Source organism: Rhineura floridana, unplaced genomic scaffold (genome assembly GCF_030035675.1).
Source record: "Rhineura floridana isolate rRhiFlo1 unplaced genomic scaffold, rRhiFlo1.hap2 scaffold_18, whole genome shotgun sequence".
Classification (NCBI taxonomy): Eukaryota; Metazoa; Chordata; class Lepidosauria; order Squamata; family Rhineuridae; genus Rhineura; species Rhineura floridana.
Genome location: NW_026902515.1, coordinates 72268 through 142906, shown reverse-complemented (window position 1 = coordinate 142906; position 70639 = coordinate 72268).

The following is a 70639-nucleotide window of genomic DNA, read 5'->3' as shown; positions in this document are numbered from 1 at the left end:
CTCTCCTGAGCTGCACTCAGGTTTCTGCAGCTTGTTCAGAATCTAGAACAGGGAAACAGGTTCTGCAAGTTTTTTCTGCCCTTTCGGATCTCAGGCATCCTATGATGCGAGTTTGAGACCCTTTGGATACTTTTCATTTTTTGGAAAAAATCCTGACCCGCGGGTCACAGTTTTTGCCTTCTTTTTCTCTCCTGAGCTGCACTGAGCATTCTGCAGCTTGTTCAGAATCTAGAGCAGGGAAACAGGTTCCGCGAACTTTTTCTGCCCTTTCGGATCTCAGGCATCATATGATGCGAGTTTGAGACACATTGGATACTTTTCATTTTTTTGAAAAAATCCTGACCCGCAGGTAACAGTTTTTGCCTTTTTGCCCTCCTGAGCTGCACTCAGGTTTCTGCAGCTTGTTCAAAATCTAGAGCAGGGAAACAGATTCCGCAAACTTTTTCTGCCCTTTCGGATCTCGAGCATCATATGACGTGAGTTTGAGATGCTTTGGATACTTTTGATTTTTGTGAAAAAATCCTGACCCGCGGGTCACAGTTTTTGCCTTTTTTCTCTCCTGAGCTGCACTCAGGTTTCTGCAGCTTGTTCAGAATCTAGAGCAGGGAAACAGGTTCTGCAAGCTTTTTCTGCCCTTTCGGATCTCAGGCATCCTATGATGCGAGTTTGAGACCCTTTGCATACTTTTCATTTTTTGGAAAAAATCCTGACCCGCGGGTCACAGTTTTTGCCTTTTTTCTCTCCTGAGCTGCACTCAGGTTTCTGCAGCTTGTTCAGAATCTAGAGCAGGGAAACAGGTTCCGCAAACTTTTTCTGCCCTTTCGGATCTCAGGCATCATATGACGCGAGTTTGAGATGCTTTGGATACTTTTCATTTTTTGGAAAAAATCCTGACCCGCGGGTCACAGTTTTTGCCTTTTTTCTCTATTGAGCTGCACTCAGGTTGCTGTAGCTTGTTCAGAATTTAGAGCAGGGAAACAGGTTCTGTAAACTTTTTCTGCCCTTTCGGATCTCAGGCATCATATGACGTGAGTTTGAGACGCTTTGGATACTTTTCATTTTTGTGAAAAAATCCTGACCCGCGGGTCACAGTTTTTGCCTTTTTTCTCTCCTGAGCTGCACTCAGGTTTCTGCAGCTTGTTCAGAATCTAGAGCAGGGAAACAGGTTTCGCAAGCTTTTTCTGCCCTTTCGGATCTCAGGCATCCTATGATGCGACTTTGAGACCCTGTGGATACTTTTCATTTTTTGGAAAAAATCCTGACCCGCAGGTCACAGTTTTTGCCTTTTTTCTCTCCTGAGCTGCACTCAGGTTTCTGCAGCTTGTTCAGAATCTAGAGCAGGGAAACAGGTTCCGCAAACTTTTTCTGCCCTTTCGGATCTCAGGCATCATATGATGCGACTTTGAGACGCTTTGTATACTTTTCATTTTTGGAAAAAATCCTGACCCGCGGGTCACAGTTTTTGCCTTCTTTTTCTCTCCTGAGCTGCACTCAGGTTTTTGCAGCATGTTCAGAATCTAGAGCAGGGAAACAGGTTCCGCAAACTTTTTCTGCCCTTTCGGATCTCGGGCATCATATGACGCGAGTTTGAGACGGTTTGGATACTTTTCATTTTTTTGAAAAAATCCTGACCCGCGGGTCACAGTTTTTGCCTTTTTTCTCTATTGAGCTGCACTCAGGTTGCTGTAGCTTGTTCAGAATCTAGAGCAGAGAAACAGGTTCTGTAAACTTTTTCTGCCCTTTCGGATCTCAGGCATCATATGACGCGAGTTTGAGACGCTTTGGATACTTTTCATTTTTTTGAAAAAATCCTGACCCGCGGGTCACAGTTTTTGCCTTCTTTTTCTCTCCTGAGCTGCACTCAGGTTTCTGCAGCTTGTTCAGAATCTAGAACAGGGAAACAGGTTCTGCAAGTTTTTTCTGCCCTTTCGGATCTCAGGCATCCTATGATGCGAGTTTGAGACCCTTTGGATACTTTTCATTTTTTGGAAAAAATCCTGACCCGTTGGTCACAGTTTTTGCCTTCTTTTTCTCTCCTGAACTGCACTGAGCATTCTGCAGCTTGTTCAGAATCTAGAGCAGGGAAACAGGTTCCGCAAACTTTTTCTGCCCTTTCGGATCTCGGGCATCATATGACGCGAGTTTGAGACGCTTTGGATACTTTTCATTTTTTTGAAAAAATCCTGACCCGCGGGTCACAGTTTTTGCCTTTTTTCTCTCCTGAGCTGCACTGAGCATTCTGCAGCTTGTTCAGAATCTACAGCAGGGAAACAGGTTCCGCAAACTTTCTCTGCCCTTTCGGATCTCAGGCATGATATGATGCGAGTTTGAGACGCTTTGGATACTTTTCATTTTTTTGAAAAAATCCTGACCCGCGGGTCAGAGTTTTTGCCTTCTTTTTCTCTCCTCAGCTGCACTCAGGTTTTTGCAGCTTGTTCAGAATCTAGAGCAGGGAAACAGGTTCCGCAAACTTTTTCTGCCCTTTCGGATCTCAGGCATCATATGATGCGACTTCGAGACGCTTTGTATACTTTTCATTTTTGGAAAAAATCCTGACCCGTTGGTCACAGTTTTTGCCTTCTTTTTCTCTCCTGAACTGCACTGAGCATTCTGCAGCTTGTTCAGAATCTAGAGCAGGGAAACAGGTTCCGCGAACTTTTTCTGCCCTTTCGGATCTCAGGCATAATATGATACGAGTTTGAGACGCTTTGGATGCTTTTCATTTTTTTGAAAAAATCCTGACCCGCGGGTCACAGTTTTTGCCTTCTTTTTCTCTCCTGAGCTGCACTCAGGTTTTTGCAGCTTGTTCAGAATCTAGAGCAGGGAAACAGGTTCCGCAAACTTCTTCTGCCCTTTCGGATCTCGGGCATCATATGACGCGAGTTTGAGACGCTTTGGATACTTTTCATTTTTTTGAAAAAATCCTGACCTGCGGGTCACAGTTTTTGCCTTTTTTCTCTGTTGAGCTGCACTCAGGTTGCTGTAGCTTGATCAGAATCTAGAGCAGAGAACCAGGTTCTGTAAACTTTTTCTGCCCTTTCGGATCTCAGGCATCATATGATGTGAGTTTGAGACACTTTGGATACTTTTCATTTTTTTGAAAAAATCCTGACCCGCGGGTCACAGTTTTTGCCTTTTTTCTCTATTGAGCTGCACTCAGGTTGCTGTAGCTTGTTCAGAATCTAGAGCAGAGAAACTGGTTCTGTAAACTTTTTCTGCCCTTTCGGATCTCAGGCATCATATGACGCGAGTTTGAGACGCTTTGGATACTTTTCATTTTTTTGAAAAAATCCTGACCCGCGGGTCACAGTTTTTGCCTTCTTTTTCTCTCCTGAGCTGCACTCAGGTTTCTGCAGCTTGTTCAGAATCTAGAACAGGGAAACAGGTTCTGCAAGTTTTTTCTGCCCTTTCGGATCTCAGGCATCCTATGATGCGAGTTTGAGACCCTTTGGATACTTTTCATTTTTTGGAAAAAATCCTGACCCGCGGGTCACAGTTTTTGCCTTCTTTTTCTCTCCTGAGCTGCACTGAGCATTCTGCAGCTTGTTCAGAATCTAGAGCAGGGAAACAGGTTCCGCGAACTTTTTCTGCCCTTTCGGATCTCAGGCATCATATGATGCGAGTTTGAGACACATTGGATACTTTTCATTTTTTTGAAAAAATCCTGACCCGCAGGTAACAGTTTTTGCCTTCTTTTCCTCTCCTGAGCTGCACTCAGGTTTCTGCAGCTTGTTCAAAATCTAGAGCAGGGAAACAGGTTCTGCAAACTTTTTCTGCCCTTTCGGATCTCGGGCATCATATGACGTGAGTTTGAGATGCTTTGGATACTTTTCATTTTTTTGAAAAAATCCTGACCCGCGGGTCACAGTTTTTGCCTTCTTTTTCTCTCCTGAGCTGCACTCAGGTTTTTGCAGCTTGTTCAGAATCTAGAGCAGGGAAACAGGTTCCGCAAACTTTTTCTGCCCTTTCGGATCTCGGGCATCATATGACGCGAGTTTGAGACACTTTGGATGCTTTTCATTTTTTTGAAAAAATCCTGACCCGCGGGTCACAGTTTTTGCCTTCTTTTTCTCTCCTGAGCTGCACTCAGGTTTTTGCAGCTTGTTCAGAATCTAGAGCAGGGAAACAGGTTCCGCAAACTTTTTCTGCCCTTTCGGATCTCGGGAATCATATGACGCGAGTTTGAGACGCTTTGGATACTTTTCATTTTTTTGAAAAAATCCTGACCCGCGGGTCACAGTTTTTGCCTTTTTTCTCTATTGAGCTGCACTCAGGTTGCTGTAGCTTGATCAGAATCTAGAGCAGAGAACCAGGTTCTGTAAACTTTTTCTGCCCTTTCGGATCTCAGGCATCATATGACGTGAGTTTGAGACACTTTGGATACTTTTCATTTTTTTGAAAAAATCCTGACCCGCGGGTCACAGTTTTTGCCTTCTTTTTCTCTCCTGAGCTGCACTCAGGTTTCTGCAGCTTGTTCAGAATCTAGAACAGGGAAACAGGTTCTGCAAGTTTTTTCTGCCCTTTCGGATCTCAGGCATCCTATGATGCGAGTTTGAGACCCTTTGGATACTTTTCATTTTTTGGAAAAAATCCTGACCCGCGGGTCACAGTTTTTGCCTTCTTTTTCTCTCCTGAGCTGCACTGAGCATTCTGCAGCTTGTTCAGAATCTAGAGCAGGGAAACAGGTTCCGCGAACTTTTTCTGCCCTTTCGGATCTCAGGCATCATATGATGCGAGTTTGAGACACATTGGATACTTTTCATTTTTTTGAAAAAATCCTGACCCGCAGGTAACAGTTTTTGCCTTTTTGCCCTCCTGAGCTGCACTCAGGTTTCTGCAGCTTGTTCAAAATCTAGAGCAGGGAAACAGATTCCGCAAACTTTTTCTGCCCTTTCGGAGCTCGAGCATCATATGACGTGAGTTTGAGATGCTTTGGATACTTTTGATTTTTGTGAAAAAATCCTGACCCGCGGGTCACAGTTTTTGCCTTTTTTCTCTCCTGAGCTGCACTCAGGTTTCTGCAGCTTGTTCAGAATCTAGAGCAGGGAAACAGGTTCTGCAAGCTTTTTCTGCCCTTTCGGATCTCAGGCATCCTATGATGCGAGTTTGAGACCCTTTGCATACTTTTCATTTTTTGGAAAAAATCCTGACCCGCGGGTCACAGTTTTTGCCTTTTTTCTCTCCTGAGCTGCACTCAGGTTTCTGCAGCTTGTTCAGAATCTAGAGCAGGGAAACAGGTTCCGCAAACTTTTTCTGCCCTTTCGGATCTCAGGCATCATATGACGCGAGTTTGAGATGCTTTGGATACTTTTCATTTTTTGGAAAAAATCCTGACCCGCGGGTCACAGTTTTTGCCTTTTTTCTCTATTGAGCTGCACTCAGGTTGCTGTAGCTTGTTCAGAATTTAGAGCAGGGAAACAGGTTCTGTAAACTTTTTCTGCCCTTTCGGATCTCAGGCATCATATGACGTGAGTTTGAGACGCTTTGGATACTTTTCATTTTTGTGAAAAAATCCTGACCCGCGGGTCACAGTTTTTGCCTTTTTTCTCTCCTGAGCTGCACTCAGGTTTCTGCAGCTTGTTCAGAATCTAGAGCAGGGAAACAGGTTCCGCAAGCTTTTTCTGCCCTTTCGGATCTCAGGCATCCTATGATGCGACTTTGAGACCCTGTGGATACTTTTCATTTTTTGGAAAAAATCCTGACCCGCAGGTCACAGTTTTTGCCTTTTTTCTCTCCTGAGCTGCACTCAGGTTTCTGCAGCTTGTTCAGAATCTAGAGCAGGGAAACAGGTTCCGCAAACTTTTTCTGCCCTTTCGGATCTCGGGCATCATATGACGCGAGTTTGAGACGCTTTGGATACTTTTCATTTTTTTGAAAAAATCCTGACCCGCGGGTCACACTTTTTGCCTGCTTTTTCTCTCCTGAGGTGCACTCAGGTTTCTGCAGCTTGTTCAGAATCTAGAGCAGGGAAACAGGTTCCGCAAACTTTTTCTGCCCTTTCGGATCTCAGGCATCATATGACGCGAGTTTGAGATGCTTTGGATACTTTCCATTTTTTTGAAGAAATCCTGACCCGCGGGTCACACTTTTTGCCTTCTTTTTCTCACCTGAACTGCACTCAGGTTTCTGCAGCTTGTTCAGAATCTAGAGCAGGGAAACAGGTTCCGCAAACTTTTTCTGCCCTTTCGGATCTCGGGCATCATATGACGCGAGTTTGAGACGCTTTGGATACTTTTCATTTTTTTGAAAAAATCCTGACCCGCGGGTCACACTTTTTGCCTGCTTTTTCTCTCCTGAGGTGCACTCAGGTTTCTGCAGCTTGTTCAGAATCTAGAGCAGGGAAACAGGTTCCGCAAACTTTTTCTGCCCTTTCGGATCTCAGGCATCATATGACGTGAGTTTGAGACGCTTTGGATACTTTTCATTTTTGTGAAAAAATCCTGACCCGCGGGTCACAGTTTTTGCCTTTTTTCTCTCCTGAGCTGCACTCAGGTTTCTGCAGCTTGTTCAGAATCTAGAGCAGGGAAACAGGTTTCGCAAGCTTTTTCTGCCCTTTCGGATCTCAGGCATCCTATGATGCGACTTTGAGACCCTGTGGATACTTTTCATTTTTTGGAAAAAATCCTGACCCGCAGGTCACAGTTTTTGCCTTTTTTCTCTCCTGAGCTGCACTCAGGTTTCTGCAGCTTGTTCAGAATCTAGAGCAGGGAAACAGGTTCCGCAAACTTTTTCTGCCCTTTCGGATCTCAGGCATCATATGATGCGACTTTGAGACGCTTTGTATACTTTTCATTTTTGGAAAAAATCCTGACCCGCGGGTCACAGTTTTTGCCTTCTTTTTCTCTCCTGAGCTGCACTCAGGTTTTTGCAGCATGTTCAGAATCTAGAGCAGGGAAACAGGTTCCGCAAACTTTTTCTGCCCTTTCGGATCTCGGGCATCATATGACGCGAGTTTGAGACGGTTTGGATACTTTTCATTTTTTTGAAAAAATCCTGACCCGCGGGTCACAGTTTTTGCCTTTTTTCTCTATTGAGCTGCACTCAGGTTGCTGTAGCTTGTTCAGAATCTAGAGCAGAGAAACAGGTTCTGTAAACTTTTTCTGCCCTTTCGGATCTCAGGCATCATATGACGCGAGTTTGAGACGCTTTGGATACTTTTCATTTTTTTGAAAAAATCCTGACCCGCGGGTCACAGTTTTTGCCTTCTTTTTCTCTCCTGAGCTGCACTCAGGTTTCTGCAGCTTGTTCAGAATCTAGAACAGGGAAACAGGTTCTGCAAGTTTTTTCTGCCCTTTCGGATCTCAGGCATCCTATGATGCGAGTTTGAGACCCTTTGGATACTTTTCATTTTTTGGAAAAAATCCTGATACGCGGGTCACAGTTTTTGCCTTCTTTTTCTCTCCTGAGCTGCACTGAGCATTCTGCAGCTTGTTCAGAATCTAGAGCAGGGAAACAGGTTCCGCAAACTTTTTCTGCCCTTTCGGATCTCAGGCATCATATGATGCGAGTTTGAGACGCTTTGGATTCTTTTCATTTTTGGAAAAAATCCTGACCCGTTGGTCACAGTTTTTGCCTTCTTTTTCTCTCCTGAACTGCACTGAGCATTCTGCAGCTTGTTCAGAATCTAGAGCAGGGAAACAGGTTCCGCAAACTTTTTCTGCCCTTTCGGATCTCGGGCATCATATGACGCGAGTTTGAGACGCTTTGGATACTTTTCATTTTTTTGAAAAAATCCTGACCCGCGGGTCACAGTTTTTGCCTTTTTTCTCTCCTGAGCTGCACTGAGCATTCTGCAGCTTGTTCAGAATCTACAGCAGGGAAACAGGTTCCGCAAACTTTCTCTGCCCTTTCGGATCTCAGGCATGATATGATGCGAGTTTGAGACGCTTTGGATACTTTTCATTTTTTTGAAAAAATCCTGACCCGCGGGTCAGAGTTTTTGCCTTCTTTTTCTCTCCTCAGCTGCACTCAGGTTTTTGCAGCTTGTTCAGAATCTAGAGCAGGGAAACAGGTTCCGCAAACTTTTTCTGCCCTTTCGGATCTCAGGCATCATATGATGCGACTTCGAGACGCTTTGTATACTTTTCATTTTTGGAAAAAATCCTGACCCGTTGGTCACAGTTTTTGCCTTCTTTTTCTCTCCTGAACTGCACTGAGCATTCTGCAGCTTGTTCAGAATCTAGAGCAGGGAAACAGGTTCCGCGAACTTTTTCTGCCCTTTCGGATCTCAGGCATAATATGATACGAGTTTGAGACGCTTTGGATGCTTTTCATTTTTTTGAAAAAATCCTGACCCGCGGGTCACAGTTTTTGCCTTCTTTTTCTCTCCTGAGCTGCACTCAGGTTTTTGCAGCTTGTTCAGAATCTAGAGCAGGGAAACAGGTTCCGCAAACTTCTTCTGCCCTTTCGGATCTCGGGCATCATATGACGCGAGTTTGAGACGCTTTGGATACTTTTCATTTTTTTGAAAAAATCCTGACCTGCGGGTCACAGTTTTTGCCTTTTTTCTCTGTTGAGCTGCACTCAGGTTGCTGTAGCTTGATCAGAATCTAGAGCAGAGAACCAGGTTCTGTAAACTTTTTCTGCCCTTTCGGATCTCAGGCATCATATGACGTGAGTTTGAGACGCTTTGGATACTTTTCATTTTTTTGAAAAAATCCTGACCCGCGGGTCACAGTTTTTGCCTTCTTTTTCTCTCCTGAGCTGCACTCAGGTTTCTGCAGCTTGTTCAGAATCTAGAACAGGGAAACAGGTTCTGCAAGTTTTTTCTACCCTTTCGGATCTCAGGCATCCTATGATGCGAGTTTGAGACCCTTTGAATACTTTTCATTTTTTGGAAAAAATCCTGACCCGCGGGTCACAGTTTTTGCCTTCTTTTTCTCTCCTGAGCTGCACTGAGCATTCTGCAGCTTGTTCAGAATCTAGAGCAGGGAAACAGGTTCCGCGAACTTTTTCTGCCCTTTCGGATCTCGGGCATCATATGATGCGAGTTTGAGACACATTGGATACTTTTCATTTTTTTGAAAAAATCCTGACCCGCAGGTAACAGTTTTTGCCTTCTTTTCCTCTCCTGAGCTGCACTCAGGTTTCTGCAGCTTGTTCAAAATCTAGAGCAGGGAAACAGGTTCTGCAAACTTTTTCTGCCCTTTCGGATCTCGGGCATCATATGACGTGAGTTTGAGATGCTTTGGATACTTTTCATTTTTTTGAAAAAATCCTGACCCGCGGGTCACAGTTTTTGCCTTCTTTTTCTCTCCTGAGCTGCACTCAGGTTTTTGCAGCTTGTTCAGAATCTAGAGCAGGGAAACAGGTTCCGCAAACTTTTTCTGCCCTTTCGGATCTCGGGCATCATATGACGCGAGTTTGAGATGCTTTGGATGCTTTTCATTTTTTTGAAAAAATCCTGACCCGCGGGTCACAGTTTTTGCCTTCTTTTTCTCTCCTGAGCTGCACTCAGGTTTTTGCAGCTTGTTCAGAATCTAGAGCAGGGAAACAGGTTCCGCAAACTTTTTCTGCCCTTTCGGATCTCGGGAATCATATGACGCGAGTTTGAGACGCTTTGGATACTTTTCATTTTTTTGAAAAAATCCTGACCCGCGGGTCACAGTTTTTGCCTTTTTTCTCTATTGAGCTGCACTCAGGTTGCTGTAGCTTGATCAGAATCTAGAGCAGAGAACCAGGTTCTGTAAACTTTTTCTGCCCTTTCGGATCTCAGGCATCATATGACGTGAGTTTGAGACACTTTGGATACTTTTCATTTTTTTGAAAAAATCCTGACCCGCGGGTCACAGTTTTTGCCTTCTTTTTCTCTCCTGAGCTGCACTCAGGTTTCTGCAGCTTGTTCAGAATCTAGAACAGGGAAACAGGTTCTGCAAGTTTTTTCTGCCCTTTCGGATCTCAGGCATCCTATGATGCGAGTTTGAGACCCTTTGGATACTTTTCATTTTTTGGAAAAAATCCTGACCCGCGGGTCACAGTTTTTGCCTTCTTTTTCTCTCCTGAGCTGCACTGAGCATTCTGCAGCTTGTTCAGAATCTAGAGCAGGGAAACAGGTTCCGCGAACTTTTTCTGCCCTTTCGGAGCTCGAGCATCATATGACGTGAGTTTGAGATGCTTTGGATACTTTTGATTTTTGTGAAAAAATCCTGACCCGCGGGTCACAGTTTTTGCCTTTTTTCTCTCCTGAGCTGCACTCAGGTTTCTGCAGCTTGTTCAGAATCTAGAGCAGGGAAACAGGTTCTGCAAGCTTTTTCTGCCCTTTCGGATCTCAGGCATCCTATGATGCGAGTTTGAGACCCTTTGCATACTTTTCATTTTTTGGAAAAAATCCTGACCCGCGGGTCACAGTTTTTGCCTTTTTTCTCTCCTGAGCTGCACTCAGGTTTCTGCAGCTTGTTCAGAATCTAGAGCAGGGAAACAGGTTCCGCAAACTTTTTCTGCCCTTTCGGATCTCAGGCATCATATGACGCGAGTTTGAGATGCTTTGGATACTTTTCATTTTTTGGAAAAAATCCTGACCCGCGGGTCACAGTTTTTGCCTTTTTTCTCTATTGAGCTGCACTCAGGTTGCTGTAGCTTGTTCAGAATTTAGAGCAGGGAAACAGGTTCTGTAAACTTTTTCTGCCCTTTCGGATCTCAGGCATCATATGACGTGAGTTTGAGACGCTTTGGATACTTTTCATTTTTGTGAAAAAATCCTGACCCGCGGGTCACAGTTTTTGCCTTTTTTCTCTCCTGAGCTGCACTCAGGTTTCTGCAGCTTGTTCAGAATCTAGAGCAGGGAAACAGGTTCCGCAAGCTTTTTCTGCCCTTTCGGATCTCAGGCATCCTATGATGCGACTTTGAGACCCTGTGGATACTTTTCATTTTTTGGAAAAAATCCTGACCCGCAGGTCACAGTTTTTGCCTTTTTTCTCTCCTGAGCTGCACTCAGGTTTCTGCAGCTTGTTCAGAATCTAGAGCAGGGAAACAGGTTCCGCAAACTTTTTCTGCCCTTTCGGATCTCGGGCATCATATGACGCGAGTTTGAGACGCTTTGGATACTTTTCATTTTTTTGAAAAAATCCTGACCCGCGGGTCACACTTTTTGCCTGCTTTTTCTCTCCTGAGGTGCACTCAGGTTTCTGCAGCTTGTTCAGAATCTAGAGCAGGGAAACAGGTTCCGCAAACTTTTTCTGCCCTTTCGGATCTCAGGCATCATATGACGCGAGTTTGAGATGCTTTGGATACTTTCCATTTTTTTGAAGAAATCCTGACCCGCGGGTCACACTTTTTGCCTTCTTTTTCTCACCTGAGCTGCACTCAGGTTTCTGCAGCTTGTTCAGAATCTAGAGCAGGGAAACAGGTTCCGCAAACTTTTTCTGCCCTTTCGGATCTCGGGCATCATATGACGCGAGTTTGAGACGCTTTGGATACTTTTCATTTTTTTGAAAAAATCCTGACCCGCGGGTCACACTTTTTGCCTGCTTTTTCTCTCCTGAGGTGCACTCAGGTTTCTGCAGCTTGTTCAGAATCTAGAGCAGGGAAACAGGTTCCGCAAACTTTTTCTGCCCTTTCGGATCTCGGGCATCATATGACGCGAGTTTGAGACGCTTTGGATACTTTTCATTTTTTTGAAAAAATCCTGACCCGCGGGTCACACTTTTTGCCTGCTTTTTCTCTCCTGAGCTGCACTCAGGTTTCTGCAGCTTGTTCAGAATCTAGAGCAGGGAAACAGGTTCCGCAAACTTTTTCTGCCCTTTCGGATCTCGGGCATCATATGACGCGAGTTTCAGACGCTTTGGATACTTTTCATTTTTTTGAAAAAATCCTGACCCGCGGGTCACACTTTTTTCCTGCTTTTTCTCTCCTGAGCTGCCCTCAGGTTTCTGCAGCTTGTTCAGAATCTAGAGCAGGGAAACAGGTTCCGCAAACTTTTTCTGCCCTTTCGGATCTCGGGCATCATATGACGTGAGTTTGAGACGCTTTGGATACTTTTCATTTTTTGGAAAAAATCCTGACCCACGGGTCACAGTTTTTGCCTTCTTTTTCTCTCCTGAGCTGCACTCAGGTTTCTGCAGCTTGTTCAGAATCTAGAGCAGGGAAACAGGTTCCGCAAGCTATTTCTGCCCTTTCGGATCTCGGGCATCATATGACGTGAGTTTGAGACGCTTTGGATACTTTTCATTTTTTGGAAAAAATCCTGACCCGCGGGTCACAGTTTTTGCCTTCTTTTCTCTCCTGAGCTGCACTCAGGTTTCTGCAGCTTGTTCAGAATCTAGAGCAGGGAAACAGGTTCTGCAAGCTTTTTCTGCCCTTTCGGATCTCGGGCATCATATGACGCGAGTTTGAGACGCTTTGGATACTTTTCATTTTTTTGAAAAAAATCCTGACCCGCGACACCTTTTGCCTTCTTTTTCTCTCCTGAGCTGCACTCAGGTTTCTACAGCCTGTTCAGAATCTAGAGCAGGGAAACAGGTTTCGCAAACTTTTTCTGCCCTTTTGGATCTCGGGCATCATATGACGCACGTTTGAAACGCTTTGGGTACTTTTCATTTTTTTGAAAAAAATCCTGACCCGCGACACCTTTTGCCTTCTTTTTCTCTCCAGAGCTGCACTCAGGTTTCTGTAGCTTGTTCAGAATCTAGAGCAGGGAAACAGGTTTCACAAACTTTTTCTGCTCGTTCGGATCTCGGGCATCATATGACGCGAGTTTGAGACGCTTTGGATACTTTTCATTTTTTGGAAAAAATCCTGATCCGCGGGTCACAGTTTTGGCCTTCTTTTTTTCTGCTGAGCTGCACTAAGGTTTCTGCAGCTTGTTCAGAATCTAGAGCAGAGAAACAGGTTCTCTAAGCTTTTTCTGCCCTTTCGGATCTCGGGCATCATATGACACGAGTTTGAGACGCTTTGTATACTTTTCATTTTTTGGAAAAAATCCTGACCCGCGGGTCACAGTTTTTGCCTTCTTTTTCTCTCCTGAGCTGCACTCAGGTTTCTGCAGCTTGTTCAGAATCTAGAGCAGGGAAACAGGTTCCGCAAACTTTTTCTGCCCGTTTGGATCTCGGGCATCATATGACGCGAGTTTGAGACGCTTTGGATACTTTTCATTTTTTGGAAAAAATCCTGACCCACGGGTCACAGTTTTTGCCTTCTTTTTCTCTCCTGAGCTGCACTCAGGTTTCTGCAGCTTGTTCAGAATCTAGAGCAGGGAAACAGGTTCCGCAAACTTTTTCTGCCCTTTCGGATCTCGGGCATCATATGACGCGAGTTTGAGACGCTTTGGATACTTTTCATTTTTTTGAAAAAATCCTGACCCACGGGTCACAGTTTTTGCCTTCTTTTTCTCTCCTGAGCTGCACTCAGGTTTCTGCAGCTTGTTCAGAATCTAGAGTAGGGAAACAGGTTCCGCAAACTTTTTCTGCCCGTTCGGATCTCGGGCATCATATGACGCGAGATGCTTTGGATACTTTTCATTTTTTGGAAAAAATCCTGACCCGCGGGTCACAGTTTTTGCCTTCTTTTTCTCTCCTGAGCTGCACTCAGGTTTCTGCAGCTTGTTCAGAATCTAGAGCAGGGAAACAGGTTCTGCAAACTTTTTCTGGCCTTTCGGATCTCAGGCATCATATGACACGAGTATGAGACGCTCTGGATACTTCTCATTTTTTTGAAAAAATCCTGACCCGCGGGTCACAGTTTTTGCCTTCTTTTCCTCTCCTGAGCTGCACTCAGGTTTCTGCAGCTTGTTCAGAATCTAGAGCAGGGAAACAGGTTCTGCAAGCTTTTTCTGCCCTTTCGGATCTCGGGCATCATATGACGCGAGTTTGAGACGCTTTGGATACTTTTCATTTTTTTGAACAAAATCCTGACCCGCGACACCTTTTGCCTTCTTTTTCTCTCCTGAGCTGCACTCAGGTTTCTGCAGCTTGTTCAGAATCTAGAGCAGGGAAACAGGTTTCGCAAACTTTTTCTGCCCTTTTGGATCTCGGGCATCATATGACGCACGTTTGAAACGCTTTGGGTACTTTTCATTTTTTTGAAAAAAATCCTGACCCGCGACACCTTTTGCCTTCTTTTTCTCTCCAGAGCTGCACTCAGGTTTCTGCAGCTTGTTCAGAATCTAGAGCAGGGAAACAGGTTTCACAAACTTTTTCTGCTCGTTCGGATCTCGGGCATCATATGACGCGAGTTTGAGACGCTTTGGATACTTTTCATTTTTTGGAAAAAATCCTGACCCGCGGGTCACAGTTTTGGCCTTCTTTTTTTCTGCTGAGCTGCACTCAGGTTTCTGCAGCTTGTTCAGAATCTAGAGCAGAGAAACAGGTTCTCTAAGCCTTTTCTGCCCTTTCGGATCTCGGGCATCATATGACACGAGTTTGAGACGCTTTGGATACTTTTCATTTTTTGGAAAAAATCCTGACCCGCGGGTCACAGTTTTTGCCTTCTTTTTCTCTCCTGAGCTGCACTCAGGTTTCTGCAGCTTGTTCAGAATCTAGAGCAGGGAAACAGGTTCCGCAAACTTTTTCTGCCCGTTTGGATCTCGGGCATCATATGACGCGAGTTTGAGACGCTTTGGATACTTTTCATTTTTTGGAAAAAATCCTGACCCACGGGTCACAGTTTTTGCCTTCTTTTTCTCTCCTGAGCTGCACTCAGGTTTCTGCAGCTTGTTCAGAATCTAGAGCAGGGAAACAGGTTCCGCAAGCTTTTTCTGCCCTTTCGGATCTCGGGCATCATATGACGCGAGTTTGAGACGCTTTGGATACTTTTCATTTTTTGGAAAAAATCCTGACCCGCGGGTCACAGTTTTTGCCTTCTTTTTCTCTGCTGAGCTGCACTCAGGTTTCTGCAGCTTGTTCAGAATCTAGAGCAGGGAAACAGGTTCCGCAAACTTTTTCTGCCCGTTCGGATCTCGGGCATCATATGACGCGAGATGCTTTGGATACTTTTCATTTTTTGGAAAAAATCCTGACCCGAGGGTCATAGTTTTTGCCTTCTTTTTCTCTCCTGAGCTGCACTCAGGTTTCTGCAGCTTGTTCAGAATCTAGAGCAGGGAAACAGGTTCCGCAAACTTTTTCTGCCCGTTTGGATCTCGGGCATCATATGACGCGAGTTTGAGACGCTTTGGATACTTTTCATTTTTTGGAAAAAATCCTGACCCACGGGTCACAGTTTTTGCCTTCTTTTTCTCTCCTGAGCTGCACTCAGGTTTCTGCAGCTTGTTCAGAATCTAGAGCAGGGAAACAGGTTCCGCAAGCTTTTTCTGCCCTTTCGGATCTCGGGCATCATATGACGCGAGTTTGAGACGCTTTGGATACTTTTCATTTTTTGGAAAAAATCCTGACCCGCGGGTCACAGTTTTTGCCTTCTTTTTCTCTGCTGAGCTGCACTCAGGTTTCTGCAGCTTGTTCAGAATCTAGAGCAGGGAAACAGGTTCCGCAAACTTTTTCTGCCCTTTCGGATCTCGGGCATCATATGACGCGAGTTTGAGACGCTTTGGATACTTTTCATTTTTTTGAACAAAATCCTGACCCGCGACACCTTTTGCCTTCTTTTTCTCTCCTGAGCTGCACTCAGGTTTCTGCAGCTTGTTCAGAATCTAGAGCAGGGAAACAGGTTTCGCAAACTTTTTCTGCCCTTTTGGATCTCGGGCATCATATGACGCACGTTTGAAACGCTTTGGGTACTTTTCATTTTTTTGAAAAAAATCCTGACCCGCGACACCTTTTGCCTTCTTTTTCTCTCCAGAGCTGCACTCAGGTTTCTGCAGCTTGTTCAGAATCTAGAGCAGGGAAACAGGTTTCACAAACTTTTTCTGCTCGTTCGGATCTCGGGCATCATATGACGCGAGTTTGAGACGCTTTGGATACTTTTCATTTTTTGGAAAAAATCCTGACCCGCGGGTCACAGTTTTGGCCTTCTTTTTTTCTGCTGAGCTGCACTCAGGTTTCTGCAGCTTGTTCAGAATCTAGAGCAGAGAAACAGGTTCTCTAAGCTTTTTCTGCCCTTTCGGATCTCGGGCATCATATGACACGAGTTTGAGACGCTTTGGATACTTTTCATTTTTTGGAAAAAATCCTGACCCGCGGGTCACAGTTTTTGCCTTCTTTTTCTCTCCTGAGCTGCACTCAGGTTTCTGCAGCTTGTTCAGAATCTAGAGCAGGGAAACAGGTTCCGCAAACTTTTTCTGCCCGTTTGGATCTCGGGCATCATATGACGCGAGTTTGAGACGCTTTGGATACTTTTCATTTTTTGGAAAAAATCCTGACCCACGGGTCACAGTTTTTGCCTTCTTTTTCTCTCCTGAGCTGCACTCAGGTTTCTGCAGCTTGTTCAGAATCTAGAGCAGGGAAACAGGTTCCGCAAGCTTTTTCTGCCCTTTCGGATCTCGGGCATCATATGACGCGAGTTTGAGACGCTTTGGATACTTTTCATTTTTTGGAAAAAATCCTGACCCGCGGGTCACAGTTTTTGCCTTCTTTTTCTCTGCTGAGCTGCACTCAGGTTTCTGCAGCTTGTTCAGAATCTAGAGCAGGGAAACAGGTTCCGCAAACTTTTTCTGCCCGTTCGGATCTCGGGCATCATATGACGCGAGATGCTTTGGATACTTTTCATTTTTTGGAAAAAATCCTGACCCGAGGGTCATAGTTTTTGCCTTCTTTTTCTCTCCTGAGCTGCACTCAGGTTTCTGCAGCTTGTTCAGAATCTAGAGCAGGGAAACAGGTTCCGCAAACTTTTTCTGCCCTTTCGGATCTCGGGCATCATATGACGCGAGTTTGAGACGCTTTCGATACTTTTCATTTTTTGGAAAAAATCCTGACCTGCGGGTCACAGTTTTGGCCTTCTTTTTCTCGGCTGAGCTGCACTCAGGTTTCTGCAGCTTGTTCAGAATCTAGAGCAGAGAAACAGGTTCTCTAAGCTTTTTCTGCCCTTTCGGATCTCGGGCATCATATGACGCGAGATGCTTTGAATACTTTTCAGTTTTTGGAAAAAATCCTGACCCGCGAAACCTTTTGCCTTCTTTTTCTCTCCTGAGCTGCACTCAGGTTTCTGCAGCTTGTTCAGAATCTAGAGCAGGGAAACAGGTTCCGCAAACTTTTTCTGCTCTTTCGGATCTCAGGCATCATATGACGCGAGTTTGAGACGCTTTGGATACTTTTCATTTTTTGGAAAAAATCCTGACCCGCGGGTCACAGTTTTTGCCTTCTTTTTCTCTCCTGAGCTGCACTCAGGTTTCTGCAGCTTGTTCAGAATCTAGAGCAGGGAAACAGGTTCCGCAAACTTTTTCTTCCCTTTCGGATCTCGGGCATCATATGACGCGAGTTTGAGACGCTTTGGATACTTTCCATTTTTTGGAAAAAATCCTGACCTGCGGGTCACAGTTTTTGCCTTCCTTTCTCTCCTGAGCTGCACTCAGGTTTCTGCAGCTTGTTCAGAATCTAGAGCAGGGAAACAGGTTCCGCAAACTTTTTCTGCCCTTTCGGATCTCGGGCATCATATGACGCGAGTTTGAGACGCTTTGGATACTTTTCATTTTTTTGAAAAAAATCCTGACCCGCGACACCTTTTGCCTTCTTTTTCTCTGCTGAGCTGCACTCAGGTTTCTGCAGCTTGTTCAGAATCTAGAGCAGGGAAACAGGTTCCGCAAACTTTTTCTGCCCTTTCGGATCTCGGGCATCATATGACGCGAGTTTGAGACGCTTTGGATACTTTTCATTTTTTTGAAAAAATCTTTTGCCTTCTTTTTCTCTCCTGAGCTGCACTCAGGTTTCTGCAGCTTGTTCAGAATCTAGAGCAGAGAAACAGGTTGTCTAAGCTTTTTCTGCCCTTTCGGATCTCAGGCATCATATGACGCGAGTTTGAGACGCTTTGGATACTTTTCATTTTTTGGAAAAAATCCTGACCCGCGGGTCACAGTTTTTGCCTTCTTTTTCTCTCCTGAGCTGCACTCAGGTTTCTGCAGCTTGTTCAGAATCTAGAGCAGGGAAACAGGTTCCGCAAACTTTTTCTGCCCGTTCGGATCTCGGGCATCATATGACGCGAGATGCTTTGGATACTTTTCATTTTTTGGAAAAAATCCTGACCCGAGGGTCATAGTTTTTGCCTTCTTTTTCTCTCCTGAGCTGCACTCAGGTTTCTGCAGCTTGTTCAGAATCTAGAGCAGGGAAACAGGTTCCGCAAACTTTTTCTGCCCTTTCGGATCTCGGGCATCATATGACGCGAGTTTGAGACGCTTTGGATACTTTTCATTTTTTGGAAAAAATCCTGACCTGCGGGTCACAGTTTTGGCCTTCTTTTTCTCGGCTGAGCTGCACTCAGGTTTCTGCAGCTTGTTCAGAATCTAGAGCAGAGAAACAGGTTCTCTAAGCTTTTTCTGCCCTTTCGGATCTCGGGCATCATATGACGCGAGATGCTTTGAATACTTTTCAGTTTTTGGAAAAAATCCTGACCCGCGAAACCTTTTGCCTTCTTTTTCTCTCCTGAGCTGCACTCAGGTTTCTGCAGCTTGTTCAGAATCTAGAGCAGGGAAACAGGTTCCGCAAACTTTTTCTGCTCTTTCGGATCTCAGGCATCATATGACGCAAGTTTGAGACGCTTTGGATACTTTTCATTTTTTGGAAAAAATCCTGACCTGCGGGTCACAGTTTTTGCCTTCCTTTCTCTCCTGAGCTGCACTCAGGTTTCTGCAGCTTGTTCAGAATCTAGAGCAGGGAAACAGGTTCCGCAAACTTTTTCTGCCCTTTCGGATCTCGGGCATCATATGACGCGAGTTTGAGACGCTTTGGATACTTTTCATTTTTTTGAAAAAAATCCTGACCCGCGACACCTTTTGCCTTCTTTTTCTCTGCTGAGCTGCACTCAGGTTTCTGCAGCTTGTTCAGAATCTAGAGCAGGGAAACAGGTTCCGCAAACTTTTTCTGCCCTTTCGGATCTCGGGCATCATATGACGCGAGTTTGAGACGCTTTGGATACTTTTCATTTTTTTGAAAAAATCTTTTGCCTTCTTTTTCTCTCCTGAGCTGCACTCAGGTTTCTGCAGCTTGTTCAGAATCTAGAGCAGAGAAACAGGTTGTCTAAGCTTTTTCTGCCCTTTCGGATCTCAGGCATCATATGACGCGAGTTTGAGACGCTTTGGATACTTTTCATTTTTTGGAAAAAATCCTGACCCGCGGGTCACAGTTTTTGCCTTCTTTTTCTCTCCTGAGCTGCACTCAGGTTTCTGCAGCTTGTTCAGAATCTAGAGCAGGGAAACAGGTTCCGCAAACTTTTTCTGCCCGTTCGGATCTCGGGCATCATATGACGCGAGATGCTTTGGATACTTTTCATTTTTTGGAAAAAATCCTGACCCGAGGGTCATAGTTTTTGCCTTCTTTTTCTCTCCTGAGCTGCACTCAGGTTTCTGCAGCTTGTTCAAAATCTAGAGCAGGGAAACAGGTTCCGCAAACTTTTTCTGCCCTTTCGGATCTCGGGCATCATATGACGCGAGTTTGAGACGCTTTGGATACTTTTCATTTTTTGGAAAAAATCCTGACCTGCGGGTCACAATTTTGGCCTTCTTTTTCTCGGCTGAGCTGCACTCAGGTTTCTGCAGCTTGTTCAGAATCTAGAGCAGAGAAACAGGTTCTCTAAGCTTTTTCTGCCCTTTCGGATCTCGGGCATCATATGACGCGAGATGCTTTGAATACTTTTCAGTTTTTGGAAAAAATCCTGACCCGCGAAACCTTTTGCCTTCTTTTTCTCTCCTGAGCTGCACTCAGGTTTCTGCAGCTTGTTCAGAATCTAGAGCAGGGAAACAGGTTCCGCAAACTTTTTCTGCTCTTTCGGATCTCAGGCATCATATGACGCAAGTTTGAGACGCTTTGGATACTTTTCATTTTTTGGAAAAAATCCTGACCCGCGGGTCACAGTTTTTGCCTTCTTTTTCTCTCCTGAGCTGCACTCAGGTTTCTGCAGCTTGTTCAGAATCTAGAGCAGGGAAACAGGTTCCGCAAACTTTTTCTGCCCTTTCGGATCTCAGGCATCATATGACGCGAGTTTGAGACGCTTTGGATACTTTCCATTTTTTGGAAAAAATCCTGACCTGCGGGTCACAGTTTTTGCCTTCTTTTTCTCTCCTGAGCTGCACTCAGGTTTCTGCAGCTTGTTCAGAATCTAGAGCAGGGAAACAGGTTCCGCAAACTTTTTCTGCCCTTTCGGATCTCGGGCATGATATGACGCGAGTTTGAGACGCTTTGGATACTTTTCATTTTTTTGAAAAAAATCCTGACCCGCGACACCTTTTGCCTTCTTTTTCTCTCCTGAGCTGCACTCAGGTTTCTGCAGCTTGTTCAGAATCTAGAGCAGGGAAACAGGTTCCGCAAGCTATTTCTGCCCTTTCGGATCTCGGGCATCATATGACGTGAGTTTGAGACGCTTTGGATACTTTTCATTTTTTGGAAAAAATCCTGACCCGCGGGTCACAGTTTTTGCCTTCTTTTTCTCTCCTGAGCTGCACTCAGGTTTCTGCAGCTTGTTCAGAATCTAGAGCAGAGAAACAGGTTCTCTAAGCTTTTTCTGCCCTTTCGGATCTCGGGCATCATATGACGCGAGATGCTTTGAATACTTTTCAGTTTTTGGAAAAAATCCTGACCCGCGAAACCTTTTGCCTTCTTTTTCTCTCCTGAGCTGCACTCAGGTTTCTGCAGCTTGTTCAGAATCTAGAGCAGGGAAACAGGTTCCGCAAACTTTTTCTGCTCTTTCGGATCTCAGGCATCATATGACGCGAGTTTGAAACGCTTTGGATACTTTTCATTTTTTGGAAAAAATCCTGACCCGCGGGTCACAGTTTTTGCCTTCTTTTTCTCTCCTGAGCTGCACTCAGGTTTCTGCAGCTTGTTCAGAATCTAGAGCAGGGAAACAGGTTCCGCAAACTTTTTCTTCCCTTTCGGATCTCGGGCATCATATGACGCGAGTTTGAGACGCTTTGGATACTTTCCATTTTTTGGAAAAATTCCTGACCTGCGGGTCACAGTTTTTGCCTTCTTTTTCTCTCCTGAGCTGCACTCAGGTTTCTGCAGCTTGTTCAGAATCTAGAGCAGGGAAACAGGTTCCGCAAACTTTTTCTGCCCTTTCGGATCTCGGGCATCATATGACGCGAGTTTGAGACGCTTTGGATACTTTTCATTTTTTTGAAAAAAATCCTGACCCGCGACACCTTTTGCCTTCTTTTTCTCTGCTGAGCTGCACTCAGGTTTCTGCAGCTTGTTCAGAATCTAGAGCAGGGAAACAGGTTCCGCAAACTTTTTCTGCCCTTTCGGATCTCGGGCATCATATGACGCGAGTTTGAGACGCTTTGGATACTTTTCATTTTTTGGAAAAAATCCTGACCTGCAGGTCACAGTTTTGGCCTTCTTTTTCTCGGCTGAGCTGCACTCAGGTTTCTGCAGCTTGTTCAGAATCTAGAGCAGAGAAACAGGTTCTCTAAGCTTTTTCTGCCCTTTCGGATCTCGGGCATCATATGACGCGAGATGCTTTGAATACTTTTCAGTTTTTGGAAAAAATCCTGACCCGCGAAACCTTTTGCCTTCTTTTTCTCTCCTGAGCTGCACTCAGGTTTCTGCAGCTTGTTCAGAATCTAGAGCAGGGAAACAGGTTCCGCAAACTTTTTCTGCTCTTTCGGATCTCAGGCATCATATGACGCAAGTTTGAGACGCTTTGGATACTTTTCATTTTTTGGAAAAAATCCTGACCCGCGGGTCACAGTTTTTGCCTTCTTTTTCTCTCCTGAGCTGCACTCAGGTTTCTGCAGCTTGTTCAGAATCTAGAGCAGGGAAACAGGTTCCGCAAACTTTTTCTTCCCTTTCGGATCTCGGGCATCATATGACGCGAGTTTGAGACGCTTTGGATACTTTCCATTTTTTGGAAAAAATCCTGACCTGCGGGTCACAGTTTTTGCCTTCTTTTTCTCTCCTGAGCTGCACTCAGGTTTCTGCAGCTTGTTCAGAATCTAGAGCAGGGAAACAGGTTCCGCAAACTTTTTCTGCCCTTTCGGATCTCGGGCATCATATGACGCGAGTTTGAGACGCTTTGGATACTTTTCATTTTTTTGAAAAAAATCCTGACCCGCGACACCTTTTGCCTTCTTTTTCTCTCCTGAGCTGCACTCAGGTTTCTGCAGCTTGTTCAGAATCTAGAGCAGGGAAACAGGTTCCGCAAGCTATTTCTGCCCTTTCGGATCTCGGGCATCATATGACGTGAGTTTGAGACGCTTTGGATACTTTTCATTTTTTGGAAAAAATCCTGACCCGCGGGTCACAGTTTTTGCCTTCTTTTTCTCTCCTGAGCTGCACTCAGGTTTCTGCAGCTTGTTCAGAATCTAGAGCAGAGAAACAGGTTCTCTAAGCTTTTTCTGCCCTTTCGGATCTCGGGCATCATATGACGCGAGATGCTTTGAATACTTTTCAGTTTTTGGAAAAAATCCTGACCCGCGAAACCTTTTGCCTTCTTTTTCTCTCCTGAGCTGCACTCAGGTTTCTGCAGCTTGTTCAGAATCTAGAGCAGGGAAACAGGTTCCGCAAACTTTTTCTGCTCTTTCGGATCTCAGGCATCATATGACGCGAGTTTGAGACGCTTTGGATACTTTTCATTTTTTGGAAAAAATCCTGACCCGCGGGTCACAGTTTTTGCCTTCTTTTTCTCTCCTGAGCTGCACTCAGGTTTCTGCAGCTTGTTCAGAATCTAGAGCAGGGAAACATGTTCCGCAAACTTTTTCTGCTCTTTCGGATCTCAGGCATCATATGACGCGAGTTTGAGACGCTTTGGATACTTTTCATTTTTTGGAAAAAATCCTGACCCGCGGGTCACAGTTTTTGCCTTCTTTTTCTCTCCTGAGCTGCACTCAGGTTTCTGCAGCTTGTTCAGAATCTAGAGCAGGGAAACAGGTTCCGCAAACTTTTTCTTCCCTTTCGGATCTCGGGCATCATATGACGCGAGTTTGAGACGCTTTGGATACTTTCCATTTTTTGGAAAAAATCCTGACCTGCGGGTCACAGTTTTTGCCTTCTTTTTCTCTCCTGAGCTGCACTCAGGTTTCTGCAGCTTGTTCAGAATCTAGAGCAGGGAAACAGGTTCCGCAAACTTTTTCTGCCCTTTCGGATCTCGGGCATCATATGACGCGAGTTTGAGACGCTTTGGATACTTTTCATTTTTTTGAAAAAAATCCTGACCCGCGACACCTTTTGCCTTCTTTTTCTCTGCTGAGCTGCACTCAGGTTTCTGCAGCTTGTTCAGAATCTAGAGCAGGGAAACAGGTTCCGCAAACTTTTTCTGCCCTTTCGGATCTCGGGCATCATATGACGCGAGTTTGAGACGCTTTGGATACTTTTCATTTTTTTGAAAAAATCTTTTGCCTTCTTTTTCTCTCCTGAGCTGCACTCAGGTTTCTGCAGCTTGTTCAGAATCTAGAGCAGAGAAACAGGTTCTCTAAGCTTTTTCTGCCCTTTCGGATCTCAGGCATCATATGACGCGAGTTTGAGACGCTTTGGATACTTTTCATTTTTTGGAAAAAATCCTGACCCGCGGGTCACAGTTTTTGCCTTCTTTTTCTCTCCTGAGCTGCACTCAGGTTTCTGCAGCTTGTTCAGAATCTAGAGCAGGGAAACAGGTTCCGCAAACTTTTTCTGCCCTTTCGGATCTCGGGCATCATATGACGCGAGTTTGAGACGCTTTGGATACTTTTCATTTTTTGGAAAAAATCCTGACCTGCGGGTCACAGTTTTGGCCTTCTTTTTCTCGGCTGAGCTGCACTCAGGTTTCTGCAGCTTGTTCAGAATCTAGAGCAGAGAAACAGGTTCTCTAAGCTTTTTCTGCCCTTTCGGATCTCGGGCATCATATGACGCGAGATGCTTTGAATACTTTTCAGTTTTTGGAAAAAATCCTGACCCGCGGGTCACAGTTTTTACCTTCTTTTTCTCTCCTGAGCTGCACTCAGGTTTCTGCAGCTTGTTCAGAATCTAGAGCAGGGAAACAGGTTCCGCAAACTTTTTCTTCCCTTTCAGATCTCGGGCATCATATGACGCGAGTTTGAGACGCTTTGGATACTTTCCATTTTTTGGAAAAAATCCTGACCTGCGGGTCACAGTTTTTGCCTTCTTTTTCTCTCCTGAGCTGCACTCAGGTTTCTGCAGCTTGTTCAGAATCTAGAGCAGGGAAACAGGTTCCGCAAACTTTTTCTGCCCTTTCGGATCTCGGGCATCATATGACGCGAGTTTGAGACGCTTTGGATACTTTTCATTTTTTTGAAAAAAATCCTGACCCGCGACACCTTTTGCCTTCTTTTTCTCTGCTGAGCTGCACTCAGGTTTCTGCAGCTTGTTCAGAATCTAGAGCAGGGAAACAGGTTCCGCAAACTTTTTCTGCCCTTTCGGATCTCGGGCATCATATGACGTGAGTTTGAGACGCTTTGGATACTTTTCATTTTTTTGAAAAAATCTTTTGCCTTCTTTTTCTCTCCTGAGCTGCACTCAGGTTTCTGCAGCTTGTTCAGAATCTAGAGCAGAGAAACAGGTTCTCTAAGCTTTTTCTGCCCTTTCGGATCTCAGGCATCATATGACGCGAGTTTGAGACGCTTTGGATACTTTTCATTTTTTGGAAAAAATCCTGACCCGCGGGTCACAGTTTTTGCCTTCTTTTTCTCTCCTGAGCTGCACTCAGGTTTCTGCAGCTTGTTCAGAATCTAGAGCAGGGAAACAGGTTCCGCAAACTTTTTCTGCCCGTTCGGATCTCGGGCATCATATGACGCGAGATGCTTTGGATACTTTTCATTTTTTGGAAAAAATCCTGACCCGCGAAACCTTTTGCCTTCTTTTTCTCTCCTGAGCTGCACTCAGGTTTCTGCAGCTTGTTCAGAATCTAGAGCAGGGAAACAGGTTCCGCAAACTTTTTCTTCCCTTTCGGATCTCAGGCATCATATGACGCGAGTTTGAGACGCTTTGGATACTTTCCATTTTTTGGAAAATATCCTGACCTGCGGGTCACAGTTTTTGCCTTCTTTTTCTCTCCTGAGCTGCACTCAGGTTTCTGCAGCTTGTTCAGAATCTAGAGCAGGGAAACAGGTTCCGCAAACTTTTTCTGCCCTTTCGGATCTCGGGCATCATATGACGCGAGTTTGAGACGCTTTGGATACTTTTCATTTTTTTGAAAAATATCCTGACCCGCGACACCTTTTGCCTTCTTTTTCTCTGCTGAGCTGCACTCAGGTTTCTGCAGCTTGTTCAGAATCTAGAGCAGGGAAACAGGTTCCGCAAACTTTTTCTGCCCTTTCGGATCTCGGGCATCATATGACGTGAGTTTGAGACGCTTTGGATACTTTTCATTTTTTTGAAAAAATCTTTTGCCTTCTTTTTCTCTCCTGAGCTGCACTCAGGTTTCTGCAGCTTGTTCAGAATCTAGAGCATGGAAACAGGTTCCGCAAACTTTTTCTGCCCGTTCGGATCTCGGGCATCATATGACGCGAGATGCTTTGGATACTTTTCATTTTTTGGAAAAAATCCTGACCCGCGGGTCACAGTTTTTGCCTTCTTTTTCTCTCCTGAGCTGCACTCAGGTTTCTGCAGCTTGTTCAGAATCTAGAGCAGGGAAACAGGTTCTGCAAACTTTTTCTGGCCTTTCGGATCTCAGGCATCATATGACACGAGTATGAGACGCTCTGGAAACTTCTCATTTTTTTGAAAAAATCCTGACCCGCGGGTCACAGTTTTTGCCTTCTTTTTCTCTCCTGAGCTGCACTCAGGTTTCTGCAGATTGTTCAGAATCTAGAGCAGGGAAACAGGTTCCGCAAACTTTTTCTGCCCTTTCGGATCTCGGGCATCATATGACGCGAGTTTGAGACGCTTTGGATACTTTTCATTTTTTGGAAAAAATCCTGACCCACGGGTCACAGTTTTTGCCTTCTTTTTCTCTCCTGAGCTGCACTCAGGTTTCTGCAGCTTGTTCAGAATCTAGAGCAGGGAAACAGGTTCCGCAAGCTATTTCTGCCCTTTCGGATCTCGGGCATCATATGACGTGAGTTTGAGACGCTTTGGATACTTTTCATTTTTTGGAAAAAATCCTGACCCGCGGGTCACAGTTTTTGCCTTCTTTTCTCTCCTGAGCTGCACTCAGGTTTCTGCAGCTTGTTCAGAATCTAGAGCAGGGAAACAGGTTCTGCAAGCTTTTTCTGCCCTTTCGGATCTCGGGCATCATATGACGCGAGTTTGAGACGCTTTGGATACTTTTCATTTTTTTGAAAAAAATCCTGACCCGCGACACCTTTTGCCTTCTTTTTCTCTCCTGAGCTGCACTCAGGTTTCTACAGCCTGTTCAGAATCTAGAGCAGGGAAACAGGTTTCGCAAACTTTTTCTGCCCTTTTGGATCTCGGGCATCATATGACGCACGTTTGAAACGCTTTGGGTACTTTTCATTTTTTTGAAAAAAATCCTGACCCGCGACACCTTTTGCCTTCTTTTTCTCTCCAGAGCTGCACTCAGGTTTCTGTAGCTTGTTCAGAATCTAGAGCAGGGAAACAGGTTTCACAAACTTTTTCTGCTCGTTCGGATCTCGGGCATCATATGACGCGAGTTTGAGACGCTTTGGATACTTTTCATTTTTTGGAAAAAATCCTGACCCGCGGGTCACAGTTTTGGCCTTCTTTTTTTCTGCTGAGCTGCACTCAGGTTTCTGCAGCTTGTTCAGAATCTAGAGCAGAGAAACAGGTTCTCTAAGCTTTTTCTGCCCTTTCGGATCTCGGGCATCATATGACACGAGTTTGAGACGCTTTGGATACTTTTCATTTTTTGGAAAAAATCCTGACCCGCGGGTCACAGTTTTTGCCTTCTTTTTCTCTCCTGAGCTGCACTCAGGTTTCTGCAGCTTGTTCAGAATCTAGAGCAGGGAAACAGGTTCCGCAAACTTTTTCTGCCCGTTTGGATCTCGGGCATCATATGACGCGAGTTTGAGACGCTTTGGATACTTTTCATTTTTTGGAAAAAATCCTGACCCACGGGTCACAGTTTTTGCCTTCTTTTTCTCTCCTGAGCTGCACTCAGGTTTCTGCAGCTTGTTCAGAATCTAGAGCAGGGAAACAGGTTCCGCAAACTTTTTCTGCCCTTTCGGATCTCGGGCATCATATGACGCGAGTTTGAAACGCTTTGGATACTTTTCATTTTTTTGAAAAAATCCTGACCCACGGGTCACAGTTTTTGCCTTCTTTTTCTCTCCTGAGCTGCACTCAGGTTTCTGCAGCTTGTTCAGAATCTAGAGTAGGGAAACAGGTTCCGCAAACTTTTTCTGCCCGTTCGGATCTCGGGCATCATATGACGCGAGATGCTTTGGATACTTTTCATTTTTTGGAAAAAATCCTTACCCGCGGGTCACAGTTTTTGCCTTCTTTTTCTCTCCTGAGCTGCACTCAGGTTTCTGCAGCTTGTTCAGAATCTAGAGCAGGGAAACAGGTTCTGCAAACTTTTTCTGGCCTTTCGGATCTCGGGCATCATATGACGCGAGTTTGAGACGCTTTGGATACTTTTCATTTTTTTGAAAAAATCTTTTGCCTTCTTTTTCTCTCCTGAGCTGCACTCAGGTTTCTGCAGCTTGTTCAGAATCTAGAGCATGGAAACAGGTTCCGCAAACTTTTTCTGCCCGTTCGGATCTTGGGCATCATATGACGCGAGATGCTTTGGATACTTTTCATTTTTTGGAAAAAATCCTGACCCGCGGGTCACAGTTTTTGCCTTCTTTTTCTCTCCTGAGCTGCACTCAGGTTTCTGCAGCTTGTTCAGAATCTAGAGCAGGGAAACAGGTTCTGCAAACTTTTTCTGGCCTTTCGGATCTCAGGCATCATATGACACGAGTATGAGACGCTCTGGAAACTTCTCATTTTTTTGAAAAAATCCTGACCCGCGGGTCACAGTTTTTGCCTTCTTTTTCTCTCCTGAGCTGCACTCAGGTTTCTGCAGATTGTTCAGAATCTAGAGCAGGGAAACAGGTTCCGCAAACTTTTTCTGCCCTTTCGGATCTCGGGCATCATATGACGCGAGTTTGAGACGCTTTGGATACTTTTCATTTTTTGGAAAAAATCCTGACCCACGGGTCACAGTTTTTGCCTTCTTTTTCTCTCCTGAGCTGCACTCAGGTTTCTGCAGCTTGTTCAGAATCTAGAGCAGGGAAACAGGTTCCGCAAGCTATTTCTGCCCTTTCGGATCTCGGGCATCATATGACGTGAGTTTGAGACGCTTTGGATACTTTTCATTTTTTGGAAAAAATCCTGACCCGCGGGTCACAGTTTTTGCCTTCTTTTCTCTCCTGAGCTGCACTCAGGTTTCTGCAGCTTGTTCAGAATCTAGAGCAGGGAAACAGGTTCTGCAAGCTTTTTCTGCCCTTTCGGATCTCGGGCATCATATGACGCGAGTTTGAGACGCTTTGGATACTTTTCATTTTTTTGAAAAAAATCCTGACCCGCGACACCTTTTGCCTTCTTTTTCTCTCCTGAGCTGCACTCAGGTTTCTACAGCCTGTTGAGAATCTAGAGCAGGGAAACAGGTTTCGCAAACTTTTTCTGCCCTTTTGGATCTCGGGCATCATATGACGCACGTTTGAAACGCTTTGGGTACTTTTCATTTTTTTGAAAAAAATCCTGACCCGCGACACCTTTTGCCTTCTTTTTCTCTCCAGAGCTGCACTCAGGTTTCTGTAGCTTGTTCAGAATCTAGAGCAGGGAAACAGGTTTCACAAACTTTTTCTGCTCGTTCGGATCTCGGGCATCATATGACGCGAGTTTGAGACGCTTTGGATACTTTTCATTTTTTGGAAAAAATCCTGACCCGCGGGTCACAGTTTTGGCCTTCTTTTTTTCTGCTGAGCTGCACTCAGGTTTCTGCAGCTTGTTCAGAATCTAGAGCAGAGAAACAGGTTCTCTAAGCTTTTTCTGCCCTTTCGGATCTTGGGCATCATATGACACGAGTTTGAGACGCTTTGGATACTTTTCATTTTTTGGAAAAAATCCTGACCCGCGGGTCACAGTTTTTGCCTTCTTTTTCTCTCCTGAGCTGCACTCAGGTTTCTGCAGCTTGTTCAGAATCTAGAGCAGGGAAACAGGTTCCGCAAACTTTTTCTGCCCGTTTGGATCTCGGGCATCATATGACGCGAGTTTGAGACGCTTTGGATACTTTTCATTTTTTGGAAAAAATCCTGACCCACGGGTCACAGTTTTTGCCTTCTTTTTCTCTCCTGAGCTGCACTCAGGTTTCTGCAGCTTGTTCAGAATCTAGAGCAGGGAAACAGGTTCCGCAAGCTTTTTCTGCCCTTTCGGATCTCGGGCATCATATGACGCGAGTTTGAGACGCTTTGGATACTTTTCATTTTTTGGAAAAAATCCTGACCCGCGGGTCACAGTTTTTGCCTTCTTTTTCTCTGCTGAGCTGCACTCAGGTTTCTGCAGCTTGTTCAGAATCTAGAGCAGGGAAACAGGTTCCGCAAACTTTTTCTGCCCATTCGGATCTCGGGCATCATATGACGCGAGACGCTTTGGATACTTTTCATTTTTTGGAAAAAATCCTGACCTGCGGGTCACAGTTTTGGCCTTCTTTTTCTCGGCTGAGCTGCACTCAGGTTTCTGCAGCTTGTTCAGAATCTAGAGCAGAGAAACAGGTTCTCTAAGCTTTATCTGCCCTTTCGGATCTCGGGCATCATATGACGCGAGATGCTTTGAATACTTTTCAGTTTTTGGAAAAAATCCTGACCCGCGAAACCTTTTGCCTTCTTTTTCTCTCCTGAGCTGCACTCAGGTTTCTGCAGCTTGTTCAGAATCTAGAGCAGGGAAACAGGTTCCGCAAACTTTTTCTGCTCTTTCGGATCTCAGGCATCATATGACGCGAGTTTGAGACGCTTTGCATACTTTTCATTTTTTGGAAAAAATCCTGACCCGCGGGTCACAGTTTTTGCCTTCTTTTTCTCTCCTGAGCTGCACTCAGGTTTCTGCAGCTTGTTCAGAATCTAGAGCAGGGAAACAGGTTCCGCAAACTTTTTCTTCCCTTTCGGATCTCGGGCATCATATGACGCGAGTTTGAGACGCTTTGGATACTTTCCATTTTTTGGAAAAAATCCTGACCTGCGGGTCACAGTTTTTGCCTTCTTTTTCTCTCCTGAGCTGCACTCAGGTTTCTGCAGCTTGTTCAGAATCTAGAGCAGGGAAACAGGTTCCGCAAACTTTTTCTGCCCTTTCGGATCTCGGGCATCATATGACGCGAGTTTGAGACGCTTTGGATACTTTTCATTTTTTTGAAAAAAATCCTGACCCGCGACACCTTTTGCCTTCTTTTTCTCTGCTGAGCTGCACTCAGGTTTCTGCAGCTTGTTCAGAATCTAGAGCAGGGAAACAGGTTCCGCAAACTTTTTCTGCCCTTTCGGGTCTCGGGCATCATATGATGCGAGTTTGAGACGCTTTGGATACTTTTCATTTTTTTGAAAAAATCTTTTGCCTTCTTTTTCTCTCCTGAGCTGCACTCAGGTTTCTGCAGCTTGTTCAGAATCTAGAGCAGAGAAACAGGTTCTCTAAGCTTTTTCTGCCCTTTCGGATCTCAGGCATCATATGACGCGAGTTTGAGACGCTTTGGATACTTTTCATTTTTTGGAAAAAATCCTGACCCGCGGGTCACAGTTTTTGCCTTCTTTTTCTCTCCTGAGCTGCACTCAGGTTTCTTCAGCTTGTTCAGAATCTAGAGCAGGGAAACAGGTTCCGCAAACTTTTTCTGCCCGTTTGGATCTCGGGCATCATATGACGCGAGTTTGAGACGCTTTGGATACTTTTCATTTTTTGGAAAAAATCCTGACCCTCGGGTCACAGTTTTTGCCTTCTTTTTCTCTGCTGAGCTGCACTCAGGTTTCTGCAGCTTGTTCAGAATCTAGAGCAGGGAAACAGGTTCCGCAAACTTTTTCTGCCCGTTCGGATCTCGGGCATCATATGACGCGAGATGCTTTGGATACTTTTCATTTTTTGGAAAAAATCCTGACCCGAGGGTCATAGTTTTTGCTTTCTTTTTCTCTCCTGAGCTGCACTCAGGTTTCTGCAGCTTGTTCAGAATCTAGAGCAGGGAAACAGGTTCCGCAAACTTTTTCTGCCCTTTCGGATCTCGGGCATCATATGACGCGAGTTTGAGACGCTTTGGATACTTTTCATTTTTTGGAAAAAATCCTGACCTGCGGGTCACAGTTTTGGCCTTCTTTTTCTCGGCTGAGCTGCACTCAGGTTTCTGCAGCTTGTTCAGAATCTAGAGCAGAGAAACAGGTTCTCTAAGCTTTTTCTGCCCTTTCGGGTCTCGGGCATCATATGACGCGAGATGCTTTGAATACTTTTCAGTTTTTGGAAAAAATCCTGACCCGCGAAACCTTTTGCCTTCTTTTTCTCTCCTGAGCTGCACTCAGGTTTCTGCAGCTTGTTCAGAATCTAGAGCAGGGAAACAGGTTCCGCAAACTTTTTCTGCTCTTTCGGATCTCAGGCATCATATGACGCAAGTTTGAGACGCTTTGGATACTTTTCATTTTTTGGAAAAAATCCTGACCCGCGGGTCACAGTTTTTGCCTTCTTTTTCTCTCCTGAGCTGCACTCAGGTTTCTGCAGCTTGTTCAGAATCTAGAGCAGGGAAACAGGTTCCGCAAACTTTTTCTTCCCTTTCGGATCTCGGGCATCATATGACGCGAGTTTGAGACGCTTTGGATACTTTCCATTTTTTGGAAAAAATCCTGACCTGCGGGTCACAGTTTTTGCCTTCTTTTTCTCTCCTGAGCTGCACTCAGGTTTCTGCAGCTTGTTCAGAATCTAGAGCAGGGAAACAGGTTCCGCAAACTTTTTCTGCCCTTTCGGATCTCGGGCATCATATGACGCGAGTTTGAGACGCTTTGGATACTTTTCATTTTTTGGAAAAAATCCTGACCTGCGGGTCACAGTTTTGGCCTTCTTTTTCTCGGCTGAGCTGCACTCAGGTTTCTGCAGCTTGTTCAGAATCTAGAGCAGAGAAACAGGTTCTCTAAGCTTTTTCTGCCCTTTCGGATCTCGGGCATCATATGACGCGAGATGCTTTGAAAACTTTTCAGTTTTTGGAAAAAATCCTGACCCGCGAAACCTTTTGCCTTCTTTTTCTCTCCTGAGCTGCACTCAGGTTTCTGCAGCTTGTTCAGAATCTAGAGCAGGGAAACAGGTTCCGCAAACTTTTTCTGCTCTTTCGGATCTCAGGCATCATATGACGCAAGTTTGAGACGCTTTGGATACTTTTCATTTTTTGGAAAAAATCCTGACCCGCGGGTCACAGTTTTTGCCTTCTTTTTCTCTCCTGAGCTGCACTCAGGTTTCTGCAGCTTGTTCAGAATCTAGAGCAGGGAAACAGGTTCCGCAAACTTTTTCTTCCCTTTCGGATCTCGGGCATCATATGACGCGAGTTTGAGACGCTTTGGATACTTTCCATTTTTTGGAAAAAATCCTGACCTGCGGGTCACAGTTTTTGCCTTCTTTTTCTCTCCTGAGCTGCACTCAGGTTTCTGCAGCTTGTTCAGAATCTAGAGCAGGGAAACAGGTTCCGCAAGCTATTTCTGCCCTTTCGGATCTCGGGCATCATATGACGTGAGTTTGAGATGCTTTGGATACTTTTCATTTTTTGGAAAAAATCCTGACCCGCGGGTCACAGTTTTTGCCTTCTTTTTCTCTCCTGAGCTGCACTCAGGTTTCTGCAGCTTGTTCAGAATCTAGAGCAGAGAAACAGGTTCTCTAAGCTTTTTCTGCCCTTTCGGATCTCGGGGATCATATGACGCGAGATGCTTTGAATACTTTTCAGTTTTTGGAAAAAATCCTGACCCGCGAAACCTTTTGCCTTCTTTTTCTCTCCTGAGCTGCACTCAGGTTTCTGCAGCTTGTTCAGAATCTAGAGCAGGGAAACAGGTTCCGCAAACTTTTTCTGCTCTTTCGGATCTCAGGCATCATATGACGCGAGTTTGAGACGCTTTGGATACTTTTCATTTTTTGGAAAAAATCCTGACCCGCGGGTCACAGTTTTTGCCTTCTTTTTCTCTCCTGAGCTGCACTCAGGTTTCTGCAGCTTGTTCAGAATCTAGAGCAGGGAAACAGGTTCCGCAAACTTTTTCTTCCCTTTCGGATCTCGGGCATCATATGACGCGAGTTTGAGATGCTTTGGATACTTTCCATTTTTTGGAAAAAATCCTGACCTGCGGGTCACAGTTTTTGCCTTCTTTTTCTCTCCTGAGCTGCACTCAGGTTTCTGCAGCTTGTTCAGAATCTAGAGCAGGGAAACAGGTTCCGCAAACTTTTTCTGCCCTTTCGGATCTCGGGCATCATATGACGCGAGTTTGAGACGCTTTGGATACTTTTCATTTTTTTGAAAAAAATCCTGACCCGCGACACCTTTTGCCTTCTTTTTCTCTGCTGAGCTGCACTCAGGTTTCTGCAGCTTGTTCAGAATCTAGAGCAGGGAAACAGGTTCAGCAAACTTTTTCTGCCCTTTCGGATCTCGGGCATCATATGACGCGAGTTTGAGACGCTTTGGATACTTTTCATTTTTTTGAAAAAATCTTTTGCCTTCTTTTTCTCTCCTGAGCTGCACTCAGGTTTCTGCAGCTTGTTCAGAATCTAGAGCAGAGAAACAGGTTCTCTAAGCTTTTTCTGCCCTTTCGGATCTCAGGCATCATATGACGCGAGTTTGAGACGCTTTGCATACTTTTCATTTTTTGGAAAAAATCCTGACCCGCGGGTCACAGTTTTTGCCTTCTTTTTCTCTCCTGAGCTGCACTCAGGTTTCTGCAGCTTGTTCAGAATCTAGAGCAGGGAAACAGGTTCCGCAAACTTTTTCTGCCCTTTCGGATCTCGGGCATCATATGACGCGAGTTTGAGACGCTTTGGATACTTTTCATTTTTTGGAAAAAATCCTGACCTGCGGGTCACAGTTTTGGCCTTCTTTTTCTCGGCTGAGCTGCACTCAGGTTTCTGCAGCTTGTTCAGAATCTAGAGCAGAGAAACAGGTTCTCTAAGCTTTTTCTGCCCTTTCGGATCTCGGGCATCATATGACGCGAGATGCTTTGAATACTTTTCAGTTTTTGGAAAAAATCCTGACCCGCGAAACCTTTTGCCTTCTTTTTCTCTCCTGAGCTGCACTCAGGTTTCTGCAGCTTGTTCAGAATCTAGAGCAGGGAAACAGGTTCCGCAAACTTTTTCTTCCCTTTCAGATCTCGGGCATCATATGACGCGAGTTTGAGACGCTTTGGATACTTTCCATTTTTTGGAAAAAATCCTGACCTGCGGGTCACAGTTTTTGCCTTCTTTTTCTCTCCTGAGCTGCACTCAGGTTTCTGCAGCTTGTTCAGAATCTAGAGCAGGGAAACAGGTTCCGCAAACTTTTTCTGCCCTTTCGGATCTCGGGCATCATATGACGCGAGTTTGAGACGCTTTGGATACTTTTCATTTTTTTGAAAAAAATCCTGACCCGCGACACCTTTTGCCTTCTTTTTCTCTGCTGAGCTGCACTCAGGTTTCTGCAGCTTGTTCAGAATCTAGAGCAGGGAAACAGGTTCCGCAAACTTTTTCTGCCCTTTCGGATCTCGGGCATCATATGACGTGAGTTTGAGACGCTTTGGATACTTTTCATTTTTTTGAAAAAATCTTTTGCCTTCTTTTTCTCTCCTGAGCTGCACTCAGGTTTCTGCAGCTTGTTCAGAATCTAGAGCAGAGAAACAGGTTCTCTAAGCTTTTTCTGCCCTTTCGGATCTCAGGCATCATATGACGCGAGTTTGAGACGCTTTGGATACTTTTCATTTTTTGGAAAAAATCCTGACCCGCGGGTCACAGTTTTTGCCTTCTTTTTCTCTGCTGAGCTGCACTCAGGTTTCTGCAGCTTGTTCAGAATCTAGAGCAGGGAAACAGGTTCCGCAAACTTTTTCTGCCCGTTCGGATCTCGGGCATCATATGACGCGAGATGCTTTGGATACTTTTCATTTTTTGGAAAAAATCATGACCCGAGGGTCATAGTTTTTGCCTTCTTTTTCTCTCCTGAGCTGCACTCAGGTTTCTGCAGCTTGTTCAGAATCTAGAGCAGGGAAACAGGTTCCGCAAACTTTTTCTGCCCTTTCGGATCTCGGGCATCATATGACACGAGTTTGAGACGCTTTGGATACTTTTCATTTTTTGGAAAAAATCCTGACCTGCGGGTCACAGTTTTGGCCTTCTTTTTCTCGGCTGAGCTGCACTCAGGTTTCTGCAGCTTGTTCAGAATCTAGAGCAGAAAAACAGGTTCTCTAAGCTTTTTCTGCCCTTTCGGATCTCGGGCATCATATGACGCGAGATGCTTTGAATACTTTTCAGTTTTTGGAAAAAATCCTGACCCGCGAAACCTTTTGCCTTCTTTTTCTCTCCTGAGCTGCACTCAGGTTTCTGCAGCTTGTTCAGAATCTAGAGCAGGGAAACAGGTTCCGCAAACTTTTTCTTCCCTTTCAGATCTCGGGCATCATATGACGCGAGTTTGAGACGCTTTGGATACTTTCCATTTTTTGGAAAAAATCCTGACCTGCGGGTCACAGTTTTTGCCTTCTTTTTCTCTCCTGAGCTGCACTCAGGTTTCTGCAGCTTGTTCAGAATCTAGAGCAGGGAAACAGGTTCCGCAAACTTTTTCTGCCCTTTCGGATCTCGGGCATCATATGACGCGAGTTTGAGACGCTTTGGATACTTTTCATTTTTTTGAAAAAAATCCTGACCCGCGACACCTTTTGCCTTCTTTTTCTCTGCTGAGCTGCACTCAGGTTTCTGCAGCTTGTTCAGAATCTAGAGCAGGGAAACAGGTTCCGCAAACTTTTTCTGCCCTTTCGGATCTCGGGCATCATATGACGTGAGTTTGAGACGCTTTGGATACTTTTCATTTTTTTGAAAAAATCTTTTGCCTTCTTTTTCTCTCCTGAGCTGCACTCAGGTTTCTGCAGCTTGTTCAGAATCTAGAGCAGAGAAACAGGTTCTCTAAGCTTTTTCTGCCCTTTCGGATCTCAGGCATCATATGACGCGAGTTTGAGACGCTTTGGATACTTTTCATTTTTTTGAAAAAATCCTGACCCGCGGGTCACAGTTTTTGCCTTCTTTTTCTCTCCTGAGCTGCACTCAGGTTTCTGCAGCTTGTTCAGAATCTAGAGCAGGGAAACAGGTTCCGCAAGCTTTTTCTGCCCTTTCGAATCTCAGGCATCATATGACGCGAGTTTGAGACGCTTTGGATACTTTTCATTTTTTTGAAAAAATCCTGACCCGCTGGTCACAGTTTTTGCCTTCTTTTTCTCTCCAGAGCTGCACTCAGGTTTCTGCAGCTTGTTCAGAATCTAGAGCAGGGAAACAGGTTCCGCAAACTTTTTCTGCCCTTTCGGATCTCGGGCATCATATGACGCGAGTTTGAGACGCTTTGGATACTTTTCATTTTTTGGAAAAAATCCTGACCCACGGGTCACAGTTTTTGCCTTCTTTTTCTCTCCTGAGCTGCACTCAGGTTTCTGCAGCTTGTTCAGAATCTAGAGCAGGGAAACAGGTTCCGCAAACTTTTTCTGCCCGTTCGGATCTCGGGCATCATATGACGCGAGATCCTTTGGATACTTTTCATTTTTTGGAAAAAATCCTGACCCGCGGGTCAGTTTTTGCCTTCTTTTTCTCTCCTGAGCTGCACTCAGGTTTCTGCAGCTTGTTCAGAATCTAGAGCAGGGAAACAGGTTCTGCAAACTTTTTCTGGCCTTTCGGATCTCAGGCATCATATGACACGAGTTTGAGACGCTCTAGATACTTCTCATTTCTTTGAAAAAATCCTGACCCACGGGTCACAGTTTTTGCCTTCTTTTTCTCTCCTGAGCTGCACTCAGGTTTCTGCAGCTTGTTCAGAATCTAGAGCAGGGAAACAGGTTCAGCAAACTTTTTCTGCCCTTTCGGATCTCGGGCATCATATGACGCGAGTTTGAGACGCTTTGGATACTTTTCATTTTTTTGAAAAAATCCTGACCCGTGGGTCACAGTTTTTGCCTTCTTTTTCTCTCCTGAGCTGCACTCAGGTTTCTGCAGCTTGTTCAGAATCTAGAGCAGGGAAACAGGTTCTGCAAGCTTTTTCTGCCCTTTTGGATCTCAGGCATCATATGATGCGAGTTTGAGACACTTTGGATACTTTTCATTTTTTGGAAAAAATCCTGACCCGTGGGTCACAATTTTTGCCTCCTTTTTCTCTCCTGAGCTGCACTCAGGTTTCTGCAGCTTGTTCAGAATCTAGAGCAGGGAAACAGGTTCCGCAAACTTTTTCTGCCCGTTTGGATCTCGGGCATCATATGACACGAGTTTGAGACGCTTTGGATACTTTTCATTTTTTTGAAAAAATCTTTTGCCTTCTTTTTCTCTCCTGAGCTGCACTCAGGTTTCTGCAGCTTGTTCAGAATCTAGAGCAGGGAAACAGGTTCCGCAAGCTTTTTCTGCCCTTTCGGATCTCAGGCATCATATGACGCGAGTTTGAGACGCTTTGGATACTTTTCATTTTTTTGAAAAAAATCCTGACCCGCGACACCTTTTGCCTTCTTTTTCTCTCCTGAGCTGCACTCAGGTTTCTGCAGCTTGTTCAGAATCTAGAGCAGGGAAACAGGTTTCGCAAACTTTTTCTGCCCTTTCGGATCTCGGGCATCATATGATGTGAGTTTGAGACACTTTGGATACTTTTCATTTTTTGGAAAAAATCCTGACCCGCGGGTCACAGTTTTTGCCTTCTTTTTCTCTCCTGAGCTGCACTCAGGTTTCTGCAGCTTGTTCAGAATCTAGAGCAGGGAAACAGGTTCGGCAAACTTTTTCTGCCCTTTCGGATCTCGGGCATCATATGACACGAGTTTGAGACGCTTTGGATACTTTTCATTTTTTTGAAAAAAATCCTGACCCGCGACACCTTTTGCCTTCTTTTTCTCTCCTGAGCTGCACTCAGGTTTCTGCAGCTTGTTCAGAATCTAGAGCAGGGAAACAGGTTCTGCAAACTTTTTCTGCCCTTTCGGATCTCGGGCATCATATGACGCGAGTTTGAGACGCTTTGGATACTTTTCATTTTTTGGAAAAAATCCTGACCCGCGGATCACAGTTTTTGCCTTCTTTTTCTCTCCTGAGCTGCACTCAGGTTTCTGCAGCTTGTTCAGAATCTAGAGCAGGGAAACAGGTTCCGCAAGCTTTTTCTGCCCTTTCGGATCTCAGGCATCATATGACGCGAGATGCTTTGAATACTTTTCAGTTTTTGGAAAAAATCCTGACCCGCGAAACCTTTTGCCTTCTTTTTCTCTCCTGAGCTGCACTCAGGTTTCTGCAGCTTGTTCAGAATCTAGAGCAGGGAAACAGGTTCCGCAAACTTTTTCTGCTCTTTCGGATCTCAGGCATCATATGACGCGAGTTTGAGACGCTTTGGATACTTTTCATTTTTTGGAAAAAATCCTGACCCGCGGGTCACAGTTTTTGCCTTCTTTTTCTCTCCTGAGCTGCACTCAGGTTTCTGCAGCTTGTTCAGAATCTAGAGCAGGGAAACAGGTTCCGCAAACTTTTTCTTCCCTTTCGGATCTCGGGCATCATATGACGCGAGTTTGAGACGCTTTGGATACTTTCCATTTTTTGGAAAAAATCCTGACCTGCGGGTCACAGTTTTTGCCTTCTTTTTCTCTCCTGAGCTGCACTCAGGTTTCTGCAGCTTGTTCAGAATCTAGAGCAGGGAAACAGGTTCCGCAAACTTTTTCTGCTCTTTCGGATCTCAGGCATCATATGACGCGAGTTTGAGACGCTTTGGATACTTTTCATTTTTTGGAAAAAATCCTGACCCGCGGGTCACAGTTTTTGCGTTCTTTTTCTCTCCTGAGCTGCACTCAGGTTTCTGCAGCTTGTTCAGAATCTAGAGCAGGGAAACAGGTTCCGCAAACTTTTTCTTCCCTTTCGGATCTCGGGCATCATATGACGCGAGTTTGAGACGCTTTGGATACTTTCCATTTTTTGGAAAAAATCCTGACCTGCGGGTCACAGTTTTTGCCTTCTTTTTCTCTCCTGAGCTGCACTCAGGTTTCTGCAGCTTGTTCAGAATCTAGAGCAGGGAAACAGGTTCCGCAAACTTTTTCTGCCCTTTCGGATCTCGGGCATCATATGACGCGAGTTTGAGACGCTTTGGATACTTTTCATTTTTTGGAAAAAATCCTGACCCACGGGTCACAGTTTTTGCCTTCTTTTTCTCTCCTGAGCTGCACTCAGGTTTCTGCAGCTTGTTCAGAATCTAGAGCAGGGAAACAGGTTCGGCAAACTTTTTCTGCCCTTTCGGATCTCGGGCATCATATGACGCGAGTTTGAGACGCTTTGCATACTTTTCATTTTTTTGAAAAAATCCTGACCCGTGGGTCACAGTTTTTGCCTTCTTTTTCTCTCCTGAGCTGCACTCAGGTTTCTGCAGCTTGTTCAGAATCTAGAGCAGGGAAACAGGTTCCGCAAACTTTTTCTTCCCTTTCGGATCTCGGGCATCATATGACGCGAGTTTGAGACGCTTTGGATACTTTCCATTTTTTGGAAAAAATCCTGACCTGCGGGTCACAGTTTTTGCCTTCTTTTTCTCTCCTGAGCTGCACTCAGGTTTCTGCAGCTTGTTCAGAATCTAGAGCAGGGAAACAGGTTCCGCAAACTTTTTCTGCCCTTTCGGATCTCGGGCATCATATGACGCGAGTTTGAGACGCTTTGGATACTTTTCATTTTTTTGAAAAAAATCCTGACCCGCGACACCTTTTGCCTTCTTTTTCTCTGCTGAGCTGCACTCAGGTTTCTGCAGCTTGTTCAGAATCTAGAGCAGGGAAACAGGTTCCGCAAACTTTTTCTGCCCTTTCGGATCTCGGGCATCATATGACGCGAGTTTGAGACGCTTTGGATACTTTTCATTTTTTTGAAAAAATCTTTTGCCTTCTTTTTCTCTCCTGAGCTGCACTCAGGTTTCTGCAGCTTGTTCAGAATCTAGAGCAGAGAAACAGGTTCTCTAAGCTTTTTCTGCCCTTTCGGATCTCAGGCATCATATGACGCGAGTTTGAGATGCTTTGGATACTTTTCATTTTTTGGAAAAAATCCTGACCCGCGGGTCACAGTTTTTGCCTTCTTTTTCTCTCCTGAGCTGCACTCAGGTTTCTGCAGCTTGTTCAGAATCTAGAGCAGGGAAACAGGTTCCGCAAACTTTTTCTGCCCTTTCGGATCTCGGGCATCATATGACGCGAGTTTGAGACGCTTTGGATACTTTTCATTTTTTGGAAAAAATCCTGACCTGCGGGTCACAGTTTTGGCCTTCTTTTTCTCGGCTGAGCTGCACTCAGGTTTCTGCAGCTTGTTCAGAATCTAGAGCAGAGAAACAGGTTCTCTAAGCTTTTTCTGCCCTTTCGGATCTCAGGCATCATATGACGCGAGATGCTTTGAATACTTTTCAGTTTTTGGAAAAAATCCTGACCCGCGGGTCACAGTTTTTACCTTCTTTTTCTCTCCTGAGCTGCACTCAGGTTTCTGCAGCTTGTTCAGAATCTAGAGCAGGGAAACAGGTTCCGCAAACTTTTTCTTCCCTTTCAGATCTCGGGCATCATATGACGCGAGTTTGAGACGCTTTGGATACTTTCCATTTTTTGGAAAAAATCCTGACCTGCGGGTCACAGTTTTTGCCTTCTTTTTCTCTCCTGAGCTGCACTCAGGTTTCTGCAGCTTGTTCAGAATCTAGAGCAGGGAAACAGGTTCCGCAAACTTTTTCTGCCCTTTCGGATCTCGGGCATCATATGACGCGAGTTTGAGACGCTTTGGATACTTTTCATTTTTTTGAAAAAAATCCTGACCCGCGACACCTTTTGCCTTCTTTTTCTCTGCTGAGCTGCACTCAGGTTTCTGCAGCTTGTTCAGAATCTAGAGCAGGGAAACAGGTTCCGCAAACTTTTTCTGCCCTTTCGGATCTCGGGCATCATATGACGTGAGTTTGAGACGCTTTGGATACTTTTCATTTTTTTGAAAAAATCTTTTGCCTTCTTTTTCTCTCCTGAGCTGCACTCAGGTTTCTGCAGCTTGTTCAGAATCTAGAGCAGAGAAACAGGTTCTCTAAGCTTTTTCTGCCCTTTCGGATCTCAGGCATCATATGACGCGAGTTTGAGACGCTTTGGATACTTTTCATTTTTTGGAAAAAATCCTGACCCGCGGGTCACAGTTTTTGCCTTCTTTTTCTCTCCTGAGCTGCACTCAGGTTTCTGCAGCTTGTTCAGAATCTAGAGCAGGGAAACAGGTTCCGCAAACTTTTTCTGCCCGTTCGGATCTCGGGCATCATATGACGCGAGATGCTTTGGATACTTTTCATTTTTTGGAAAAAATCCTGACCCGCGAAACCTTTTGCCTTCTTTTTCTCTCCTGAGCTGCACTCAGGTTTCTGCAGCTTGTTCAGAATCTAGAGCAGGGAAACAGGTTCCGCAAACTTTTTCTTCCCTTTCGGATCTCAGGCATCATATGACGCGAGTTTGAGACGCTTTGGATACTTTCCATTTTTTGGAAAATATCCTGACCTGCGGGTCACAGTTTTTGCCTTCTTTTTCTCTCCTGAGCTGCACTCAGGTTTCTGCAGCTTGTTCAGAATCTAGAGCAGGGAAACAGGTTCCGCAAACTTTTTCTGCCCTTTCGGATCTCGGGCATCATATGACGCGAGTTTGAGACGCTTTGGATACTTTTCATTTTTTTGAAAAATATCCTGACCCGCGACACCTTTTGCCTTCTTTTTCTCTGCTGAGCTGCACTCAGGTTTCTGCAGCTTGTTCAGAATCTAGAGCAGGGAAACAGGTTCCGCAAACTTTTTCTGCCCTTTCGGATCTCGGGCATCATATGACGTGAGTTTGAGACGCTTTGGATACTTTTCATTTTTTTGAAAAAATCTTTTGCCTTCTTTTTCTCTCCTGAGCTGCACTCAGGTTTCTGCAGCTTGTTCAGAATCTAGAGCATGGAAACAGGTTCCGCAAACTTTTTCTGCCCGTTCGGATCTCGGGCATCATATGACGCGAGATGCTTTGGATACTTTTCATTTTTTGGAAAAAATCCTGACCCGCGGGTCACAGTTTTTGCCTTCTTTTTCTCTCCTGAGCTGCACTCAGGTTTCTGCAGCTTGTTCAGAATCTAGAGCAGGGAAACAGGTTCTGCAAACTTTTTCTGGCCTTTCGGATCTCAGGCATCATATGACACGAGTATGAGACGCTCTGGAAACTTCTCATTTTTTTGAAAAAATCCTGACCCGCGGGTCACAGTTTTTGCCTTCTTTTTCTCTCCTGAGCTGCACTCAGGTTTCTGCAGATTGTTCAGAATCTAGAGCAGGGAAACAGGTTCCGCAAACTTTTTCTGCCCGTTTGGATCTCGGGCATCATATGACGCGAGTTTGAGACGCTTTGGATACTTTTCATTTTTTGGAAAAAATCCTGACCCACGGGTCACAGTTTTTGCCTTCTTTTTCTCTCCTGAGCTGCACTCAGGTTTCTGCAGCTTGTTCAGAATCTAGAGCAGGGAAACAGGTTCCGCAAACTTTTTCTGCCCTTTCGGATCTCGGGCATCATATGACGCGAGTTTGAAACGCTTTGGATACTTTTCATTTTTTTGAAAAAATCCTGACCCACGGGTCACAGTTTTTGCCTTCTTTTTCTCTCCTGAGCTGCACTCAGGTTTCTGCAGCTTGTTCAGAATCTAGAGTAGGGAAACAGGTTCCGCAAACTTTTTCTGCCCGTTCGGATCTCGGGCATCATATGACGCGAGATGCTTTGGATACTTTTCATTTTTTGGAAAAAATCCTGACCCGCGGGTCACAGTTTTTGCCTTCTTTTTCTCTCCTGAGCTGCACTCAGGTTTCTGCAGCTTGTTCAGAATCTAGAGCAGGGAAACAGGTTCTGCAAACTTTTTCTGGCCTTTCGGATCTCGGGCATCATATGACGTGAGTTTGAGACGCTTTGGATACTTTTCATTTTTTTGAAAAAATCTTTTGCCTTCTTTTTCTCTCCTGAGCTGCACTCAGGTTTCTGCAGCTTGTTCAGAATCTAGAGCATGGAAACAGGTTCCGCAAACTTTTTCTGCCCGTTCGGATCTCGTGCATCATATGACGCGAGATGCTTTGGATACTTTTCATTTTTTGGAAAAAATCCTGACCCGCGGGTCACAGTTTTTGCCTTCTTTTTCTCTCCTGAGCTGCACTCAGGTTTCTGCAGCTTGTTCAGAATCTAGAGCAGGGAAACAGGTTCTGCAAACTTTTTCTGGCCTTTCGGATCTCAGGCATCATATGACACGAGTATGAGACGCTCTGGAAACTTCTCATTTTTTTGAAAAAATCCTGACCCGCGGGTCACAGTTTTTGCCTTCTTTTTCTCTCCTGAGCTGCACTCAGGTTTCTGCAGATTGTTCAGAATCTAGAGCAGGGAAACAGGTTCCGCAAACTTTTTCTGCCCTTTCGGATCTCGGGCATCATATGACGCGAGTTTGAGACGCTTTGGATACTTTTCATTTTTTGGAAAAAATCCTGACCCACGGGTCACAGTTTTTGCCTTCTTTTTCTCTCCTGAGCTGCACTCAGGTTTCTGCAGCTTGTTCAGAATCTAGAGCAGGGAAACAGGTTCCGCAAGCTATTTCTGCCCTTTCGGATCTCGGGCATCATATGACGTGAGTTTGAGACGCTTTGGATACTTTTCATTTTTTGGAAAAAATCCTGACCCGCGGGTCACAGTTTTTGCCTTCTTTTCTCTCCTGAGCTGCACTCAGGTTTCTGCAGCTTGTTCAGAATCTAGAGCAGGGAAACAGGTTCTGCAAGCTTTTTCTGCCCTTTCGGATCTCGGGCATCATATGACGCGAGTTTGAGACGCTTTGGATACTTTTCATTTTTTTGAAAAAAATCCTGACCCGCGACACCTTTTGCCTTCTTTTTCTCTCCTGAGCTGCACTCAGGTTTCTACAGCCTGTTCAGAATCTAGAGCAGGGAAACAGGTTTCGCAAACTTTTTCTGCCCTTTTGGATCTCGGGCATCATATGACGCACGTTTGAAACGCTTTGGGTACTTTTCATTTTTTTGAAAAAAATCCTGACCCGCGACACCTTTTGCCTTCTTTTTCTCTCCAGAGCTGCACTCAGGTTTCTGTAGCTTGTTCAGAATCTAGAGCAGGGAAACAGGTTTCACAAACTTTTTCTGCTCGTTCGGATCTCGGGCATCATATGACGCGAGTTTGAGACGCTTTGGATACTTTTCATTTTTTGGAAAAAATCCTGACCCGCGGGTCACAGTTTTGGCCTTCTTTTTTTCTGCTGAGCTGCACTCAGGTTTCTGCAGCTTGTTCAGAATCTAGAGCAGAGAAACAGGTTCTCTAAGCTTTTTCTGCCCTTTTGGATCTTGGGCATCATATGACACGAGTTTGAGACGCTTTGGATACTTTTCATTTTTTGGAAAAAATCCTGACCCGCGGGTCACAGTTTTTGCCTTCTTTTTCTCTCCTGAGCTGCACTCAGGTTTCTGCAGCTTGTTCAGAATCTAGAGCAGGGAAACAGGTTCCGCAAACTTTTTCTGCCCGTTTGGATCTCGGGCATCATATGACGCGAGTTTGAGACGCTTTGGATACTTTTCATTTTTTGGAAAAAATCCTGACCCACGGGTCACAGTTTTTGCCTTCTTTTTCTCTCCTGAGCTGCACTCAGGTTTCTGCAGCTTGTTCAGAATCTAGAGCAGGGAAACAGGTTCCGCAAACTTTTTCTGCCCTTTCGGATCTCGGGCATCATATGACGCGAGTTTGAAACGCTTTGGATACTTTTCATTTTTTTGAAAAAATCCTGACCCACGGGTCACAGTTTTTGCCTTCTTTTTCTCTCCTGAGCTGCACTCAGGTTTCTGCAGCTTGTTCAGAATCTAGAGCAGGGAAACAGATTCTGCAAACTTTTTCTGGCCTTTCGGATCTCAGGCATCATATGACACGAGTATGAGACGCTCTGGATACTTCTCATTTTTTTGAAAAAATCCTGACCCGCGGGTCACAGTTTTTGCCTTCTTTTTCTCTCCTGAGCTGCACTCAGGTTTCTGCAGCTTGTTCAGAATCTAGAGCAGGGAAACAGGTTCTGCAAGCTTTTTCTGCCCTTTCGGATCTCGGGCATCATATGACACGAGTTTGAGACGCTTTGGATACTTTTCATTTTTTTGAACAAAATCCTGACCCGCGACACCTTTTGCCTTCTTTTTCTCTCCTGAGCTGCACTCAGGTTTCTGCAGCTTGTTCAGAATCTAGAGCAGGGAAACAGGTTTCACAAACTTTTTCTGCTCGTTCGGATCTCGGGCATCCTATGACGCGAGTTTGAGACGCTTTGGATACTTTTCATTTTTTGGAAAAAATCCTGACCCGCGGGTCACAGTTTTGGCCTTCTTTTTTTCTGCTGAGCTGCACTCAGGTTTCTGCAGCTTGTTCAGAATCTAGAGCAGAGAAACAGGTTCTCTAAGCTTTTTCTGCCCTTTCGGATCTCGGGCATCATATGACACGAGTTTGAGACGCTTTGGATACTTTTCATTTTTTGGAAAAAATCCTGACCCGCGGGTCACAGTTTTTGCCTTCTTTTTCTCTCCTGAGCTGCACTCAGGTTTCTGCAGCTTGTTCAGAATCTAGAGCAGGGAAACAGGTTCCGCAAACTTTTTCTGCCCGTTTGGATCTCGGGCATCATATGACGCGAGTTTGAGACGCTTTGGATACTTTTCATTTTTTGGAAAAAATCCTGACCCACGGGTCACAGTTTTTGCCTTCTTTTTCTCTCCTGAGCTGCACTCAGGTTTCTGCAGCTTGTTCAGAATCTAGAGCAGGGAAACAGGTTCCGCAAGCTTTTTCTGCCCTTTCGGATCTCGGGCATCATATGACGCGAGTTTGAGACGCTTTGGATACTTTTCATTTTTTGGAAAAAATCCTGACCCGCGGGTCACAGTTTTTGCCTTCTTTTTCTCTGCTGAGCTGCACTCAGGTTTCTGCAGCTTGTTCAGAATCTAGAGCAGGGAAACAGGTTCCGCAAACTTTTTCTGCCCATTCGGATCTCGGGCATCATATGACGCGAGACGCTTTGGATACTTTTCATTTTTTGGAAAAAATCCTGACCTGCGGGTCACAGTTTTGGCCTTCTTTTTCTCGGCTGAGCTGCACTCAGGTTTCTGCAGCTTGTTCAGAATCTAGAGCAGAGAAACAGGTTCTCTAAGCTTTTTCTGCCCTTTCGGATCTCGGGCATCATATGACGCGAGATGCTTTGAATACTTTTCAGTTTTTGGAAAAAATCCTGACCCGCGAAACCTTTTGCCTTCTTTTTCTCTCCTGAGCTGCACTCAGGTTTCTGCAGCTTGTTCAGAATCTAGAGCAGGGAAACAGGTTCCGCAAACTTTTTCTGCTCTTTCGGATCTCAGGCATCATATGACGCGAGTTTGAGACGCTTTGCATACTTTTCATTTTTTGGAAAAAATCCTGACCCGCGGGTCACAGTTTTTGCCTTCTTTTTCTCTCCTGAGCTGCACTCAGGTTTCTGCAGCTTGTTCAGAATCTAGAGCAGGGAAACAGGTTCCGCAAACTTTTTCTTCCCTTTCGGATCTCGGGCATCATATGACGCGAGTTTGAGACGCTTTGGATACTTTCCATTTTTTGGAAAAAATCCTGACCTGCGGGTCACAGTTTTTGCCTTCTTTTTCTCTCCTGAGCTGCACTCAGGTTTCTGCAGCTTGTTCAGAATCTAGAGCAGGGAAACAGGTTCCGCAAACTTTTTCTGCCCTTTCGGATCTCGGGCATCATATGACGCGAGTTTGAGACGCTTTGGATACTTTTCATTTTTTTGAAAAAAATCCTGACCCGCGACACCTTTTGCCTTCTTTTTCTCTGCTGAGCTGCACTCAGGTTTCTGCAGCTTGTTCAGAATCTAGAGCAGGGAAACAGGTTCCGCAAACTTTTTCTGCCCTTTCGGGTCTCGGGCATCATATGATGCGAGTTTGAGACGCTTTGGATACTTTTCATTTTTTTGAAAAAATCTTTTGCCTTCTTTTTCTCTCCTGAGCTGCACTCAGGTTTCTGCAGCTTGTTCAGAATCTAGAGCAGAGAAACAGGTTCTCTAAGCTTTTTCTGCCCTTTCGGATCTCAGGCATCATATGACGCGAGTTTGAGACGCTTTGGATACTTTTCATTTTTTGGAAAAAATCCTGACCCGCGGGTCACAGTTTTTGCCTTCTTTTTCTCTCCTGAGCTGCACTCAGGTTTCTTCAGCTTGTTCAGAATCTAGAGCAGGGAAACAGGTTCCGCAAACTTTTTCTGCCCGTTTGGATCTCGGGCATCATATGACGCGAGTTTGAGACGCTTTGGATACTTTTCATTTTTTGGAAAAAATCCTGACCCGCGGGTCACAGTTTTTGCCTTCTTTTTCTCTGCTGAGCTGCACTCAGGTTTCTGCAGCTTGTTCAGAATCTAGAGCAGGGAAACAGGTTCCGCAAACTTTTTCTGCCCGTTCGGATCTCGGGCATCATATGACGCGAGATGCTTTGGATACTTTTCATTTTTTGGAAAAAATCCTGACCCGAGGGTCATAGTTTTTGCCTTCTTTTTCTCTCCTGAGCTGCACTCAGGTTTCTGCAGCTTGTTCAGAATCTAGAGCAGGGAAACAGGTTCCGCAAACTTTTTCTGCCCTTTCGGATCTCGGGCATCATATGACGCGAGTTTGAGACGCTTTGGATACTTTTCATTTTTTGGAAAAAATCCTGACCTGCGGGTCACAGTTTTGGCCTTCTTTTTCTCGGCTGAGCTGCACTCAGGTTTCTGCAGCTTGTTCAGAATCTAGAGCAGAGAAACAGGTTCTCTAAGCTTTTTCTGCCCTTTCGGATCTCGGGCATCATATGACGCGAGATGCTTTGAATACTTTTCAGTTTTTGGAAAAAATCCTGACCCGCGAAACCTTTTGCCTTCTTTTTCTCTCCTGAGCTGCACTCAGGTTTCTGCAGCTTGTTCAGAATCTAGAGCAGGGAAACAGGTTCCGCAAACTTTTTCTGCTCTTTCGGATCTCAGGCATCATATGACGCAAGTTTGAGACGCTTTGGATACTTTTCATTTTTTGGAAAAAATCCTGACCCGCGGGTCACAGTTTTTGCCTTCTTTTTCTCTCCTGAGCTGCACTCAGGTTTCTGCAGCTTGTTCAGAATCTAGAGCAGGGAAACAGGTTCCGCAAACTTTTTCTTCCCTTTCGGATCTCGGGCATCATATGACGCGAGTTTGAGACGCTTTGGATACTTTCCATTTTTTGGAAAAAATCCTGACCTGCGGGTCACAGTTTTTGCCTTCTTTTTCTCTCCTGAGCTGCACTCAGGTTTCTGCAGCTTGTTCAGAATCTAGAGCAGGGAAACAGGTTCCGCAAACTTTTTCTGCCCTTTCGGATCTCGGGCATCATATGACGCGAGTTTGAGACGCTTTGGATACTTTTCATTTTTTTGAAAAAAATCCTGACCCGCGACACCTTTTGCCTTCTTTTTCTCTCCTGAGCTGCACTCAGGTTTCTGCAGCTTGTTCAGAATCTAGAGCAGGGAAACAGGTTCCGCAAGCTATTTCTGCCCTTTCGGATCTCGGGCATCATATGACGTGAGTTTGAGACGCTTTGGATACTTTTCATTTTTTGGAAAATATCCTGACCCGCGGGTCACAGTTTTTGCCTTCTTTTTCTCGGCTGAGCTGCACTCAGGTTTCTGCAGCTTGTTCAGAATCTAGAGCAGAGAAACAGGTTCTCTAAGCTTTTTCTGCCCTTTCGGATCTCGGGCATCATATGACGCGAGATGCTTTGAATACTTTTCAGTTTTTGGAAAAAATCCTGACCCGCGAAACCTTTTGCCTTCTTTTTCTCTCCTGAGCTGCACTCAGGTTTCTGCAGCTTGTTCAGAATCTAGAGCAGGGAAACAGGTTCCGCAAACTTTTTCTGCTCTTTCGGATCTCAGGCATCATATGACGCGAGTTTGAGACGCTTTGGATACTTTTCATTTTTTGGAAAAAATCCTGACCTGAGGGTCACAGTTTTGGCCTTCTTTTTCTCTGCTGAGCTGCACTCAGGTTTCTGCAGCTTGTTCAGAATCTAGAGCAGGGAAACAGGTTCCGCAAACTTTTTCTGCCCTTTCGGATCTCGGGCATCATATGACGCGAGTTTGAGACGCTTTGGATACTTTTCATTTTTTGGAAAAAATCCTGACCTGCGGGTCACAGTTTTGGCCTTCTTTTTCTCGGCTGAGCTGCACTCAGGTTTCTGCAGCTTGTTCAGAATCTAGAGCAGAGAAACAGGTTCTCTAAGCTTTTTCTGCCCTTTCGGATCTCGGGCATCATATGACGCGAGATGCTTTGAAAACTTTTCAGTTTTTGGAAAAAATCCTGACCCGCGAAACCTTTTGCCTTCTTTTTCTCTCCTGAGCTGCACTCAGGTTTCTGCAGCTTGTTCAGAATCTAGAGCAGGGAAACAGGTTCCGCAAACTTTTTCTGCTCTTTCGGATCTCAGGCATCATATGACGCAAGTTTGAGACGCTTTGGATACTTTTCATTTTTTGGAAAAAATCCTGACCCGCGGGTCACAGTTTTTGCCTTCTTTTTCTCTCCTGAGCTGCACTCAGGTTTCTGCAGCTTGTTCAGAATCTAGAGCAGGGAAACAGGTTCCGCAAACTTTTTCTTCCCTTTCGGATCTCGGGCATCATATGACGCGAGTTTGAGACGCTTTGGATACTTTCCATTTTTTGGAAAAAATCCTGACCTGCGGGTCACAGTTTTTGCCTTCTTTTTCTCTCCTGAGCTGCACTCAGGTTTCTGCAGCTTGTTCAGAATCTAGAGCAGGGAAACAGGTTCCGAAAACTTTTTCTGCCCTTTCGGATCTCGGGCATCATATGACGCGAGTTTGAGACGCTTTGGATACTTTTCATTTTTTTGAAAAAAATCCTGACCCGCGACACCTTTTGCCTTCTTTTTCTCTGCTGAGCTGCACTCAGGTTTCTGCAGCTTGTTCAGAATCTAGAGCAGGGAAACAGGTTCCGCAAACTTTTTCTGCCCTTTCGGGTCTCGGGCATCATATGATGCGAGTTTGAGACGCTTTGGATACTTTTCATTTTTTTGAAAAAATCTTTTGCCTTCTTTTTCTCTCCTGAGCTGCACTCAGGTTTCTGCAGCTTGTTCAGAATCTAGAGCAGAGAAACAGGTTCTCTAAGCTTTTTCTGCCCTTTCGGATCTCAGGCATCATATGACGCGAGTTTGAGACGCTTTGGATACTTTTCATTTTTTGGAAAAAATCCTGACCCGCGGGTCACAGTTTTTGCCTTCTTTTTCTCTCCTGAGCTGCACTCAGGTTTCTTCAGCTTGTTCAGAATCTAGAGCAGGGAAACAGGTTCCGCAAGCTATTTCTGCCCTTTCGGATCTCGGGCATCATATGACGTGAGTTTGAGACGCTTTGGATACTTTTCATTTTTTGGAAAAAATCCTGACCCGCGGGTCACAGTTTTTGCCTTCTTTTTCTCTCCTGAGCTGCACTCAGGTTTCTGCAGCTTGTTCAGAATCTAGAGCAGGGAAACAGGTTCCGCAAACTTTTTCTTCCCTTTCGGATCTCGGGCATCATATGACGCGAGTTTGAGACGCTTTGGATACTTTCCATTTTTTGGAAAAAATCCTGACCTGCGGGTCACAGTTTTTGCCTTCTTTTTCTCTCCTGAGCTGCACTCAGGTTTCTGCAGCTTGTTCAGAATCTAGAGCAGGGAAACAGGTTCCGAAAACTTTTTCTGCCCTTTCGGATCTCGGGCATCATATGACGCGAGTTTGAGACGCTTTGGATACTTTTCATTTTTTTGAAAAAAATCCTGACCCGCGACACCTTTTGCCTTCTTTTTCTCTGCTGAGCTGCACTCAGGTTTCTGCAGCTTGTTCAGAATCTAGAGCAGGGAAACAGGTTCCGCAAACTTTTTCTGCCCTTTCGGGTCTCGGGCATCATATGATGCGAGTTTGAGACGCTTTGGATACTTTTCATTTTTTTGAAAAAATCTTTTGCCTTCTTTTTCTCTCCTGAGCTGCACTCAGGTTTCTGCAGCTTGTTCAGAATCTAGAGCAGAGAAACAGGTTCTCTAAGCTTTTTCTGCCCTTTCGGATCTCAGGCATCATATGACGCGAGTTTGAGACGCTTTGGATACTTTTCATTTTTTGGAAAAAATCCTGACCCGCGGGTCACAGTTTTTGCCTTCTTTTTCTCTCCTGAGCTGCACTCAGGTTTCTTCAGCTTGTTCAGAATCTAGAGCAGGGAAACAGGTTCCGCAAACTTTTTCTGCCCGTTTGGATCTCGGGCATCATATGACGCGAGTTTGAGACGCTTTGGATACTTTTCATTTTTTTGAAAAAAATCCTGACCCGCGACACCTTTTGCCTTCTTTTTCTCTCCTGAGCTGCACTCAGGTTTCTGCAGCTTGTTCAGAATCTAGAGCAGGGAAACAGGTTCCGCAAGCTATTTCTGCCCTTTCGGATCTCGGGCATCATATGACGTGAGTTTGAGACGCTTTGGATACTTTTCATTTTTTGGAAAAAATCCTGACCCGCGGGTCACAGTTTTTGCCTTCTTTTTCTCGGCTGAGCTGCACTCAGGTTTCTGCAGCTTGTTCAGAATCTAGAGCAGAGAAACAGGTTCTCTAAGCTTTTTCTGCCCTTTCGGATCTCGGGCATCATATGACGCGAGATGCTTTGAATACTTTTCAGTTTTTGGAAAAAATCCTGACCCGCGAAACCTTTTGCCTTCTTTTTCTCTCCTGAGCTGCACTCAGGTTTCTGCAGCTTGTTCAGAATCTAGAGCAGGGAAACAGGTTCCGCAAACTTTTTCTGCTCTTTCGGATCTCAGGCATCATATGACGCGAGTTTGAGACGCTTTGGATACTTTTCATTTTTTGGAAAAAATCCTGACCTGAGGGTCACAGTTTTGGCCTTCTTTTTCTCTGCTGAGCTGCACTCAGGTTTCTGCAGCTTGTTCAGAATCTAGAGCAGGGAAACAGGTTCCGCAAACTTTTTCTGCCCTTTCGGATCTCGGGCATCATATGACGCGAGTTTGAGACGCTTTGGATACTTTTCATTTTTTGGAAAAAATCCTGACCTGCGGGTCACAGTTTTGGCCTTCTTTTTCTCGGCTGAGCTGCACTCAGGTTTCTGCAGCTTGTTCAGAATCTAGAGCAGAGAAACAGGTTCTCTAAGCTTTTTCTGCCCTTTCGGATCTCGGGCATCATATGACGCGAGATGCTTTGAAAACTTTTCAGTTTTTGGAAAAAATCCTGACCCGCGAAACCTTTTGCCTTCTTTTTCTCTCCTGAGCTGCACTCAGGTTTCTGCAGCTTGTTCAGAATCTAGAGCAGGGAAACAGGTTCCGCAAACTTTTTCTGCTCTTTCGGATCTCAGGCATCATATGACGCAAGTTTGAGACGCTTTGGATACTTTTCATTTTTTGGAAAAAATCCTGACCCGCGGGTCACAGTTTTTGCCTTCTTTTTCTCTCCTGAGCTGCACTCAGGTTTCTGCAGCTTGTTCAGAATCTAGAGCAGGGAAACAGGTTCCGCAAACTTTTTCTTCCCTTTCGGATCTCGGGCATCATATGACGCGAGTTTGAGACGCTTTGGATACTTTCCATTTTTTGGAAAAAATCCTGACCTGCGGGTCACAGTTTTTGCCTTCTTTTTCTCTCCTGAGCTGCACTCAGGTTTCTGCAGCTTGTTCAGAATCTAGAGCAGGGAAACAGGTTCCGCAAGCTATTTCTGCCCTTTCGGATCTCGGGCATCATATGACGTGAGTTTGAGATGCTTTGGATACTTTTCATTTTTTGGAAAAAATCCTGACCCGCGGGTCACAGTTTTTGCCTTCTTTTTCTCTCCTGAGCTGCACTCAGGTTTCTGCAGCTTGTTCAGAATCTAGAGCAGAGAAACAGGTTCTCTAAGCTTTTTCTGCCCTTTCGGATCTCGGGGATCATATGACGCGAGATGCTTTGAATACTTTTCAGTTTTTGGAAAAAATCCTGACCCGCGAAACCTTTTGCCTTCTTTTTCTCTCCTGAGCTGCACTCAGGTTTCTGCAGCTTGTTCAGAATCTAGAGCAGGGAAACAGGTTCCGCAAACTTTTTCTGCTCTTTCGGATCTCAGGCATCATATGACGCGAGTTTGAGACGCTTTGGATACTTTTCATTTTTTGGAAAAAATCCTGACCCGCGGGTCACAGTTTTTGCCTTCTTTTTCTCTCCTGAGCTGCACTCAGGTTTCTGCAGCTTGTTCAGAATCTAGAGCAGGGAAACAGGTTCCGCAAACTTTTTCTTCCCTTTCGGATCTCGGGCATCATATGACGCGAGTTTGAGATGCTTTGGATACTTTCCATTTTTTGGAAAAAATCCTGACCTGCGGGTCACAGTTTTTGCCTTCTTTTTCTCTCCTGAGCTGCACTCAGGTTTCTGCAGCTTGTTCAGAATCTAGAGCAGGGAAACAGGTTCCGCAAACTTTTTCTGCCCTTTCGGATCTCGGGCATCATATGACGCGAGTTTGAGACGCTTTGGATACTTTTCATTTTTTTGAAGAAAATCCTGACCCGCGACACCTTTTGCCTTCTTTTTCTCTGCTGAGCTGCACTCAGGTTTCTGCAGCTTGTTCAGAATCTAGAGCAGGGAAACAGGTTCCGCAAACTTTTTCTGCCCTTTCGGATCTCGGGCATCATATGACGCGAGTTTGAGACGCTTTGGATACTTTTCATTTTTTTGAAAAAATCTTTTGCCTTCTTTTTCTCTCCTGAGCTGCACTCAGGTTTCTGCAGCTTGTTCAGAATCTAGAGCAGAGAAACAGGTTCTCTAAGCTTTTTCTGCCCTTTCGGATCTCAGGCATCATATGACGCGAGTTTGAGACGCTTTGCATACTTTTCATTTTTTGGAAAAAATCCTGACCCGCGGGTCACAGTTTTTGCCTTCTTTTTCTCTCCTGAGCTGCACTCAGGTTTCTGCAGCTTGTTCAGAATCTAGAGCAGGGAAACAGGTTCCGCAAACTTTTTCTGCCCTTTCGGATCTCGGGCATCATATGACGCGAGTTTGAGACGCTTTGGATACTTTTCATTTTTTGGAAAAAATCCTGACCTGCGGGTCACAGTTTTGGCCTTCTTTTTCTCGGCTGAGCTGCACTCAGGTTTCTGCAGCTTGTTCAGAATCTAGAGCAGAGAAACAGGTTCTCTAAGCTTTTTCTGCCCTTTCGGATCTCGGGCATCATATGACGCGAGATGCTTTGAATACTTTTCAGTTTTTGGAAAAAATCCTGACCCGCGAAACCTTTTGCCTTCTTTTTCTCTCCTGAGCTGCACTCAGGTTTCTGCAGCTTGTTCAGAATCTAGAGCAGGGAAACAGGTTCCGCAAACTTTTTCTTCCCTTTCAGATCTCGGGCATCATATGACGCGAGATGCTTTGGATACTTTTCATTTTTTGGAAAAAATCCTGACCCGCGGGTCACAGTTTTTGCCTTCTTTTTCTCTCCTGAGCTGCACTCAGGTTTCTGCAGCTTGTTCAGAATCTAGAGCAGGGAAACAGGTTCCGCAAACTTTTTCTTCCCTTTCGGATCTCGGGCATCATATGACGCGAGTTTGAGACGCTTTGGATACTTTCCATTTTTTGGAAAAAATCCTGACCTGCGGGTCACAGTTTTTGCCTTCTTTTTCTCTCCTGAGCTGCACTCAGGTTTCTGCAGCTTGTTCAGAATCTAGAGCAGGGAAACAGGTTCCGCAAACTTTTTCTGCCCTTTCGGATCTCGGGCATCATATGACGCGAGTTTGAGACGCTTTGGATACTTTTCATTTTTTTGAAAAAAATCCTGACCCGCGACACCTTTTGCCTTCTTTTTCTCTCCTGAGCTGCACTCAGGTTTCTGCAGCTTGTTCAGAATCTAGAGCAGGGAAACAGGTTCCGCAAGCTATTTCTGCCCTTTCGGATCTCGGGCATCATATGACGTGAGTTTGAGACGCTTTGGATACTTTTCATTTTTTGGAAAAAATCCTGACCCGCGGGTCACAGTTTTTGCCTTCTTTTTCTCGGCTGAGCTGCACTCAGGTTTCTGCAGCTTGTTCAGAATCTAGAGCAGAGAAACAGGTTCTCTAAGCTTTTTCTGCCCTTTCGGATCTCGGGCATCATATGACGCGAGATGCTTTGAATACTTTTCAGTTTTTGGAAAAAATCCTGACCCGCGAAACCTTTTGCCTTCTTTTTCTCTCCTGAGCTGCACTCAGGTTTCTGCAGCTTGTTCAGAATCTAGAGCAGGGAAACAGGTTCCGCAAACTTTTTCTGCTCTTTCGGATCTCAGGCATCATATGACGCGAGTTTGAGACGCTTTGGATACTTTTCATTTTTTGGAAAAAATCCTGACCTGAGGGTCACAGTTTTGGCCTTCTTTTTCTCTGCTGAGCTGCACTCAGGTTTCTGCAGCTTGTTCAGAATCTAGAGCAGGGAAACAGGTTCCGCAAACTTTTTCTGCCCTTTCGGATCTCGGGCATCATATGACGCGAGTTTGAGACGCTTTGGATACTTTTCATTTTTTGGAAAAAATCCTGACCTGCGGGTCACAGTTTTGGCCTTCTTTTTCTCGGCTGAGCTGCACTCAGGTTTCTGCAGCTTGTTCAGAATCTAGAGCAGAGAAACAGGTTCTCTAAGCTTTTTCTGCCCTTTCGGATCTCGGGCATCATATGACCCGAGATGCTTTGAAAACTTTTCAGTTTTTGGAAAAAATCCTGACCCGCGAAACCTTTTGCCTTCTTTTTCTCTCCTGAGCTGCACTCAGGTTTCTGCAGCTTGTTCAGAATCTAGAGCAGGGAAACAGGTTCCGCAAACTTTTTCTTCCCTTTCAGATCTCGGGCATCATATGACGCGAGATGCTTTGGATACTTTTCATTTTTTGGAAAAAATCCTGACCCGCGGGTCACAGTTTTTGCCTTCTTTTTCTCTCCTGAGCTGCACTCAGGTTTCTGCAGCTTGTTCAGAATCTAGAGCAGGGAAACAGGTTCCGCAAACTTTTTCTTCCCTTTCGGATCTCGGGCATCATATGACGCGAGTTTGAGACGCTTTGGATACTTTCCATTTTTTGGAAAAAATCCTGACCTGCGGGTCACAGTTTTTGCCTTCTTTTTCTCTCCTGAGCTGCACTCAGGTTTCTGCAGCTTGTTCAGAATCTAGAGCAGGGAAACAGGTTCCGCAAACTTTTTCTGCCCTTTCGGATCTCGGGCATCATATGACGCGAGTTTGAGACGCTTTGGATACTTTTCATTTTTTTGAAAAAAATCCTGACCCGCGACACCTTTTGCCTTCTTTTTCTCTCCTGAGCTGCACTCAGGTTTCTGCAGCTTGTTCAGAATCTAGAGCAGGGAAACAGGTTCCGCAAGCTATTTCTGCCCTTTCGGATCTCGGGCATCATATGACGTGAGTTTGAGACGCTTTGGATACTTTTCATTTTTTGGAAAAAATCCTGACCCGCGGGTCACAGTTTTTGCCTTCTTTTTCTCGGCTGAGCTGCACTCAGGTTTCTGCAGCTTGTTCAGAATCTAGAGCAGAGAAACAGGTTCTCTAAGCTTTTTCTGCCCTTTCGGATCTCGGGCATCATATGACGCGAGATGCTTTGAATACTTTTCAGTTTTTGGAAAAAATCCTGACCCGCGAAACCTTTTGCCTTCTTTTTCTCTCCTGAGCTGCACTCAGGTTTCTGCAGCTTGTTCAGAATCTAGAGCAGGGAAACAGGTTCCGCAAACTTTTTCTGCTCTTTCGGATCTCAGGCATCATATGACGCGAGTTTGAGACGCTTTGGATACTTTTCATTTTTTGGAAAAAATCCTGACCTGAGGGTCACAGTTTTGGCCTTCTTTTTCTCTGCTGAGCTGCACTCAGGTTTCTGCAGCTTGTTCAGAATCTAGAGCAGGGAAACAGGTTCCGCAAACTTTTTCTGCCCTTTCGGATCTCGGGCATCATATGACGCGAGTTTGAGACGCTTTGGATACTTTTCATTTTTTGGAAAAAATCCTGACCTGCGGGTCACAGTTTTGGCCTTCTTTTTCTCGGCTGAGCTGCACTCAGGTTTCTGCAGCTTGTTCAGAATCTAGAGCAGAGAAACAGGTTCTCTAAGCTTTTTCTGCCCTTTCGGATCTCGGGCATCATATGACCCGAGATGCTTTGAAAACTTTTCAGTTTTTGGAAAAAATCCTGACCCGCGAAACCTTTTGCCTTCTTTTTCTCTCCTGAGCTGCACTCAGGTTTCTGCAGCTTGTTCAGAATCTAGAGCAGGGAAACAGGTTCCGCAAACTTTTTCTGCTCTTTCGGATCTCAGGCATCATATGACGCGAGTTTGAGACGCTTTGGATACTTTTCATTTTTTGGAAAAAATCCTGACCCGCGGGTCACAGTTTTTGCCTTCTTTTTCTCTCCTGAGCTGCACTCAGGTTTCTGCAGCTTGTTCAGAATCTAGAGCAGGGAAACAGGTTCCGCAAACTTTTTCTTCCCTTTCGGATCTCGGGCATCATATGACGCGAGTTTGAGATGCTTTGGATACTTTCCATTTTTTGGAAAAAATCCTGACCTGCGGGTCACAGTTTTTGCCTTCTTTTTCTCTCCTGAGCTGCACTCAGGTTTCTGCAGCTTGTTCAGAATCTAGAGCAGGGAAACAGGTTCCGCAAACTTTTTCTGCCCTTTCGGATCTCGGGCATCATATGACGCGAGTTTGAGACGCTTTGGATACTTTTCATTTTTTTGAAAAAAATCCTGACCCGCGACACCTTTTGCCTTCTTTTTCTCTGCTGAGCTGCACTCAGGTTTCTGCAGCTTGTTCAGAATCTAGAGCAGGGAAACAGGTTCCGCAAACTTTTTCTGCCCTTTCGGATCTCGGGCATCATATGACGCGAGTTTGAGACGCTTTGGATACTTTTCATTTTTTTGAAAAAATCTTTTGCCTTCTTTTTCTCTCCTGAGCTGCACTCAGGTTTCTGCAGCTTGTTCAGAATCTAGAGCAGAGAAACAGGTTCTCTAAGCTTTTTCTGCCCTTTCGGATCTCAGGCATCATATGACGCGAGTTTGAGACGCTTTGCATACTTTTCATTTTTTGGAAAAAATCCTGACCCGCGGGTCACAGTTTTTGCCTTCTTTTTCTCTCCTGAGCTGCACTCAGGTTTCTGCAGCTTGTTCAGAATCTAGAGCAGGGAAACAGGTTCCGCAAACTTTTTCTGCCCTTTCGGATCTCGGGCATCATATGACGCGAGTTTGAGACGCTTTGGATACTTTTCATTTTTTGGAAAAAATCCTGACCTGCGGGTCACAGTTTTGGCCTTCTTTTTCTCGGCTGAGCTGCACTCAGGTTTCTGCAGCTTGTTCAGAATCTAGAGCAGAGAAACAGGTTCTCTAAGCTTTTTCTGCCCTTTCGGATCTCGGGCATCATATGACGCGAGATGCTTTGAATACTTTTCAGTTTTTGGAAAAAATCCTGACCCGCGAAACCTTTTGCCTTCTTTTTCTCTCCTGAGCTGCACTCAGGTTTCTGCAGCTTGTTCAGAATCTAGAGCAGGGAAACAGGTTCCGCAAACTTTTTCTTCCCTTTCAGATCTCGGGCATCATATGACGCGAGTTTGAGACGCTTTGGATACTTTCCATTTTTTGGAAAAAATCCTGACCTGCGGGTCACAGTTTTTGCCTTCTTTTTCTCTCCTGAGCTGCACTCAGGTTTCTGCAGCTTGTTCAGAATCTAGAGCAGGGAAACAGGTTCCGCAAACTTTTTCTGCCCTTTCGGATCTCGGGCATCATATGACGCGAGTTTGAGACGCTTTGGATACTTTTCATTTTTTTGAAAAAAATCCTGACCCGCGACACCTTTTGCCTTCTTTTTCTCTGCTGAGCTGCACTCAGGTTTCTGCAGCTTGTTCAGAATCTAGAGCAGGGAAACAGGTTCCGCAAACTTTTTCTGCCCTTTCGGATCTCGGGCATCATATGACGTGAGTTTGAGACGCTTTGGATACTTTTCATTTTTTTGAAAAAATCTTTTGCCTTCTTTTTCTCTCCTGAGCTGCACTCAGGTTTCTGCAGCTTGTTCAGAATCTAGAGCAGAGAAACAGGTTCTCTAAGCTTTTTCTGCCCTTTCGGATCTCAGGCATCATATGACGCGAGTTTGAGACGCTTTGGATACTTTTCATTTTTTGGAAAAAATCCTGACCCGCGGGTCACAGTTTTTGCCTTCTTTTTCTCTCCTGAGCTGCACTCAGGTTTCTGCAGCTTGTTCAGAATCTAGAGCAGGGAAACAGGTTCCGCAAACTTTTTCTGCCCGTTCGGATCTCGGGCATCATATGACGCGAGATGCTTTGGATACTTTTCATTTTTTGGAAAAAATCCTGACCCGAGGGTCATAGTTTTTGCCTTCTTTTTCTCTCCTGAGCTGCACTCAGGTTTCTGCAGCTTGTTCAGAATCTAGAGCAGGGAAACAGGTTCCGCAAACTTTTTCTGCCCTTTCGGATCTCGGGCATCATATGACACGAGTTTGAGACTCTTTGGATACTTTTCATTTTTTGGAAAAAATCCTGACCTGCGGGTCACAGTTTTGGCCTTCTTTTTCTCGGCTGAGCTGCACTCAGGTTTCTGCAGCTTGTTCAGAATCTAGAGCAGAGAAACAGGTTCTCTAAGCTTTTTCTGCCCTTTCGGATCTCGGGCATCATATGACGCGAGATGCTTTGAATACTTTTCAGTTTTTGGAAAAAATCCTGACCCGCGAAACCTTTTGCCTTCTTTTTCTCTCCTGAGCTGCACTCAGGTTTCTGCAGCTTGTTCAGAATCTAGAGCAGGGAAACAGGTTCCGCAAACTTTTTCTTCCCTTTCAGATCTCGGGCATCATATGACGCGAGTTTGAGACGCTTTGGATACTTTCCATTTTTTGGAAAAAATCCTGACCTGCGGGTCACAGTTTTTGCCTTCTTTTTCTCTCCTGAGCTGCACTCAGGTTTCTGCAGCTTGTTCAGAATCTAGAGCAGGGAAACAGGTTCCGCAAACTTTTTCTGCCCTTTCGGATCTCGGGCATCATATGACGCGAGTTTGAGACGCTTTGGATACTTTTCATTTTTTTGAAAAAAATCCTGACCCGCGACACCTTTTGCCTTCTTTTTCTCTGCTGAGCTGCACTCAGGTTTCTGCAGCTTGTTCAGAATCTAGAGCAGGGAAACAGGTTCCGCAAACTTTTTCTGCCCTTTCGGATCTCGGGCATCATATGACGTGAGTTTGAGACGCTTTGGATACTTTTCATTTTTTTGAAAAAATCTTTTGCCTTCTTTTTCTCTCCTGAGCTGCACTCAGGTTTCTGCAGCTTGTTCAGAATCTAGAGCAGAGAAACAGGTTCTCTAAGCTTTTTCTGCCCTTTCGGATCTCAGGCATCATATGACGCGAGTTTGAGACGCTTTGGATACTTTTCATTTTTTTGAAAAAATCCTGACCCGCGGGTCACAGTTTTTGCCTTCTTTTTCTCTCCTGAGCTGCACTCAGGTTTCTGCAGCTTGTTCAGAATCTAGAGCAGGGAAACAGGTTCCGCAAGCTTTTTCTGCCCTTTCGAATCTCAGGCATCATATGACGCGAGTTTGAGACGCTTTGGATACTTTTCATTTTTTTGAAAAAATCCTGACCCGCTGGTCACAGTTTTTGCCTTCTTTTTCTCTCCAGAGCTGCACTCAGGTTTCTGCAGCTTGTTCAGAATCTAGAGCAGGGAAACAGGTTCCGCAAACTTTTTCTGCCCTTTCGGATCTCGGGCATCATATGACGCGAGTTTGAGACGCTTTGGATACTTTTCATTTTTTGGAAAAAATCCTGACCCACGGGTCACAGTTTTTGCCTTCTTTTTCTCTCCTGAGCTGCACTCAGGTTTCTGCAGCTTGTTCAGAATCTAGAGCAGGGAAACAGGTTCCGCAAACTTTTTCTGCCCGTTCGGATCTCGGGCATCATATGACGCGAGATCCTTTGGATACTTTTCATTTTTTGGAAAAAATCCTGACCCGCGGGTCAGTTTTTGCCTTCTTTTTCTCTCCTGAGCTGCACTCAGGTTTCTGCAGCTTGTTCAGAATCTAGAGCAGGGAAACAGGTTCAGCAAACTTTTTCTGCCCTTTCGGATCTCGGGCATCATATGACGCGAGTTTGAGACGCTTTGGATACTTTTCATTTTTTTGAAAAAATCCTGACCCGTGGGTCACAGTTTTTGCCTTCTTTTTCTCTCCTGAGCTGCACTCAGGTTTCTGCAGCTTGTTCAGAATCTAGAGCAGGGAAACAGGTTCTGCAAGCTTTTTCTGCCCTTTTGGATCTCAGGCATCATATGATGCGAGTTTGAGACACTTTGGATACTTTTCATTTTTTGGAAAAAATCCTGACCCGTGGGTCACAATTTTTGCCTCCTTTTTCTCTCCTGAGCTGCACTCAGGTTTCTGCAGCTTGTTCAGAATCTAGAGCAGGGAAACAGGTTCCGCAAACTTTTTCTGCCCGTTTGGATCTCGGGCATCATATGACGCGAGTTTGAGATGCTTTGGATACTTTTCATTTTTTGGAAAAAATCCTGACCCGCGGGTCACAGTTTTTGCCTTCTTTTTCTCTCCTGAGCTGCACTCAGGTTTCTGCAGCTTGTTCAGAATCTAGAGCAGGGAAACAGGTTCCGCAAACTTTTTCTGCCCTTTCGGATCTCGGGCATCATATGACGCGAGTTTGAGACGCTTTGGATACTTTTCATTTTTTTGAAAAAATCTTTTGCCTTCTTTTTCTCTCCTGAGCTGCACTCAGGTTTCTGCAGCTTGTTCAGAATCTAGAGCAGGGAAACAGGTTCCGCAAGCTTTTTCTGCCCTTTCGGATCTCAGGCATCATATGACGCGAGTTTGAGACGCTTTGGATACTTTTCATTTTTTTGAAAAAAATCCTGACCCGCGACACCTTTTGCCTTCTTTTTCTCTCCTGAGCTGCACTCAGGTTTCTGCAGCTTGTTCAGAATCTAGAGCAGGGAAACAGGTTTCGCAAACTTTTTCTGCCCTTTCGGATCTCGGGCATCATATGATGTGAGTTTGAGACACTTTGGATACTTTTCATTTTTTGGAAAAAATCCTGACCCGCGGGTCACAGTTTTTGCCTTCTTTTTCTCTCCTGAGCTGCACTCAGGTTTCTGCAGCTTGTTCAGAATCTAGAGCAGGGAAACAGGTTCGGCAAACTTTTTCTGCCCTTTCGGATCTCGGGCATCATATGACACGAGTTTGAGACGCTTTGGATACTTTTCATTTTTTTGAAAAAAATCCTGACCCGCGACACCTTTTGCCTTCTTTTTCTCTCCTGAGCTGCACTCAGGTTTCTGCAGCTTGTTCAGAATCTAGAGCAGGGAAACAGGTTCTGCAAACTTTTTCTGCCCTTTCGGATCTCGGGCATCATATGACGCGAGTTTGAGACGCTTTGGATACTTTTCATTTTTTGGAAAAAATCCTGACCCGCGGATCACAGTTTTTGCCTTCTTTTTCTCTCCTGAGCTGCACTCAGGTTTCTGCAGCTTGTTCAGAATCTAGAGCAGGGAAACAGGTTCTGCAAGCTTTTTCTGCCCTTTCGGATCTCAGGCATCATATGACGCGAGATGCTTTGAATACTTTTCAGTTTTTGGAAAAAATCCTGACCCGCGAAACCTTTTGCCTTCTTTTTCTCTCCTGAGCTGCACTCAGGTTTCTGCAGCTTGTTCAGAATCTAGAGCAGGGAAACAGGTTCCGCAAACTTTTTCTGCTCTTTCGGATCTCAGGCATCATATGACGCGAGTTTGAGACGCTTTGGATACTTTTCATTTTTTGGAAAAAATCCTGACCCGCGGGTCACAGTTTTTGCCTTCTTTTTCTCTCCTGAGCTGCACTCAGGTTTCTGCAGCTTGTTCAGAATCTAGAGCAGGGAAACAGGTTCCGCAAACTTTTTCTTCCCTTTCGGATCTCGGGCATCATATGACGCGAGTTTGAGACGCTTTGGATACTTTCCATTTTTTGGAAAAAATCCTGACCTGCGGGTCACAGTTTTTGCCTTCTTTTTCTCTCCTGAGCTGCACTCAGGTTTCTGCAGCTTGTTCAGAATCTAGAGCAGGGAAACAGGTTCCGCAAACTTTTTCTGGTCTTTCGGATCTCAGGCATCATATGACGCGAGTTTGAGACGCTTTGGATACTTTTCATTTTTTGGAAAAAATCCTGACCCGCGGGTCACAGTTTTTGCCTTCTTTTTCTCTCCTGAGCTGCACTCAGGTTTCTGCAGCTTGTTCAGAATCTAGAGCAGGGAAACAGGTTCCGCAAACTTTTTCTTCCCTTTCGGATCTCGGGCATCATATGACGCGAGTTTGAGACGCTTTGGATACTTTCCATTTTTTTGAAAAAATCCTGACCTGCGGGTCACAGTTTTTGCCTTCTTTTTCTCTCCTGAGCTGCACTCAGGTTTCTGCAGCTTGTTCAGAATCTAGAGCAGGGAAACAGGTTCCGCAAACTTTTTCTGCCCTTTCGGATCTCGGGCATCATATGACGCGAGTTTGAGACGCTTTGGATACTTTTCATTTTTTGGAAAAAATCCTGACCCACGGGTCACAGTTTTTGCCTTCTTTTTCTCTCCTGAGCTGCACTCAGGTTTCTGCAGCTTGTTCAGAATCTAGAGCAGGGAAACAGGTTCGGCAAACTTTTTCTGCCCTTTCGGATCTCGGGCATCATATGACGCGAGTTTGAGACGCTTTGGATACTTTTCATTTTTTTGAAAAAATCCTGACCCGTGGGTCACAGTTTTTGCCTTCTTTTTCTCTCCTGAGCTGCACTCAGGTTTCTGCAGCTTGTTCAGAATCTAGAGCAGGGAAACAGGTTCTGCAAGCTTTTTCTGCCCTTTTGGATCTCAGGCATCATATGACGCGAGTTTGAGACACTTTGGATACTTTTCATTTTTTGGAAAAAATCCTGACCCGCGGGTCACAATTTTTGCCTTCTTTTTCTCTCCTGAGCTGCACTCAGGTTTCTGCAGCTTGTTCAGAATCTAGAGCAGGGAAACAGGTTCCGCAAACTTTTTCTGCCCGTTTGGATATCGGGCATCATATGACGCGAGTTTGAGATGCTTTGGATACTTTTCATTTTTTGGAAAAAATCCTGACCCGCGGGTCACAGTTTTTGCCTTCTTTTTCTCTCCTGAGCTGCACTCAGGTTTCTGCAGCTTGTTCAGAATCTAGAGCAGGGAAACATGTTCAGCAAGCTTTTTCTGCCCTTTCGGATCTCAGGCATCATATGACGCGAGTTTGAGACGCTTTGGATACTTTTCATTTTTTTGAAAAAAATCCTGACCCGCGACACCTTTTGCCTTCTTTTTCTCTCCTGAGCTGCACTCAGGTTTCTGCAGCTTGTTCAGAATCTAGAGCAGGGAAACAGGTTCCGCAAACTTTTTCTGCCCTTTCGGATCTCGGGCATCATATGACGCGAGTTTGAGACGCTTTGGATACTTTTCATTTTTTGGAAAAAATCCTGACCTGCGGGTCACAGTTTTGGCCTTCTTTTTCTCGGCTGAGCTGCACTCAGGTTTCTGCAGCTTGTTCAGAATCTAGAGCAGAGAAACAGGTTCTCTAAACTTTTTCTGCCCTTTCGGATCTCGGGCATCATATGACACGAGTTTGAGACGCTTTGGATACTTTTCATTTTTTGGAAAAAATCCTGACCCGCGGGTCACAGTTTTTGCCTTCTTTTTCTCTCCTGAGCTGCACTCAGGTTTCTGCAGCTTGTTCAGAATCTAGAGCAGGGAAACAGGTTCCGCAAGCTTTTTCTGCCCTTTCGGATCTCAGGCATCATATGACGCGAGTTTGAGAGGCTTTGGATACTTTTCATTTTTTTGAAAAAATCCTGACACGCGGGTCACAGTTTTTGCCTTCTTTTTCTCTCCTGAGCTGCACTCAGGTTTCTGCAGCTTGTTCAGAATCTAGAGCAGGGAAACAGGTTCCGCAAACTTTTTCTGCCTGTTCGGATCTCGGGCATCATATGACGCGAGATGCTTTGAATACTTTTCAGTTTTTGGAAAAAATCCTGACCCGCGAAACCTTTTGCCTTCTTTTTCTCTCCTGAGCTGCACTCAGGTTTCTGCAGCTTGTTCAGAATCTAGAGCAGGGAAACAGGTTCCGCAAACTTTTTCTGCTCTTTCGGATCTCAGGCATCATATGACGCGAGTTTGAGACGCTTTGGATACTTTTCATTTTTTGGAAAAAATCCTGACCCGCGGGTCTCAGTTTTTGCCTTCTTTTTCTCTCCTGAGCTGCACTCAGGTTTCTGCAGCTTGTTCAGAATCTAGAGCAGGGAAACAGGTTCCGCAAACTTTTTCTTCCCTTTCGGATCTCGGGCATCATATGACGCGAGTTTGAGACGCTTTGGATACTTTCCATTTTTTGGAAAAAATCCTGACCTGCGGGTCACAGTTTTTGCCTTCTTTTTCTCTCCTGAGCTGCACTCAGGTTTCTGCAGCTTGTTCAGAATCTAGAGCAGGGAAACAGGTTCGGCAAACTTTTTCTGCCCTTTCGGATCTCGGGCATCATATGACGCGAGTTTGAGACGCTTTGGATACTTTTCATTTTTTTGAAAAAAATCCTGACCCGCGACACCTTTTGCCTTCTTTTTCTCTCCTGAGCTGCACTCAGGTTTCTGCAGCTTGTTCAGAATCTAGAGCAGGGAAACAGGTTCTGCAAACTTTTTCTGTCCTTTCGGATCTCGGGCATCATATGACGCGAGTTTGAGACGCTTTGGATACTTTTCATTTTTTGGAAAAAATCCTGACCCGCGGATCACAGTTTTTGCCTTCTTTTTCTCTCCTGAGCTGCACTCAGGTTTCTGCAGCTTGTTCAGAATCTAGAGCAGGGAAACAGGTTCCGCAAGCTTTTTCTGCCCTTTCGGATCTCAGGCATCATATGACGCGAGATGCTTTGAATACTTTTCAGTTTTTGGAAAAAATCCTGACCCGCGAAACCTTTTGCCTTCTTTTTCTCTCCTGAGCTGCACTCAGGTTTCTGCAGCTTGTTCAGAATCTAGAGCAGGGAAACAGGTTCCGCAAACTTTTTCTGCTCTTTCGGATCTCAGGCATCATATGACGCGAGTTTGAGACGCTTTGGATACTTTTCATTTTTTGGAAAAAATCCTGACCCGCGGGTCACAGTTTTTGCCTTCTTTTTCTCTCCTGAGCTGCACTCAGGTTTCTGCAGCTTGTTCAGAATCTAGAGCAGGGAAACAGGTTCCGCAAACTTTTTCTTCCCTTTCGGATCTCGGGCATCATATGACGCGAGTTTGAGACGCTTTGGATACTTTCCATTTTTTGGAAAAAATCCTGACCTGCGGGTCACAGTTTTTGCCTTCTTTTTCTCTCCTGAGCTGCACTCAGGTTTCTGCAGCTTGTTCAGAATCTAGAGCAGGGAAACAGGTTCCGCAAACTTTTTCTGCTCTTTCGGATCTCAGGCATCATATGACGCGAGTTTGAGACGCTTTGGATACTTTTCATTTTTTGGAAAAAATCCTGACCCGCGGGTCACAGTTTTTGCCTTCTTTTTCTCTCCTGAGCTGCACTCAGGTTTCTGCAGCTTGTTCAGAATCTAGAGCAGGGAAACAGGTTCCGCAAACTTTTTCTTCCCTTTCGGATCTCGGGCATCATATGACGCGAGTTTGAGACGCTTTGGATACTTTCCATTTTTTGGAAAAAATCCTGACCTGCGGGTCACAGTTTTTGCCTTCTTTTTCTCTCCTGAGCTGCACTCAGGTTTCTGCAGCTTGTTCAGAATCTAGAGCAGGGAAACAGGTTCCGCAAACTTTTTCTGCCCTTTCGGATCTCGGGCATCATATGACGCGAGTTTGAGACGCTTTGGATACTTTTCATTTTTTGGAAAAAATCCTGACCCACGGGTCACAGTTTTTGCCTTCTTTTTCTCTCCTGAGCTGCACTCAGGTTTCTGCAGCTTGTTCAGAATCTAGAGCAGGGAAACAGGTTCTGCAAGCTTTTTCTGCCCTTTTGGATCTCAGGCATCATATGACGCGAGTTTGAGACACTTTGGATACTTTTCATTTTTTGGAAAAAATCCTGACCCGCGGGTCACAATTTTTGCCTTCTTTTTCTCTCCTGAGCTGCACTCAGGTTTCTGCAGCTTGTTCAGAATCTAGAGCAGGGAAACAGGTTCCGCAAACTTTTTCTGCCCGTTTGGATATCGGGCATCATATGACGCGAGTTTGAGATGCTTTGGATACTTTTCATTTTTTGGAAAAAATCCTGACCCGCGGGTCACAGTTTTTGCCTTCTTTTTCTCTCCTGAGCTGCACTCAGGTTTCTGCAGCTTGTTCAGAATCTAGAGCAGGGAAACATGTTCAGCAAGCTATTTCTGCCCTTTCGGATCTCGGGCATCATATGACGCGAGTTTGAGACGCTTTGGATACTTTTCATTTTTTGGAAAAAATCCTGACCCGCGGGTCACAGTTTTTGCCTTCTTTTTCTCTCCTGAGCTGCACTCAGGTTTCTGCAGCTTGTTCAGAATCTAGAGCAGGGAAACAGGTTCCGCAAGCTTTTTCTGCCCTTTCGGATCTCAGGCATCATATGACGCGAGTTTGAGACGCTTTGGATACTTTTCATTTTTTTGAAAAAAATCCTGACCCGCGACACCTTTTGCCTTCTTTTTCTCTCCTGAGCTGCACTCAGGTTTCTGCAGCTTGTTCAGAATCTAGAGCAGGGAAACAGGTTCCGCAAACTTTTTCTGCCCTTTCGGATCTCGGGCATCATATGACGCGAGTTTGAGACGCTTTGGATACTTTTCATTTTTTGGAAAAAATCCTGACCTGCGGGTCACAGTTTTGGCCTTCTTTTTCTCGGCTGAGCTGCACTCAGGTTTCTGCAGCTTGTTCAGAATCTAGAGCAGAGAAACAGGTTCTCTAAACTTTTTCTGCCCTTTCGGATCTCGGGCATCATATGACACGAGTTTGAGACGCTTTGGATACTTTTCATTTTTTGGAAAAAATCCTGACCCGCGGGTCACAGTTTTTGCCTTCTTTTTCTCTCCTGAGCTGCACTCAGGTTTCTGCAGCTTGTTCAGAATCTAGAGCAGGGAAACAGGTTCCGCAAGCTTTTTCTGCCCTTTCGGATCTCAGGCATCATATGACGCGAGTTTGAGACGCCTTGGATACTTTTCATTTTTTTGAAAAAATCCTGACACGCGGGTCACAGTTTTTGCCTTCTTTTTCTCTCCTGAGCTGCACTCAGGTTTCTGCAGCTTGTTCAGAATCTAGAGCAGGGAAACAGGTTCCGCAAACTTTTTCTGCCTGTTCGGATCTCGGGCATCATATGACGCGAGATGCTTTGAATACTTTTCAGTTTTTGGAAAAAATCCTGACCCGCGAAACCTTTTGCCTTCTTTTTCTCTCCTGAGCTGCACTCAGGTTTCTGCAGCTTGTTCAGAATCTAGAGCAGGGAAACAGGTTCCGCAAACTTTTTCTGCTCTTTCGGATCTCAGGCATCATATGACGCGAGTTTGAGACGCTTTGGATACTTTTCATTTTTTGGAAAAAATCCTGACCCGCGGGTCTCAGTTTTTGCCTTCTTTTTCTCTCCTGAGCTGCACTCAGGTTTCTGCAGCTTGTTCAGAATCTAGAGCAGGGAAACAGGTTCCGCAAACTTTTTCTTCCCTTTCGGATCTCGGGCATCATATGACGCGAGTTTGAGACGCTTTGGATACTTTCCATTTTTTGGAAAAAATCCTGACCTGCGGGTCACAGTTTTTGCCTTCTTTTTCTCTCCTGAGCTGCACTCAGGTTTCTGCAGCTTGTTCAGAATCTAGAGCAGGGAAACAGGTTCCGCAAACTTTTTCTGCCCTTTCGGATCTCGGGCATCATATGACGCGAGTTTGAGACGCTTTGGATACTTTTCATTTTTTTGAAAAAATCTTTTGCCTTCTTTTTCTCTCCTGAGCTGCACTCAGGTTTCTGCAGCTTGTTCAGAATCTAGAGCAGGGAAACAGGTTCCGCAAGCTATTTCTGCCCTTTCGGATCTCGGGCATCATATGACGCGAGTTTGAGACGCTTTGGATACTTTTCATTTTTTGGAAAAAATCCTGACCTGCGGGTCATAGTTTTTGCCTTCTTTTTCTCTCCTGAGCTGCACTCAGGTTTCTGCAGCTTGTTCAGAATCTAGAGCAGAGAAACAGGTTCTCTAAGCTTTTTCTGCCCTTTCGGATCTCGGGCATCATATGACACGAGTTTGAGACGCTTTGGATACTTTTCATTTTTTGGAAAAAATCCTGACCCGCGGGTCACAGTTTTTGCCTTCTTTTTCTCTCCTGAGCTGCACTCAGGTTTCTGCAGCTTGTTCAGAATCTAGAGCAGGGAAACAGGTTCTGCAAACTTTTTCTGTCCTTTCGGATCTCGGGCATCATATGACGCGAGTTTGAGACGCTTTGGATACTTTTCATTTTTTGGAAAAAATCCTGACCCGCGGATCACAGTTTTTGCCTTCTTTTTCTCTCCTGAGCTGCACTCAGGTTTCTGCAGCTTGTTCAGAATCTAGAGCAGGGAAACAGGTTCCGCAAGCTTTTTCTGCCCTTTCGGATCTCAGGCATCATATGACGCGAGATGCTTTGAATACTTTTCAGTTTTTGGAAAAAATCCTGACCCGCGAAACCTTTTGCCTTCTTTTTCTCTCCTGAGCTGCACTCAGGTTTCTGCAGCTTGTTCAGAATCTAGAGCAGGGAAACAGGTTCCGCAAACTTTTTCTGCTCTTTCGGATCTCAGGCATCATATGACGCGAGTTTGAGACGCTTTGGATACTTTTCATTTTTTGGAAAAAATCCTGACCCGCGGGTCACAGTTTTTGCCTTCTTTTTCTCTCCTGAGCTGCACTCAGGTTTCTGCAGCTTGTTCAGAATCTAGAGCAGGGAAACAGGTTCCGCAAACTTTTTCTTCCCTTTCGGATCTCGGGCATCATATGACGCGAGTTTGAGACGCTTTGGATACTTTCCATTTTTTGGAAAAAATCCTGACCTGCGGGTCACAGTTTTTGCCTTCTTTTTCTCTCCTGAGCTGCACTCAGGTTTCTGCAGCTTGTTCAGAATCTAGAGCAGGGAAACAGGTTCCGCAAACTTTTTCTGCTCTTTCGGATCTCAGGCATCATATGACGCGAGTTTGAGACGCTTTGGATACTTTTCATTTTTTGGAAAAAATCCTGACCCGCGGGTCACAGTTTTTGCCTTCTTTTTCTCTCCTGAGCTGCACTCAGGTTTCTGCAGCTTGTTCAGAATCTAGAGCAGGGAAACAGGTTCCGCAAACTTTTTCTTCCCTTTCGGATCTCGGGCATCATATGACGCGAGTTTGAGACGCTTTGGATACTTTCCATTTTTTGGAAAAAATCCTGACCTGCGGGTCACAGTTTTTGCCTTCTTTTTCTCTCCTGAGCTGCACTCAGGTTTCTGCAGCTTGTTCAGAATCTAGAGCAGGGAAACAGGTTCCGCAAACTTTTTCTGCCCTTTCGGATCTCGGGCATCATATGACGCGAGTTTGAGACGCTTTGGATACTTTTCATTTTTTGGAAAAAATCCTGACCCACGGGTCACAGTT